We start from the raw sequence: 72,089 nt of genomic DNA, 5'->3' as shown, positions 1-72,089 counted from the left end.
TGGCCAGAGCTAAATCTCTGCAAAATTTCTCTTCTTTATGTCTACTTCCTAGGTGCTCTCCTCCTGGTTTAAATAACATATACATCCATCGTGACTGTCCAAGTTTATTCATCAAATCCTAAATCTAAATACCATAGAGACACATTTTTGTCAATTCTCTAAGCATTCTATTTTGGCTGGGTTAATTTCAAAGAGTATTGTGTACGTATTCAACATAACATTAAGTACTCAAATGCTCTTGCAGTTTAATGAAGTTTTTATCCCTAATAAAAAATGAGACGTCATTCTTAGAGTAAGGAAATGGCAGTAATTTACCTACCATCACAAAGCATTCTGGAGGTAAAAACAGAATAAAAACCAATGGGTTCTGATTTTTTCACCCATTTGTTCTATATCAAATTGCCCCTTCAATATTTTTACTAGAATATCTAAAAGACTTATTGACATTAACACATCCTAAACTGAATTCTTTATCCCAGACTGTTCAAGCTTCTTCTTCTCGCTGTCACACATATTTAATGAATGGCATTATCATTTGCTCAGGTTTTCAGATCAAAAACCCATGTGTCATTATAGAAGTTATAACTTTATGTCTTTCACCAGCTTTGGAAAATTTGTACTTCCATATTTTCAAGTATGGCATTGGTTCCATTTTCTTTTCCTTCCTTTTGGGACTCCAAAACCAATATGCTAAACCTTTCCACCAGGTTTCACATATCTCTTACACATTTTCCATACTTTTGCCTCTTTATGTATGCTTCATTTCTTTTGATTTATTTTTCTGTTCATTAATCCTCTTTTGGCTGTGTCTAATGTACTGTTAAACTCAACTAATAAGTCCTTAATTTTAATTATTTTATTTTTCAGCCTTAGAATTTCTATTTTAAACTTCATTGTATTTGGTTATCTACTGAACTTCACCATCAAGTCCTCTATTTTTTGTGCATATTAATGACAGTGTTTTTTTTTAAGTTCATGTCAGATACCCAGATAACTGTTATCACTAAGTTTCCTCTTTTTTTATTCTATGATTTTCTTGGTATTAAGTTAAATAACTTAAACTCAGTCATATTCTTATATGCTTGCTAATTTTTTATTGCAAATCAGAAATTTGAGGGGTGCCTGGGTTGTTCAGTCAGTTAAGCGTCCACCTTCAGCTCAGGTCACGATCTCACAACTGGAGAGTTCAAGCCAGGCATCAGGCTCTTTACTGACAGCTCAGAGTCCGGAGCCTGCTTCAGATTCTGTCTCTGTCTCCCTCTGCCCCTCCCCCACTCACTCACTGTCTCTCTCTCTCTCTCTCAAATATAAATAAGCATTAAAAAATTAAAAAAAACCCAGAAATTCGAGATTCTGTTATTTTCCTCAAGAGAGTGTACTTTTGCATTTAGCAGGAAATAGGAGAAAATCTTAAGAAATCAGGCTTTGAGCTGATTATGACTTGATCTTCAGTCTTAGGAAGTCTGGTCCATTTATAGTTCACATTTACTTATAGGCTATATCCCTTCAGTGGTCCCAACAGAACACTTGAGGTGTTTCCAGCCCCCCCCCCATCTTGATAAGGCTTGAACTCCAAGTTTTGTCTCACTAGCTTCATGGGAGTGCTGAGGGTTCTGCTCAGCTTGTCAGCCTCTATGCCACCACATGTGGATCTGTAAATATCACAAGGTGGAAAGCAGCATTGAATGTTGGGCTCACTTTCTGTGCTCTTTTTTGGGGGGGGAGAAGAGTGGTTCCTGGGATGTCCCATTTTGGCTGGTGTGGTAGTTCTATGATGCCTGTATACCTATGTGTTTAACAGTTTATTCAGCTTCCCTAGTTCATGATGCACGGTCTGATAAATTCTAATCCACCATAGCCCGAGCATAACCCACAGGAGTCAATCTTGATGTTTTTCTTTCTCTTATATCATATCCATGTTTGATCCATCATGAAGTGTTGTGGGTTCTGCTGTCCAAATATATCCTGAATATAACCCAGTTATCACTATCTATCTCAAGCCAACATCACCTTCCACTTACATAACTGCAATAGCCTCCTAAATAGTAGGGAATTTAGCTTTAGGTGAAAAGTCAGCTTTTATTTTGAAACAGAGAAGGAATATATAATCGTATGGATAAAGTTGCATGTGTATATTTGGTGTTGATTAAAAATATAAGAAGGTTCCTCTTCAGTCCTCTCTATTTTCTCTGTAACTTAGGAGGTAAGGTAATCTACAGGGGAAGGGGAAGAGGTAGAGGTCAGGGGTTTAAGAAGAGTAAGAAAGTGGTTTGATTTGATTTAATGATTGAACTAATTTAATGCAGCATCGTTGAGAGCCCCCACTGGGTCACGAATGTAGTAGAACTAACTGCCATGTTCTATGACCCAGAGGAAGTAAGTGGTTGGGCTGACCAAATTTAATGATTTGTGAGTAAACAAAGGAACTCTAGGTTATTGGAAAGATTGTTTTTCCTACTGGAATGATTGCCTGCAAGCTCTAATTCCAACAGGACTGAAATAAAAACAGCAAGGCTCATATATTTGTACAAAGTAAAATGGTCTGTGACCTAGAGGTTTCAAATGAGAGGAAAAAAGCATTATAGCAAGAAGTACATGAACAGATAAAGCAAAAGCAGTAGAGTTGTGGTCAGACCTGGACTCAAAAACTAGTGATATTAGAGGTGGAGAAATTGCAAATGGTGACAGAGTCTGAGGTGAGGCTGTCAAGTAGGTGACTGATGTAGAGTGGAAAGTGAGGTGAAGAAGAGGGAAAAAGTGAAAGTTCTTGGTGTTGGCAGTTGACCTGTGGGCACTGAAGTAACTCAAGGTGTTGGCAAGGTTTTGGGTGGAGAGAAAGACCACCAGCCAAAGTCTTTCATTGGCTGAGAGGTTAGAAGAATGGCTTAGTGGAACAGCATGGGCTTCAAACAGGAAGTTAATAACCTGAGAAGAGCAGCAGGGAGAAAGTGACTAGTGTGAGACTTTAGAAAATAGACAGCTACTTGTCATGCTTCATGAAAGTAGCTTCATGAAAGTAGCTCCAAGTCTCAAGCTGGGTCAAGGACAAAAACATACAGGACATTTGGGGCATGACTGTAGAGTGGAGGGTCAAGTGTATATAACAGAGAGCTTCCTGGTTGTCTTCCATCCTTGAGACCCTAGGATAATAAGGCATCCAGATGCTTTTTAAATAAAGTATAGCAAAAATTCTTATTTATTTTCTGGAGGATGAAATTAGTTGTGCTATCAAAAGTGTCTGAATATGAAGAAAAAATGCTGCCACTAAATAACTGTCTCAACAGTGAAGGAGAAAAGGACATTATTAGACATTTATTATTTCTGAAGAATTTCAAGGAGCATGCTACTTATAAAAATGACTCCCATAAGACGAAACATCAATGTGCTCATTTTGTTGAAGTGTCATTTCTGTGCCTATGGAATTATTTGTGTGATTTCTCTTAGTAATGTGCCCATCACAGCTTCAGTTTTTTACTAAAACTATGGCCATAATTCTATTACATGTACCTTCCAGAAAGAGGTAGAATATGGTCTTCATTTTAAATAGAAATTTGGAGTAAGAAAAATGCTTTCACCTGTTGATTAGAGAGCCCCAGATTAACCAGAAATATCTTGATTCACTTTCATTTTTTTCAATTGACATTTAGTAAATACCTCATAAGTGCAGCCTACTGTTTTAAAAACCAAAGACTATACTACAAAAAGAAAAAAATAAAAGAATGAGATTTATTCTCCATAACACTTATTTTCTTTCTGATTGTGCATACCTCTTCTCAAAACTAAGACTTGTTAATGAAAAGACAAAAATGGTCATGTAATTTGATCCAAAGATCAGCAATCATCCAGAATAACGTGGATTTCTGGCAACGTACCAAATGATGTAAAAAAAAAAAATCATAGGTTTTAAAGATCCTTGCACATTTGTTTTCAATATGCTCTGATATCAAGATGGGTATTAATTGATAAAAATCGTGACTTTTTTCATGAAATCACCAGCTTATTCCATAAGCTACAGAATAAAAAATCTTTAGGTTGATTAAATCTTTGCTTATAGATAGGGTGACTTTCCCTCCCTCAATTCCTAGGACAATCTCTTGTTCTGAATAGCACTCTCAAAAGTATCCTGGTTTGAAAATAAAATATATGGTCAGGTTACTTATAGATAACTGAGCCACAGAATCGTACGTAGAACTATGTTACAAAATAAACAAAGAAAATACATAGGAGCCATATGCAAATTTTAAATTATATTATAATATTCAAGTTAAAATTTTCTATCCATAACTGTGGATTCCCTCTTAGTATTTTTTGAGTGCTATTTTTTGCATTAATTACTTGAAAATGAAGACAGTGTTGATTAATGGGAACTTGAGTTTTAGAACAGGTTTTTAATGAGTGGTGACATATGATATTTATCTGCAGAATCAGTAAAAGCTATTAGCTTTTGGTTCCACCGCAGAGAGACAGCAGCATGTTATGCATGATATCCAGAAAAAACACTAAAGTAGTTTAACGAGCAAATTTCATTGTACCCTCAGGGGTGATTTTTAGTCAAGATCACTCCAAGTCTGCTATAACAAAGGTCAGAACATAAAGAACACAGACGTACTGTCCAAAGTGCCTTGATCTTTTCTTGGTGACTTACAGTGTAACTGTCCCCCACAACATTCTCAACTGACAGTCTTTCCTTTAAGTCTGGAAATATTTTTATATTTTCTTTCACTTATTCTTCCCACTGGCATTTGTTAAGTTGTTGCATGAAAATTATTCATACACACCATTGGTTTTAAAATAAAGAAAGATTTGTCCTGAAATCACTTTTTAGAATTAAATCTGTTTGGATAAATTATCATCCTATTTAAGCCAATGAAGCAAAATTACCCCCTGGGTTTCTGGGGTTAAGAATTTGGCCTAACAAAATGATAGCTCAAGTCTCAGTAAATGTCAGTTCATTAATAATTTTTATGTGCAGTACCGTAAAGATGCAATTTCAAGAAATTCAATTCCACCTAAAGATGTTCAAATGATATTGTAAGAATTTACCATGGCAGAGTTAAGAGTGGATATATACCCATTTTGTAGATGAAAAAGCTGATGTTCAAATATAAAAATCACAAGGGGGGGGGGACAAGAAATGTATAATCCAGGCTTCTGCTGTGTGGAAAATAGAAATTTAATATTTGGGGTTTTTTTGTTTGTTTGTTTTTTTAAGAGATTGGAAAGGCCATGGGGATTCAAATTCTATTGGTCTTTGTTTTACTCCAAGCCAAGAATTCTACTAGGTGCCTAATCTACATTATCTAATTTAATTCTTTTTTTTTAAGTTTACTTATTTATTTTGAGAGAGACAGAGACAGTGTGAGTGGGATAGGGACAGAGAGAGGGGGAGACAGAGAATCTCCAGCAGGCTTCGCATGGTCAACACCTTGAGATCATGACCTGAGCTGAAACCAAGAGTGGGATACTTAACCGACTGAGCCACCCAGGTGCCCCTAATTTAATTCTTAACACGATGTTGTGAGGGAATGAAAGTTGCAAAGATGAATTTACCTCGGTTTTACGGAGTTAGGATTCAGACTGAGCTTTCTAACTGCACAGCGTCTGCCATCAACCAGGCTGCTTAACCATTTCCCAAAGTGAGATTGCCACCCATGATACTCAAAATCCTACGAGTCTACACTACCTCCATTTTGCAGATGGAGAAATTGAGGCCCTAGCCCTGTGTAAGATCACGGCTTCGTGTGGCTTTCAAGCAAAGCCTTTTCTCTGGTATCAGTGTCCCTCCTTAATCCCATCCCCTCCTTTAAATTATTTTACTTTTAGAAAAGCTAAAAAATCAAGTGTTCTTCCATTCTCTTTTTGTATAGTCTAGTGTTTTCCTTCCCACCAAAGAGAATTTCTCCATGTGGCTAAAAACAAAAGGTTTTTTTTTAAGGAGTTTATACTCACACAGTTATGGGTGGCCTACCTCTCCCTGTCTCAGTAAGAACCTTTTCCGATTGCAAATTGGCGTGATGTGTGCACACATGATGTGCATGTGTGAAAGGTAGTGTAATTGGACGGGGGGGGGTGGTGGTGACACCATCTCTAACTGACATAATAACATATTTGCAAAGTAGCTATTTTTTATTTGCCCACTTTTCACCTGATATTATTTCACATTATTGTATTATTTTCTGCACACTTTTTAGATTAGTGTAGACAAAGGTCCCAGTGTTTTGTCATTTCTCAATAAAATACTAGGCTCTGATTTCTATCTGTGTGGCTTCAGACAAGCTACTTCTCTGTGACTCATAAAATGGGAGTAATAAATGTGCCTACTCCAGAGGAGTGTTATGAGGATTAAAAGAGTTAATTCATATAAAGATCTGTAATTAGATCTCAGAATCCGTATAAAGAACCTGGCAATCAGATGATAAGATTTAGGATTATGATTTAAACACACACACACACACACACACACACACACACACACACATACACACACACACACACACACACACATCAGAACCTTCCAATTATTTGTCCAGCTTTCCTTTTCCTTTGGCAATATCTTCATGGTAAATCTAAGTTTCATGAACACAAATTATATACCCTCCCCAAGTCGCAATCATTTTGTTTTTGAAATTGGAGAAATGTTGAACTATACTAGAAGTGACCCAAGACAAAGAAGACATTTTGAAACTCACAAAATAAAGAAGCTTACTACTAAAAAATGGCAGTAAACGTTGGACTGAAAACTGTGGTAAGAAATCATCTTGTCTATACCATCAGTTGTCTTCTGAAGTAGATTATGGCTTTGATTATTGTCACCCTCCGTAATCAATGAAATCTTGAATAAAATGACGGTACAATGTAATGCCTTCCAAAAAACTTAGGTAGATGAATGTTAGCATGTTCCTCATAATACTGGAAAATCATGTTTTTGACAAAAGCAAACCAAATAATGATTTCAGACCAAAGAATATTAGCAACAGGTTAACCTTATCTACAAAAGAAATGTGATTGGCAACCATAACATTGAAGCAGTTGTCAGAACTAAGCACACTTCACTGTAGGTCCTCAAAGTAATAATATGATGGACTGGGGGCACCTGGGTGGCTCAGTTGGTTGAGGGACTGACTTCGGCCCAGGTTATGATCTCGCAGTTCATGAGTTTGTGCCCCACGTCGGGCTCTGTGCTGACAGCTCAGAGCTGGGAGCCTGCTTTGGATTCTGGGTCTCTCTCTCTCTCTCTCTCTCTCTCTCTCTCTCTCTCTCTGCTCCACACCCGCTTGCACTCTGCCTCTGTCAATAAAAAAATGAATAAACGTTAAAAAAAATTTTTTTAAATATGATGGAATGCAACAAGAACAAAGGCAGGATAAGCTTCCCGTATATGCTATCATTTTTAAGGATATCTGAAGTAGAAATGCTATAGCATACTCTTTCCTAAATATTTGTTGGCAAAATTAGATTTGTGTGTGAGCTTGAATACTTAACGGTATATATGTTTTGTCCAATATTGTGAGTGAAAAAGTTCCCTGGAGCTCCATTATTTCAAGCTATGTTTTGTTTTTGTTTTTGTTTTTGTTTTCTGTAAACTTTGCTGTTCCGGCAAGTACCATGAACTTTGTTGATTATCATTTTAAACTGGCAATGCTTGCATTTTCTCTGCTCGGGAGGTGGTGCCAGAATATAACTCAGTGAAATCTGCCCATTCTGGAAAGATTGTAGATTGAAAGCAAACATAGAAGGTGAAGGAAGACAAACCCGCTCCTGAGTGGTTATTAACGCAGTACGTCACCGAACCCCGCATACAGATCTTTCACGTCCATATGTGCCGTGTGTCTGTATTTGTAGTCCCGAATCAACAATGTTGCTGTTATCTTTTTCTATGTACATTGCATGTTCTGATTTAAAATTTCAAAATGCTTTCCCATGTCAATGACAATCTTAATAGAGTCCAATTAGTTCCACAAGGCACTTTCTGATGCGCAAGCCTCTGGCTTGATTGCGGTGAATGGTGGGTATTTCCTGTGTTTAAGCCCACATATGGATTGAGTAAGGTAGTGGCAGAGAGACTACTGTTTTCCTTCACTACATCTTCATTTCTTTTTCACAGGCTAAGCCTTTTTTGTTTTTCCTGGCTCTGTTGTCAAAATACTGACCAAAGTTTTGGCTCATGGCTTGGAACACCAGGCCAAAACAATCCTCTGGAAACTAGTGTGGCAAAATGTATTTTAATCTATACATTCACCGTTCAACCATGTGCATAACCACACCCATTGACCCACGCTGTGGTTTAAAAACAACATGGGTTTGCCCCCAGAACAGTTTGATTTATATGACAAGTTTTTTCAAACCTGCTCTATCAACATTAAGAAATGTTCTGAGGCTTGGTTTCATCACATCTCTTGCCGGGTGGGGTGGGGGGGGAAGCATTAACTACACGAGGATCATTTTTGGTTCTGTTTTTAAAAAGAAGGTGAATTCCATGCGCATTCCGCAGAATTTCTTTGAAAATGTATTCAAATAATAGGCTATTTTGATAACACATGAAAACTATGTCTGAATCAGAGAGCAGTTAATGCAATTATTGAAAGTATTTCCTAGCAGGTTACAAATAAGAAAAGATTAAGAATTTTCTTTGAATGAGTCATCATATTTTTCCTTTTAGACTAATTCAAAATGATTAATTCCCCTAAGTGTCAATTTGCATTCCCCGCCCCCTGCCTTCCAGGAGTGCTGGTTAGTTGTTTGTTAACTCTATTTCACAATACAAAAGCATAAAGAGTTGATCTCCCATCCAGCTTTGGATATTGCTTGAGAGATAAGATTGTCCAAAGGTATTCTGAAGAACTTTACTAACAGTGGATCTTATTCTTAATTATTCATCCATTTCATTTCCGCCTTTGTATATCTAGTAAATCTACATTTTAAAATTCTGAACTGATGAATATTTTAATGAATGTTAATTGCTTCTTATTTCAACAAAAGCAGATTTTGATTTGTGTCTCAAAGTACCTGCTCCACTCAAGATGTTTGTGTTAAACAAAACGACACTGGAAAATTTTGCTGAATTACTTAAATTTGCCACCTGGATTTTCTCCCAGACGAACGGCAAGAGCTAAAGTGGTCCAAAAAATGTCCTTTGACTTTAAATTACGTATTAAAAGTTTTCAGCAAAATGCAATTTATAGTGTGTGCCGCAAAAAATTTTACGGTTCCCCCCCCCCCGCTGAAAGAGAGAGAGAGAGAGAGAGAGAGAGAGAGAGAGAGAGAGAGAGAGGAGGGGCAAATTTCCTTTAAATCCTTAAGTCTCTCCTCCCTCCCCCTCCCTCTCCTCTCTCTCATATCTGACTATCTAAGTCTTAGTAACATATCTCTAGTAGGTCTGGCAGGATTCAGTTTTCAAAGCCCCCAAATCTAGATCCTCCTTTTTGAAAGTGAAGAAAATGTTGATTTGGGAACGTGGCACGGAAGGTGGAAAAAAGAACGGGAATGAGGGGAAGGCATGGCGTTCCCATTGCTGGTGACCTACTTCGGGCTATCTGCAAATTGTAAATATAGCGTTTATAAGATATTCTAGTTAGTTCGAACCTCTAGACTTGATTGTTCTGTTCCCTCTTCTCACCCCAATTACCATTTCCTAAACTGCAAATAAGCTTCCATAAACCAGAGACATTCCCAGTTCCAAATCCATTGGTACTTTCAGATTCCATCCGGGACTACTGATACCACCTAAAGGCTTTCAGGCGCATTTAGGACAAGGATTTAAGATTTTGAACCAGAGGCAGCTTTTGGCGACTTCACTGTCTGTGGGTGTGGAGCCTGCAGTTATCAGGGTAGGCGCGCTCTCCGTGCTCTCTGTGCTCTCTGAGCACCAAGCATCCTTGACTGCCAGCCTCGGTCTTCACCTGGAATCCATTGAGGCTGCACAACCCAGTCCAGGTGCCAAAGTGATCCCTCTGCCCAAATACATGCACCCCACCCCGGGGTGCAGGAGGGAGTGGTGACGATGTCACCTCGTTTCGCATATCTCTGGGTTGGAGCCTGGCTTGTAACCTGTCAAGGCAAGTCCACAAATGCATTAGAGGTCCAACAGGGTACCTGGACCTCCTACACCTAAGTGAGCTGTAATTTTAATAAGCTGGATCCTATTTTGCAGTGCCTCTCACTTCATAGGAAACAGGGAAAAACTGAAAATACCTTGAGCAGAGAAAACAAAACTGTTATTTGTGGGCAAGAGAGTTTTGTTTGGTTTTGGTTTTTAGTCTGTGACCGGTGATCTGTTCAAATGTTGGTCCTAGAAATACTGGATATTGAATTACCAAAGTTTTTTATTAACTATACAACTAATACGATAATCCTCGAGAGGCTGAAAAGAATCAAAAAATTATTATATTGCACTTACTTTATTAGGATTGTGCAGTTGATCACCTATTAATACATTCTTATTCTGTAATGCAACAGGAATACATCTGTTTTTAACTTGCTGTATAGATCATTAGTCTACCAGTCTTTCTGATCTGTTTCTGCAGTGGCAGAATAAATATCATAATTAGTGCTATTTCTGTGCTTGTATGTTCCACTTTTGTACACGTTCAGAGATGTTATTGGGTCTGCTAATGTGATGCTGGTTTTCAACTCAGGTGATTAGTGTAGGGAATTAAGTGTGTCTACTCATTATCCACTGGAGATGGCAAAGACACAGCAGACAATCAGAATCATAATTCCAAATGAAAATAAAGGATGATTCTTTAAAAGTGTTTAGAAGGGTGCACGGCAGGGCATATTTTCTTTCTTCCTGGCAAGAGTTTGTAACTGGATACGTTAACATTACTGAGAACATGAAAACATGAAACAAAAGTATTGATTCAAGAATTCACTGAAGAATCCCAGGGCACACTGGCTGGCTTTCCTTTATTCTTTCAAAGTACAAGCATTATTGGTTGTTTATGGCAGACAGGTACAACTCGGCTGGTTCTTCCCTTTATGCATGTTTCAACGTACATGAAAGAAAGTGTTATTTGTATTGTTAAACTTACATTATCTCCTCTTTAATTGCATCAACTGCTAACTAGATCTAGAAATAATGACATTTAAAGGGAAAATGGCAACTATCTCCAGAAGACTAGAGTGTAATGGAGGAATCTAATGAATGTAACCTCATAATCTTCCCTAATGGCTGAGTTTCATCATTCCCACAGATGGAGCTTGGAGAATTAAGAGTGCTGTGCCTCCCCACAGACTCCACAGATTGGCTGGCCAAGGGGAGATTTTTCTTTATGTTGCTTCAATTCACATATTGGCAATGTCTGCTCGAACTATACTAGGAAGACAAAGTGTGTGGCATTAAAAGGTGAAAGTGAAAACACCGTTATTGCAAAAAGTCTTGCCTGTAGTTTTATACAGTGGAGGCAAAACAAAATCTCTTTGTTGAGAGACGTGGGACCAGGAATTTCAGATTACCTATAAATATTCTTTTAGGTTTAAATTGCAACAGAAAGGGAAATAAGGCTTAACCTCAGGAAAATGAGAGATTTGCACGTGTCTACAACTCGGCTTAGAAATGCCCTTATTCATTTTTTTCTCTCCTGAATGATTGGTAATATTTCCTGGAACTTTTCCTAGTCTAAGGAAATGGAAAGATGTGGGGATCCTGGGCGGGCACACCTACAACAATAGAATAGGAGATGTATTTTTTAAAATACTTGGGTCATAAGAATAGTTTCGCTGTTTGATTTCTCCGCTACAATGCCTACTACCCTAGACATTATACGATGCCCAAATTCATTATTGGTGAAGAAAGCCGGGTGCATCTCAGTCATTTTGTTCCAAGGAAGCCACTTCCTTTCCTTTGTCAAAAAACTATATGTTCGTTTACGTACCATAATTGTGAATATGAGCACGGGTTCACGTTTCTCTGATCACACTGATCATTTAGTCTCGGAAAATATGGACAACAGTGTCTGAGGGAATGCCAATGTCAGGTCCTATCCATATTGTATATGTATTCGATGGGCTGATAATCATGAAATTGAAATTATTTGCTTGGGTCTCATGCAAATCTTAGAAATAGGGAAGACGGTAGTCGCTGAGGGCTCACTAGAAGAAAAAAACAACAAATAATAATAAACATAAATAATATGTTACCCATATTATTGCCAACACTGGCATTTACTCCTTCAATGATCATTGCACTTCTCTGTACCAAGCCCTGTGTTGGAGGCAAAAATTGTGAAGGTGCCCCCACAACGAGTGTTCTTTTGGGTCAGATTGTGGTTTTTAAGTTGCGGATCTAAATTTCGAAAACACCCCACGTCACTCTCTACCTTCCCCAAACTTCCGAATCCGTCTTCTGGAGGAGGGCGTCTTTACCTGGAAAAAGCCCCATGGGTCTTCTTGTAGCCCTGGGCTGACGAATAACGACCTCCCTAGATGCATTAGCAAAGGTGTTGCCCCAGTGAGTGGTAGCTGGCATCGTTGGACCGCATTCAGCCCAGCCAGTTTACTGCCTTGGCAGAAAGAACTGGAGACAGCCTGGGCGAGGCTGAGCGGTGTCGGTTCTTCCGCACTTTGCCCCGCCTCGCCTCGCCTCCTTCCTTCCCGGGACGGTGTACCACGATCCCCCCAGGGTGGTGGCGGCCCCGGATATTCTACAAGGCTTTAGCTGAAGGCAACAGGGCGCTTGGAGTCTGTCTGAGGGTGGAGGTGTGGTCTTGTCTTCAAGTCGTGATGCACTGCACGCACGCTTTTTTCCGCTTAGACTATTTGTTCACGGTGGGGGGTTGGTGGGAGCGATGCTAAGGCTTCTCCAGGCGACCTTAAAGAGCTCCACCCCTGTCTTCAAAAGGAAGGTTTGTACTTGCCCGCGGTTAAGGCCTCCAAAAAAAAAAAAAAAAAAAAAAAAAAAAAAGTGGGGGATGGCCATAAAGGAGAGAGGAGACTGAGGAGGAAGGCTTTGCTCATTGTAACTTTCGGCCGGCGGCAGTTTTTGATCCTAAGGAAAGGGTACGGACCACATTAAACTCCCCAGAACTGCAGAATGAAAACTGAGGTGGGGGTGGGGACTGGAGAACAAGCATTCTCCGAAATCTGTATGGAAGGGAGGAGGGCGAAGAGCTTCTGGTTCTCTGGAGTCTGTTCGTAAAAGGGCATCTGAACTGGGTTTGGGAACATTGTCCCCTGGCCTTGGAGCGCGTGGAGTGGGAGGAAAATATCCTGGCACGTGGTTACGCGTCGGTTAAAGCGGGTGCGGGGCGATTCCGACCGGGCTTCCCGCTTCCGAGTCTGCGACCACCTGGCTGGGTGTCCACTCATTGAACACAGGTCCAACGACGACTCGCTTCGCGCCAGGCTCTATTCAGGACGCTGGAGAAAACAGCCCTGTCACCTGAGGTCACTTAACCCCTGGGAACGTCAGTGTCTTCATAGGCAGCGCCTCAGGGTGGGACGGCTGCAGGGCCGCTATGATCCCTTCCAGCTGTCAAATATGACACGGGCGCGAATGGGTGTGCCCTCCGCTGACGGATGAGCCCCCTACTCTCGGCGGTGGGCGGGGAGAAGGACCCGATAGGCCATTTTGCTTCGGTCACTTCTAGGCAGGTGAGATACAAATGTTCCTGATGCTTAGCCTGCAAGACAAACCTGTTCGAGGGTGCGGGAACTTAACTGATCTCGGCCACAACAGGCTACTTTTCCAAAATATTACGGCAAACCAGGGCGAAATCTCCTCTCAGAAGCATGCATGTCCTTACCTAGCTGACCATCCTTAGTGTATGCACAGGCCTGTGTGCGGCAAGCGGGCCAGCATTAGGCCCCTTACAGCACCAGGCGACTCTTGCCCCGGCCCGGGGTCCCACTCCAGCTTGGCGCTTGGAAGAGAGACCGAATCCAGCCCGCTGGAGCAGGGCCCCCTCTGTGGCGCGGCCATCGGCCCGCGCCGCCCCGCCCTGCAGAACGGAGACCAGCGCCCGGGGCCCACCTCGGCACCCCGAGCGTCGTCGGCTTCCCAGTCCCAGTGTCCAGCAAAGCCTTTGTGAGCGCCTGCGGTCGCTTCCAGGCTATCTGTTTCTAGCCCGAGCTGAAAATGCAGTGAGAGGACGAGGGACTGCTCGGGCGGCCCCGGCGAGCTGGGCCGCCGGTCACCGAGCGCGCTCTGCAGCGCCAGCGAGGGCCCTTCCGGAACCCCCGGGGGCCCCGCGCCGGGAGCCGCAGCGCGGGCACCCTCTTCGCGAGTGCCACCTCCCCGACGCTACAGGTGGCGGGCAGGGTACCCGGCCCCTCTGCCCGGCCCAGGCCTCTGACGCCTTCCTCGGCGCGGGTGGAGGGAGAGAGCCTAGCCCGCCTAAGGCCTCGTAATCCCGCCGCCCCAGCTCCTTATTCCCACCTCCCTGGGTAGGTTTAAAGCCTCCCGGTCCTTCTGGCTCATTCCTCGCGCTCCCTCCCCCAGTGCCCCCACCCTGGAGCTCAGAACCTGCGCGCGTGACTTCGCCCCCGCGTTGACTAGCCCGGGTTGCTGCGGAGCTTGGGAAGGGGGGGGGGGGGGAGGAGGAGGGAGGCGGGGAGGGGGAGGGAGGGGCTGGAGGAGATGGAGCCTGGGGAGAGGCCGTGGGTTGGGGCAAAATGATCCTCGCAGGGCTAAGCAAAAGCAGCTGCTGGTAACCGGCGCCACCAGGGAGGGAGCGGGTTTCCCAGCCCCGGTCGCTCGGTGCTGCAGCGGGTGCACGGACGGCCAAAGCAAGCGCACGCGGGAGTGACCCGCAGCAGAGACGCGAGCTCGGTCGGCCCACCAAACCCTCACTGGGACAGAACAGTCCCAGAGGGCTCTCCCGACCAGCCTTCCTCACCAAGGCGTGGTAAAATGCCCCCCCCCCCCCACTGCTCCCTCCCGAACGAGCTGTCTCCCTTCCTTGCTCGCACCCCCAGTGGGGTGCTAGAGGGAGATCAGTCAAAGCTTCACGAGGAGGTGGGGTGGAGGGCGGCAGCTGACGTCCCGGGCCTCCGTCCCCCACACCCAGCGTCCTTGCGGAGACGTGGCCAAACGCTTGGCATTGTTTCCTGAGGTCGAGCAGCAAGGACCCGTTTCACTTAGAAACACCTCTGGTTGTGTCTTTTCCCGTGTACTTCTTAGAAGTGAAATAAGGAAATGACGCCTGCTGCACTTTCAGAAGCTCATATTGGACAAGTGTTTGTAAATGCAAAAAATTAAATAAATACATACATACATACATAAATACATAAATAAATAAAACTTAGGAAAATTAATAAACACATGGAAATCCACGACAAGCCGTAACAACTGATTTTTATCTACCATTTTATATCCGTCTAGTATCCATCTAAATATAAAAGCCCCGCGATTTTATGTAGTTTACATAAACCACAGGTATTTGGCACTTCATCTTGTGTTTTATTCCGATACATTCATGAATTGGCCATGGGCCTTCCAAACAGACTAAATACATATTTGAATCTTGGAAAAGTAAAATTCAGCTCAACTTATTGCATTTACATTTTATGAAGTTTTTTCTTAATTGGGAGAGAGTCCTCTAAAATCCCTTCACCACCCAGTTAGAGTCCTAAGGCTTTCAGCCTCTGGTTCCACTGCTTCAGTGATATCTAGTAATAAAATCTTTGCGGTCCCAGAATATAATCAATCTAGAATTTCTTTCTTTGGATGTTTACATCGTGAGGAGTTTTCGTTACAATCTTGTTAACATGTTTTGTTTAACTCCAGACATGTTAGAAAAGAAAAAAAAAAACCTGAACGTTCTTATGGAGAGAATATTTTTTCTTCAATCTTGATTTGACTGAGATATCAGGGGTAGCACTTTGATTTATCTTCCCTTTCCAAAGAAAATTTTGTGTTTGAATTTACTTATCAAATGATACATCCACACTGACAGCTTGTCTTTTGATTTTATTGACAATAACATAAACTTTTAGCAAATAAGAAGGTACCTTCTGAAGCAAGGCAGCTTCCAGAAGTATCTCTTTCGCGTGTCTGCCTACCTGTTCAGCTACCCAAAACAGACCATAAAAAGATGTCTTTTCACCCGCACTTCTCTCATTCTTGAAAGCTTCAGACATCTCTAAATAAGTGAAATTCGAATGCCCCATTTGAGGGAGCTTATGTATTATAGGGTCTTGGATTTGGACAAAAGAACTGTTCAAAATCTTTCGAGAAATAATCTCCGTGTATTTAGAAACAGCCTGGGGAACGGCATCTCTCTCTCTGAGGTTCCTCCACAAAAACCCCCGCTGGCGAACCGCTTGTACATTTATGTCCGTAGACACGTCACTATTCAGGCCATTATCTTCCCTCTTCCACTTTTATTGGGTAAGCGCAGCTGTGAAGAATCAGAAACAACATATATTGGGAAAGAATAAGGGAGATTCTGGAATTCTAAAGCCGTACCATAATTTCTAGTTTCACTTCTCTCTTCCCCACCTCCCCCACCCTCCTATCCCATTTGCAAGATCACGTGTGCAGTTCTGCATCCCACAGTCTGTTCTCGAATTTCTTATATGGTTCCCCCCCCCACCCCCAAGTAGTCAAAAAATAATGCCAAGGGGGAAAAAGGCCTGAAATCAAATTGCAGAGCCACCAGGCAGAGCGACCGGACGCGCCTGCACACAGCACCAGCAACCCAGAGTCTCCGCGGCTTTTCCAAGAGCGTCAAAATGTGCCGGCGTCCTAGGCTTGAGGAAATAGACGAGGCTTAGGAAAAGAGCTAGACTTCCGTAGAGTGGAGGCGAAATCGGCCGAGAAAAGCCTCCTTTCCGAGGTGAATTTTGCTTAGCTATCTGAGCCCGGCTCACGTCGTTTGGCGGTCTCTGCTTCTGCGATTCCTCCCACGTTGCCACAGCCCCAGTACGCGCGACCCCACACGGTCTCTCGTTCTGTCTGTCTGTCTCCCTCTCTCTCTCTGTCTCTTCCCAAGCTTCCTAGCTCGATTTTCCCATCAAGTGAGTCATTCACCATTGATCCTTGCAGCCACGTTCGCAGTATTTCTTGAACAGTAAACACCTCTTTCCAAAGGATTTGATCAGCATTTCTCGCTCACATTTAATTTTGTACATAGTTTCACACCCCCCTGCGCCTGGCCTCACCGGCAATCCAATTCCATTGCACAGAGTGCAGGTAAACGCATGGTGCCTTTTGCCTCCATCGATGTCATTGTATCTGATTGCGGGTGAGAATTTCGCGAGTTGCTGGAACGACACCCAAAGCGATTAAATTAATGATTTGAGACTGCTAACAAAATTTTACCTAACTTCAAAGATTAAAAATTGCTGCAAGTGGTCGCACTGCAGTCACCACAGGGATCATATTATACACACACACACACACACACACACATACACACAGAAGAATAACTCCTTTTTTCACTCCAACAAACATTTTGCCCCTGCTAATCCAGTAGTTTCCTTAGCTGATCGGGACATGATTTGAGTTTTCCTTTTGCATATATAAATAAATTCTCTGATCTGAAAGGAAATATCTACATCATGTTAGATTTAGGCAAATTATTGAGCTAGGCATTTACTTCAGGATCTACAGCAAATTAAAAAATGAAATCCGGGGATAAGGATTTCAGAGTAAAATGGCCACTAGCTGTCAGCATGCTGTGTGTTCTAAAAAGTGATTGCTAAGATTTCAGTTGGATCCCCCCCCCCCCCCCCACTTCATAGTCACCATAAATATACTGGTCTGGGACTATGATTCAGTTAATATAGAGATTTAATATCCTGTCAAAGCACTGGTTTAAATGATGCATAAAGCAATTTTAAGTTTTGTTCCTTCAAGAATACTTTAAGCTATCAAATATTTGTTTGATAAATAGAATACCAAAACAAAGCAAGCAAACACAATGTCTTGTGTTAGGAGAGAAACCACATGGAGGCAAAGAATAAAACAAAGCGAAGAAAAACAGACAAAAACAAAAACAGAAACAGAAGAAGTCAACCCCAATCAGCAATTCAGCTCTCTGAATATCTGACTAATATTCAAGGACACATTAGGTTTTCATTACCAAGAACAGCTCTTAAGTGCCTCTTGTTACATGTTAAGAAATAAAGACAATTACAATGTTGGAAACATAATTTTCCTCACTATAAATATTTTATGCTTATCAAACAAACAGTGGATTGTTTGCTCTCTCCTTTCCACTACTCCTTTGGCACTAATTTTGGCGCTTAGATGGTATTGGTTTGGCATGCAAGGCAAGGCTGTTTGAAAATTATCTTTACAGCTACCTCTGCTACTATTCTTCAGGCTTATTTTTGGCCAAAAGAGAGCTGATTGTTTCCTCTAAATGGCCTCAGCCCACAATCTCTGCTTTTATAGGATAAACCTTTCATGTCACATCTTTTCAATGAATCCAAGCTTTCTTATCCTGGGCTCTCTACCTGTTTAGTTTTATTTTTGCATGATGACAGAACTCACAAAATAGAATCCGTTTTAAGAAAATGTTGATAGTAATTTACAATTACAAACCAAAAGTCAACAAGAGTACTATCAGCTATCTGCCAAAAACATGGTCAGGAAATAGCAAATGAGATTTAACCTAGATAAGTACAAGTAGTATGTCTGGGGAAATACAATCTAAAAGTCATAAAGTTGAGGTCCAACTTCGTACTCTTCATGAGTCAAACTCCCAGATATTTCCGTTCTGCTGGTCATGAGAGTTTACTTATGGAGAATGCAGTTCTGTTCTAAACTATACCGGAAGAGCAATTATGTTGGTTATATTTTTTTAATGCACCTGCAATTTTATTCTTGGAGAAAAAGGTGCTGTTTTAAAAATTCGCTAGTTGTGAGAAAGAGGAATAAATCTGATGCTTGTTTGTCACATGATATTACAGAAATGTAAAAAGAACAACCAAGCCATTGGCTGTGGAGTGGGGGCAGGAGCAAAGGACGGCCACATCAAGGAATCATATTCCCCTGAAGCACTTGTTAGATATCATCTCTTTATAAAAGTAAAGGCAGCTCACAAATGGATATGTTAATAAGTAGAATGATCTGGATAAAAGCAAATGGGAAGTTCAGGAAAGCTCCACCTATAACAGTCGTTGAGAATGAAAAGTATCTATATGCCAAGAGAGAAAAATGATAAAAAGAAAAGAAAAATTGGGCAAATTAGATTAAATTCAGAAAGACTGAATCTCAGTAACTTTGGAAGATTCACCTAAAAGGAAAAGATCAACACAACAGGTATTATTTGTTTTAACTAATCAAAAGTACAATAAAGTTTGCTGTAGTAATTACTTGTGAGACATAGAGAATGGGTAAAACATAACTTGACAATTCATCTGAAGTCTTTGCTTTAGTAGAAAGCTGGCCAAGGATCCTTGTGTTGTATCCCAAACTTGGTTTCCTAAGTTGTAAGTGCATAAAGCGCCCTTTTACTACATACCCCCCAAATCGCTAGTATAAAGAATTTGATAATGTTCTTTACAAGTCTTGATAGGACGAAATGTATTTGCTAATGTTAGTTAGTCAACAATAAATGGATTAGAAAACTAGCCTTAATGTAACAAGAAATTAGATGTAAAAGTCAAAACTTATGGCTCACGTAGAAAGTGCACTATGGCTCATGTAATAAGTTCCTGTCTAGTGGATAAATTTCTCCCTGGTTTACCTCATACCACTTTCTAGTGGATCAATAGGCATAGACCTTAACTTTCAGATCACAGGATATTTCAGTAGACTAAAAATCACAAGTACTTTTTAAAGTATATAGGCCTTAAAGCATAGGGATCAGTCTTGTGCATAATATCTCTTGGTATTATTATTCTAGTGCCTTCAATTCATGCTCCCTAGCCAGACATACTCCGGGAGTTAACATGATGCTAACAGTATTAAGTGATTTAGCTAAGTGAAAAAAAAAAAAAGACTGGTACTGGGGGAAAAACCATTGATCGATTAAAAGTTTCTTTAAATGGCTCCTGCACATAAGAAAATGTCTAACTCACACTTGAAGAGTTGGCTTGACTCTTGGTCGTTCCATATGGTCCAGTCTTCTCCAACTGATGATCACAAGTAAATCTTGATCTAAGCTAGTGGGCTGGGTCTTCTTTCCCCTTTAAGGAAAACTCCCATTAGGTGCATTTGACAAGTCTTTCCAGATGAAAGTACATTGCCAGACCAAATAATAAAAGGATTTTTAAAGTGTGTGCGTGTGTGCGCGTGTGTGTGTGCATCTGCGTGAGTGCACGTGCATGTGAGAGAGAGAGAAAGAGAGAGAGAGAGAAGCACAAAATTTCTTTTGAATCAGGATTGTTCATAATATACCTAACCTGTCATTGTAGACAGAATACAAATGCTCAAAGAACTACAAAACTTCTGTTGATTTTTGTCCTCTGCCTTCTGTGGATGTGTATTTGAGAGTTTGAATAGGTCCTTGGTTTAAACATATATTTCTGTCACATGTGTTCTATGTTTATGCCATAAACTAGAGTAAAAAATTCTACACTTAAGCAATTTTTGTGCCTTCATGTGCAAGAAACCCTGTCATTTCTTTATTGTACATAGGTATATTAGGATAGCAGTTAAGATTAGCATTTTATGACATGTAAACAGCTCAATGTTCTTGGTCCAATATAAACTAACAGATACATAATTGAGTCCTTATGGTAGTTACTAGTTTTTTACATGGAAATTCTCTTCCTCTCTCTCTCTCCATATATATATATATATATATATATATATATATACATATATATACACACACACACACACACATACATATATACATGTACATACATGTATACATATATATGTACATGTATATATGTATGTGTGTGTATATATATACACACACACATACATACATATATATATATATACACACATCGATAGATGAATATAAACATATATATTCTCAAGTGGTTATGAATATGTGTTTTATTGGATCTTGGCTTGGTGTTACAAAGGACACTTAAATTTTTATTGAAAATTTTATTCATACTTGTATTCTTGTCAAATGGAAAAATAAGTATATTTTATGTTAAAAATAAACCTATCTTAGGAGGTATCATGCATTTGCAGATTGTGACCCCATGCCCAGACAGGACTACAAATCCACACTGTGCCTGTGACTGATTTGGGATTTGGATTTCTGATTTGGCAGAGAGATGTGTAAAAACCTCAAGTAGTCAACAGCTCCCTATTGGCTGTGCATCTGAGGGGCTCAAGAGCATTGTTTATTCCAGCAAGTGTCTGGAATACATTATACTCAATAAATTGGCTCCTGCTACTCCTGTTTTGGAGAATATGAAGAATTTGTATACTGCACTAAAAATAAATGTACTTTGCCCAAATAGCAATTTTCCTTAATAGGAAATTCTGAATATGACTTTATCTTCTGAATCTAGTGCTGCCAATATTTTAAACACATGGCGTTTCCTAAAGAGCAGTAATGAAATAATTCTTCACACCTTCAAGTTCAGAAACTGGTTCAAAATTTAGCTATTTTTATCCAAAGACCATATGAATCTAGGTTTTGAGATGTTAGAAAAATAAAATGGTAGAATATTTGGGTTTGGAGCTGTTCTATATATATTTTTAAAGAAATATTAGAATCAGGGATCAAAAGATGCTTTGTATTAATACATAAAATTTTAGATTATATGTTATTACTTCTAAATTACAAAGATTGATTTTTTAAATAAGATTTTCAAATAAATACCATGCCTGTAGTCTTTGACAAAAGAAACTTTCATTGCTTTTGGTGAGTTCATAGCAGATACTTATATTTGGTATTTTGGGGTTTTGGTTACTTCCTCCTTAACTAAAACTTTTGATCACCTGAGCTCTAAAAGACTCTGGATTTGCTTTTTTATATCATTTTTTTAATATTCATAATGAGAAAGGATAAGCAATGGATTCAAAAAGGCAAGGTCGTCCTCATCAACTGGCTGATTTGGTTATTATTTCTATTTGGACAAGGTATTGGGGAATTATTGAGTTAACATAATTTATCAGTACACTGACTTACTTGTAGGAGAAATCCTCTCACCTGACATACATGGTCTATTTTGGAAAGTTTCAGGGTCTGCGCACTAATAAACATCCAACAGTTTAGGACCCCCAATCCGTGTTTGTGTATCTTTCTATTTATTTCCTACATTGTTGGTCTTATCTCAATCTATAACCTATGGTCTTTGAAGGTGAAGGATTCTGACTCTAACTTCATGGCATCTCGTACAAGCCAGCAGATACTTGACTCATAAACAACAGCAAAGCATGTGACTCCAGATGAGTTTGCCAGAGTATGCACAATTATATCTGTATTCATACCGTGCTTTAGACTTTCTGAGGGCCTTTTGCCTACATGATCTCATCCGATGTGAATAATTGAGTGACCATGCGGAAGGCATTTTATTTGAGAGCGCGAGAGAGAACTGCAAACATTTTAATGCTGCTCACTGAGAAGCATGAGTCCTTATAAGAGCAAATCATCAAAGTGTCTGCAAATCCTTCACTGCTTGTGATTGGATTCCCTAATCAAGTGAGCGGAAGTTGCCAAAGAAGGAGGAGCTCAGATTACTGGCCTCTGAGGGAGGTTTCATCCAATGCTGAAATACTTTACAGGTTGAATCCAGGTTGGCCCTAGCCCCCATCAACTCAAAGATACAGAGGGACTTGGAGGTTACAGAAACTTCCACCTACCCTCCCCAAGTGTTCCTCGATGCAAAGAAAGGCAAAAGTCCTTAAGTTACAGTACTTACCTTTAAGACCACTTATAAAATTATTCGAATCTCTGATGTTTTAATAAGTTTCAGTCTGACGACTTATTCCTTGAAGTGCTCCCCACCCACCAGGGAAAAAAAAAATCACCATGTCACTCGGCCTGTCTGTCCCTACAGGGCCACCTCAAGCACACCTAACTGCCCCACGCTGACAGACCAACCCCCCTCCACCCTCACCCTGAGTTTAAACACGGCCAAGGCTGAGGAGTCCTAGACACCCTGCGGGGCGTGGGCAGCAGGCCCAGGCTCCAGCTCCCGTGCGGAGGGGAGTCGGGGCCCAGGGAGGGGACTGGGGGCCGGGAAGGGGGGACTGGGAAGACCGGGGGTGCTGGGAAGAGGGTTCCCCTCGCCAGCGCCGGCCCTGGTGTCGCTGCGCACTCGGAGCCGCGCAAAGGGCGCCCCTCAACCCGGAGGCACAGGCGCATTTCAGAAGGAGAGAAAGAAAAAAGCCACCACCGGCTCGAATTTCTGGAAGCCAGAGCCGTTTTTTGCCCTAAACACCGAGACAGAACCCCTCTAAGCGCTGCCCTGGCCTCTCCGTTACCCATTTTCGGTTTGTTTTCGGAAGAACCGGTTCCTCAGCCCCGCGTCGCCGCAGTTGGGACCCGAGTAAGTCCAGCCGCCGGGACCCTGTCGCCAGCCACCCTCCCCTCGCGCGGTCTCTTCCCACCTTCGCCCGCGGCGGCTGCGCTCCGGCCCTGCCCGGGCTGCCTGGCCGCTTTGGCCTCCAGTCAGGTTGCAGTGACGGGGAGAGACTTTGTTGTGAAACTGAATCTGACCCTCTGGCTTCCAGGCAGCGGCCGAGAGCCCGGGGCCGCGGCCCCACCCGGGGCGGGAGGGCGGCGATGGGAGCCCGGGGAGCCGCGGAGGGGGCGCCGCCGCCGCCGCCGCCGCCGCCGGGGTCCCGACCCCCGGGCGAGCGCGCGCGCCGCCCGCACCCCAGCCCGCCGGCCTCGTCCGAGGCGCGGGCACCGCCGCCAGGTACGCGAGGCCACCTGGAAGGGCGCGGCGGTGCGCGCAGCGCTGGGGACGCGCGTCGCCCCTTTGCCTGGAAGCCTTGGGGCGCCCGCTGCACGTGGAGGGCTGTGTCTGGGGCCGGTTTGTTTTCCTTCCGGGAGGTGGTGACTGATTGGGACGTCGGGGGACCGAGGGGGGTCATCTTGGCCCTATTTGATGTTGTGATTGCTGTCTTGGACGTGTGCTTGCGCTCGAAGCTCCAGTAATGGAAAACATTTGGGGAGCAGTTGAGGCAAGCAGATATTTATATTTAGTGCTTTCTAGCCCCCCTCCCGTCCCCAGGATTCCTTACTGTGGCTGAAAGTGAGTCGGTTGGTCCAAATCAAAGAGGCCAGTTAAAAGAAGTAGCAGATGAATTGGAGAGGTCAACAATGGTGACCCATTATTATTTCTAGGAATAATTAAGAAGCTGATGAGAAATAGACAGGATCTCTGCTTTGCCTTCGGTGAGTTTGGGGGGAGGTGGGGACAATGCCTCCAGTACAGACAATTTTTATTGTTTTCTTCATGTTCAGACCCACCCAACATTTTTCTGGTGGCCACACTGATGAATGCTAGCCAAATAAGTCATCTCATAAGACCCAAAGCCTCTTCCAAAACTCCGGGTGGGAGGAGGACTCAAACCTGTAGAGAAGTGCGAGTTAATTACCTGTTCAGAAGAATCAAAGCAAGTGTATACTCAGCACACAAAGTCGCAGCTATGAGTGAGAAGTGCTACAATAATGTAGAAGCAGGATGTCCACGTAGAACAAGAGGGCATTCTTCCATTCTCTTCAGAGACCCCAAGTGTGCCGTGTGTCAAGCTCTGAGCTGTTCAGTGAGCCAACACTGGGAAAGGTGCCATGTACCAAGCATCGAGTTACATGGGTAAAAATGGGTAAAAACGCTCCTGAAGGAGCAGTGTGGTGGACAGTTGTGACCTCATGTGATTAGTACTCTAATGGGCGAAGTCACAGGTGTGCCAGGCTTCCTGGAAGAGAGGACTGAATGAGCCTTGCAAGGTAGGCAGGAGTCTGGGTGGACAGTGTGTCCTCTAGGCAGAGACTTTTGGCACCAGAGGCATTTAGAAGTAACCTGGAGTGGCTGTGGGTGAGCAGGAGGGACCTGGGATGTGGTAGAGATGTGCAGGGGTGGTAACTGGGGCCAGCTTGGAAAGGATTTGGTTATCAGACCACATCAGACTGAATCAGACTTGTTCCCTACTTTGGGAGAGAGCACAATCTAACAAGTTTCACAATTCTGGAACATGTAAAGGCCTTGGAGAGAAGGCAGAGCACTGTGCTAATTAAGATCAGTTACAAAATAGGAACTATGAAAAAAATCTGTTAGTGGGATTATTTAGCCCATAAAAAAAGTCAAGGTGTTCACAACAGGTAATTAAAGAGAGGGAGTGCTACGATAACAGTATTGTTTTACTAATTGTTATATTAGTAACCTGAAATACAGCTTCTAAAAGTGTCTGATTGTTCTTAAGCAGTTGACTTACATGATAATTTTTGGAAGTAAATACTAGAGACAATTAGGCATATTGGGTTATTGTTTTATGGCCTTTCATCCCTTACAAAATACTTATCATCTGCTCAACACAAATTTAGTGAATGTGTACTAAGTGTAGGATGCATTTTCAATCATCTCTATCCTATTGGATGGTATTAATGTCATTGTATAGGTGAGGAAACAGGCTCAGAGAGGTGAATTTTTCCAAGATCACAGAGCTGGTAAGTGTCAGAGTTACCAACTGCAGCCCTCGTCCTCCTTCTCTAAGCCTTCAGTAGTCTTTTTCACCCTTTGACTCATCAGGACTAACTCTGTTTTTGGCTTTCTCCCCTTTATCATTTCTATCAGTGACTTGAAAGTTGCAAGCTAAAGCCGTGGTTTTTAGGTTGGTGCATTACGTAAAGCTGGAACGGATGCATCAGTCATTGGCTTGCAGAACCCTGAGTCACAGAACAACGAGTGAGCTTGATTGACACGCAGAAATTAATAAAATGAGAATTTCACAGGGATGAGTCAGTTCCTCAAATAGAGAATAGAGGGATAATGCCTTGAAAATAGGTCATTTGCCCAAGAGTTTGAGTGTCCCTAAGCTCAGTACGGTGTTTGCATCCAGGGACCACTGGCCAACAGATATGTCCTGTGGAGGGAGATCAGAAAGTTAAGTAACTCATTTTAAAAAAGATATTTTGGGCCTAGAAAGGAGAGCCCTTAGGGGATATTATTAATCTTAAATGTTTCAAGAACTACTTTGTATAGGAGGGTATTGAAATATGTTTGTGTCTGTGCAGAAGAAAAACTGATTTTAGAGAAAGGGGCTTTGATGGGTCTATTTCAGCTCAGTATAAGGGAGCACCACCTAAAGGTTAAACCTTCCAGTTGTGGACCAAGCTTGCCAAGCTGGTGAATTTCTGTCCCCGGAAGTGTTCATGCAGAAGCGGGTTGGCTGCCTGTAAAGGATGTTTTATTTATTTATTTATTTATTTATTTATTTATTTATTTATTTATTTATTTATTTATTTTAAAAAAGTTTTAATGTTTATTTTTGAGAGAGAGAGAGAGAGGGAGAGAGAGAAGGGGAGGGGCAGAGGGAAAGGGAGACACAGAATTGTAAGCAGGCTCCAGGCTCTGAGCTGTCAGCACGGAGCTCAATGCAGGGCTGGAACTCACGAACCGTGAGATCATGACCTGAGCCAAAGTGGAACTCTTAACCAATTGTACCCAGGTGCCCCTGGAAAGGATGTTTTAGATGACTCCCACTCTAGATGGGAATTTGGATTCCACAACTTCCTTCTGTGGCCCCATCACATCTCATACCATGTATATCCCTGTGGATTATGTCACCTATTTTTTTCTGATGGAATTGAGGGGAGGCAGATTTCTGAAACTTTTTTAGCTTTGCTGTAATGTAAGTTACCCTTTGATTTTAAGGGAAGAGTGAGATTCATGAAACCCTGAGCCAGTACATCTTTTCTGACAGCTTAATGCTTTCTCCATTACTGTCTATATTTTCAATGTTTTGGCCTCTGAGACGTAGTCCTGCAATCTTATTACATCAAGTAATCCTTTCTCTGGTCAAGAAGCAAGTAAGAGTCAGCATCCAGGAAATGAAGAAAATGCTTTGCTAAACTTTAGTTGTGATTGTCAAGGGGAAGGGAATAGTGTTGGAGCAGAGCAGAGAGGTGTTTATTCTCTAGTTTCTCCTAAACTGGCACATGTAATATGCATTAGCTTTAAGGTCTAATGATGAACATACGTTACCTAATGAGCTGGACATTGAAGTCTATGCCTATATCCGTGGCTAAAATTGCCTCTGAATTTTAGCAGAAATGGCATAAGAGTCTGAGAAATAAATCTTTCCATTTTATTTTTTAGAAATAAACCTGCTTTTTAAATTTTGATAACTGAATTTTTTGTAGGCCAAATACTTCATGAATCTGACCCAGGGTATTACTGAAAACCGGACCACCATTCAACATTCAAATTTAACTCTTTAAAAAATAAAACCTTCAGAATCATAACTACTGACATGCCAGTTGAGCCTTAACGTTAAACAACATTATGTACTTTTTAATCCTCACCTCTTAAACCAAGGATATGTTTTAAAGCCCCTTTTCGGGGGCACCTAGGTGGCTTAGTCAATAAAGCGTCCGACTTCATCTCAGGTCATGATCTCAGAGTCCACGGGCTAGAGCCCTGCATTGGGCTCTCTGGTGACAGCGCAGAGCCTGGAGCCTGCTTTGGATTCTGTGTCTCCCTCTCTCTCTGCCCCTCCCCTGCTTTCTCTCTCTCTCTTTCTCTCTCAAGGATAAATAAAAATTAAAAGAAAGAAAGAAAGAGAGAGAGAGAGAGAGAGAGAGAGAGAGAAAGAAAGAAAGAAAGAAAGAAAGAAAGAAAGAAAGAAAAAACCCCTTTTCACTTTTACACCTGAAAGTGAACATTATTGTTGGACCCATATAGTTTACTCAAGCAGGAGTGAATATCACCTGTGTTAGAGGCGAGTGTTGGTGGATAAACAGTTAGACAAAGATCAGCACTAATGTCATGTTTTATTCGGAGGGGCAGGGACTATTATGTCCAGTGGAGAAGGCCGTCATCATCAAAACGTTAATTCCTTGATGGTGCTGGAAAAAAGAGGTTGACAACTGAAAAGAAACGTGAATTGTGGCACATTTAAAAAAAATCAAGCTGAAGTGTATAGTTCAATGAGTTTTGATAATCATTTTTGCTCATGTCACCACTACAGTCAAGGTAGAGAACACTTATAAGTGCCCCAGATGGTTCCCTCGTGCCCCTTTACAGTCCACCCCCTCGGCTCTGGCCCCAAGCAGCCACTGTCCTGCTTTCCATTCCTATGGGTGAGTTTTTCATGGTGTATTTTTAACACCTTCGGAGGTATTTAATGGTAGATCTTCCTATATAAAAGAAAAGGAGTTGGTGTTTCATATCTCCTCTTTGCCTTTTGAATGAAGTGAGAACATTCATCGTTTAGTTCTAGTCATTTACTTAATTTAAACAGCAGAAAAACATAACCCCTGAATGGTACCAATGTAGTTGGCTAACAGTTATTCCAGACCTTGTTTTTTTTTACCTTTATTTATTTATGTTGAGAGAGCAAGAGAAAGGGAGGGGCAGAGAGAGAGAGCGAGAGAGTCTCAAGCAGGCTTCACACTATCAGCGAGGAGCCTGATGTGGGGCTTGAACTTGTGAATTGTGAGATCATGACCTGAACCGAGATCAGGAGTTTGATGCTTAACCAACTGAGCCACCCAGGTGCCCTGTAGACCTTATTGTTTTAAAACTGAAACTATAGTCTCTGTAGGTTGAGAAACTATTTCCGTGATACATTTTAAAAAAAAAAACTACATCCCCGGAGGACTGACAATACCCTCAATCCAGCAGATACAGCAGAATTAATATACCAGCCCAGTGAAATTTTAGATGAATTTCTCATTTGTGATTGTGGTGGGTTTTTTTTTAAGGTTTATTTAGTTTTAAGAGAGAGAGAGACAAGGGGGGGGGGATGAGAAGGAGGAGGGGCAGAGAGTGAAAGAGAGACAGAGAGAGAAACTGAAGCAGCCTCCATGGGGCTCGAACTCACAAACCATGAGATCACAATTTGAGCCAAAGTCAGACAGCTGACTGCCTGAGCCACCCAGGGGCCCCTGTGATTTATATTTTTAGCTTATTTTCTCTTGGATGCCTGCATTTCTTCATTACATATGAGATTTATAGGCCTGTGGTTCCTAAGCAACATGCTACCACACAACCATGGTTCCTCAAATCCCTCGTGGATATGCCACCAATCATAATCAGTGGGCACCATTTACTATTTCTATGCTTGAATACAAATTATTTTATGACAGGGGCACCTGGGGTGGCTCGGTCAGTTAAGCATCTGACTCTTGATTTCGGCTCGGGTCATGATCTCCCAGTTCCTGAGATTGAGCCCCCGTCAGGCTCTGTGCTGATAGCATGGAGCCTGCTTGGAATTCTCTCTGTCCCTCTCTCTGTCCCTCCCCCCTGCTTGTACTCACATGCACGTTCTCTCTCTCTCTCTCTCTCTCTCTCTCTCTCTTAAAATAAATAAAAACAGTTAAAAAATGGTTTTATGACAATGGTCGTCAGACTCCACCAACCGAGTCGTGTGTGGCATGGTGATTCACCTTGCTGAAAGAAGAGGAGAGAGTGATCAGGATGGTAATGAAAGATCCCATATTTACTGGAATGAGGTTTGCCTTTTCATCTGGAGTCCACGAGAGCAGATCGTATTCAAAGAGCAATGCTGAGTGGAAGAGAGAGCAAGTGACCGATGCGGGAGATCAGCACAGTGAAGGTCCGAATCGTGATTTGGTTAAGGCTTTCAAACGCCCAGCCGCGGTTTTTCATATTCAAACGTTCGTCCATGAACACGAAAATTTGGTACCTTTCGATATGGGAGGATTCACGAATGCGGTCGAGATTGCAGGATCTGTGGGAGCAATTTCCTTTGAATATCCTTAAAATATGACTTTCATGTTGCATCTTCTCGTACTAGGGCCACTGTTATATGTGAGAGAAATCTGAATAAGTGAATTTGACCTCACTTTACAAGAATTACTCCTTTCAGACACCAGACCGTTTGATCCTCTGATTACACCGTTTGGAATTTGTGCTTAAAGAAAGCATTAAAAAGAAGGCCAAGAGCTTGATGAATGCAGATGTTAAAGTGTTGGATGCCATAGTGCAAGAGTGAAACAAACCCCAAATCTCCCACCTTATGGGATTATCTCCCTGATGGAACATAAATTACAGGGGCGTTAAGAATGACAAATGTAGACTGTAAAATACTTATGCAACGAGGTTCAGAGAAACCAAAAACCAAGCAAGCCTGATGATTCGCTGTGATTATAGTTTCCTAAAGTAAGTTGAGTTGATGGGATTGTGGGCATGTTTCTCTAGAGTTTTCTTAATATTGTCCATGTATGAAGTGCTACATTAAAAGACTGTGTAGGTCTGCCGCTCTCTCAAAACGTAGTTTGAGTTGAACTTCAGTTGCTCGATAAACACATGCCATTAATTTTCCTAATTGGTTTCAACTCATTTGATTGTCCCCACGCTTTCCATTCTTCATCTGAAATGAGGAGGAAGTTACGTATGGTGGAAGCAGAAATCTGGTCGTATTTGGATAGAAGTTCTATAATGACTAGACAGGCCTCATGCTTAAAACAGTAGTACCAGGAAATCAGTGGAACAGCTATAAGAGCAAATTGTTGTGGACATTTATTTCTGTAGAAACTTTATCTCCAGCTGGAGAAGACATTCACCAACATAGAGCTGAACTTGTTTTTTTTCAATGAATGGCTTCAGTGGCTGGATGTGCTCCTTAACAATCTGAGAGATGATTGCGTATCTGCTTTCTGAATCTCACTCACCTATATCTCTTTGATATAACCACATTTCTTAGGAAGGTGAGTAAAGCAAAGACGAGGTGACAGTGCCACAGGCCTCTTGTGGCTTTGGGAACCATGGAATTGCCTGCTGAGTAGGTCCCTGGAGGTCATTCATCCCGCGGTTCGTTTCACTGCAGGCTTCTGTTTGTAAATTTTCTTAAAGACCCCTTGATTTGATATGTTTATTCAATCCGTAGTTGTAGTCTTCTGGGGACACACTTCAGAATAGCCCTTTTCTTTTCTATAAAGCAATGTTCAACCGCTAGTTTCCTTCTGCTTCTCAGGAATGTTAGAAAACTCAACACTTGGTGAGACAGCAAAGATTAAAGTGATGGGGCGCTGTAATGAAAATATTCTTTCATCCAAGGAGCCACAAGTTATTCACAGTGTCTGATGGGTCGCTGCTTCATTACAGATGATTTACGTGCCATTTGAAATATAACCCATTTTTTTCAAAACCAGTAGGAAAAATTAAAATAGAGATGATGCATAATATTTTTAAAAATATTATTTTCTTCCCAATCATCTTAGTCTCCACCTTATTTTTCTTCCATCTGGAAGGTCTGTCCCAAGAGCCTGCTTGACAAGACCCTTTGTCCGTCTGTTTTATGCCCCCGTAATTCACACACTTATGCCAACTTAACTTCTCCCAATATTTTGTTTTGACAATGGCCAGGATGTTTTGGATGAGCTAGAACTAAGGTAAAAGCAAGATAAATGTTCCCACGTAAGGTGAGGTGCTATTGCTTATTTTATCTGCTGCCCGGCTTTTGGCGCTGGGTAGAAATGAATAGGAAGCACCTATGTGGAGTAAAAATTTTACTGAACCCAGGAAACATTAGGTTCAGAGCTATTGAGATTTCCCCCCATTAATCCTGTGTGCAGCGAGTCACGTAACAAAATTAGCTTTTCAGTGGTGTTTCATCAATAGTCCAGGGGATTGGACTGAAGAAGGCATCGTTCCCTCAGATACTGAAAAGACCAGCTCACACAGGGCCCGTCCTCCAGATCTCCTTCTTGCCCAGGGTTGCCTCCTGCTATCCCTCTCGTCACCTGCATGGTTCCTCTCAGCACCACATGCCGAGGCTAGCATCTGGCCTGGGACTGTGAATGCAAGATAGGAGCCACACCACTCTGAGCTGGGAATGCCCCTACCCTGTATTCTGTGAGCTAGGGTGGCCTGGGAAGGGGCTGATTCCCACCGTCCGCCCCGGGAGAGCAGTTTTCACAGGTGGCATCGTGCAACTGGCCAATAGGAGGAGTCAAATCCTATTTACATGTGTGCCCAGCCGTGCAGCTATTTTTCACTATTTTGTTCCGTTGATCTTTTCTTCCTACTTAAGAGCTTGTTGAAATACACTTCAGGAAGAGACTTCCAGGCTTTTCCTCCGTGCTCAGAGTGGATAACTGACTCCAGAACAATGAAGTTGGCCAGCAGAGATTCAGGCTGTCTTTCAGTCCCTTGCCTTTTTATCAGGAAAGCTTACACCTCCGTGGCTAACAGAGGGGTGGCCTTCCATGGTGTACAACTCCAGGGGGCACCCCTCTTAGGGAGGGTGCCATGAGAGTTGACTCAGGAGTAGGTAAGTAAAGGATTTGGCGTTTTGTGACGAATGCACCCTGCTTTGGCAAGGTGAGTGCTGGGGGTGGATGCGTGAATGGGGATCCAACTGCCACCAGGCTCATGGCTCCCTGTCCTTGTAGGGACACCCCTGCTACCAAGGCACCTGCCTCTGGCGCTCCACAAATCTCCCCAAACAAATCTCAACCAACTGGCCTTTCCATCCGTGCGTATCTGCCCTCACCATTCTGTATTTAGATGAGCCTCCTTGAACGTTCCTCGATTCCTTCTTTTCTAGGGACCACGTGTTGGTTTAAACAAAGTCTCAGAGAGTTCACCTCTGACTACTCCGTATGTATTGACGTGTAGGTCTGAACAGTTTTATGAATAGCTACTCTTTATGTGTGCAATAAGTGGGTAAGTACGTAAGTAGGTAGACAGATAGGTGTCAAGTAAACTGTTTTTTACTTGAGCCTATTTCCTGGGTACTTGAAACAAATGTTCAGGACCAGAAATTTGATGGATACTTTTAAAGTTGATTGAATGATAGCACCACTATTTGACTGCCCACCCAATTCTATCTCGGAGTTCACGTGTATTAAAAATTGCCATGTATCGATAACACACCTCCATTCATTCATTCATTCATTCATTCATTCAAAATATTTAATGAGTGCCGTATGTGACCTGAATGAGAGAGGGAGGCATCGTCCTAGCCCTCATGGAGCTACAGTCTAGTGCGGGAGACAGGTAGAGAAATAATTGCCGTCCCATTAGATAAGTGCTATAATGGGGGCAGGCTTATTTATAAACCATGAAAAATCAAGTGCAGCAAGGGAATTAAGGGTTTACTAAAGCCAGGCTCCTAAATATCGGTAGACCTAGTCGTGGCATCTATTGCACGGTTTGGATTGACATGTAGAAATCTGGAAACAACTATGCTGATTTAGCAAGCAGTGGAGGATTTGTAAATAAAGTCCATGGCTCTCTGCTTTTTTAAAAATTTTCGAGTGGTAGTCTTTCTCCGTGGAGACATCTATCTGAAGTAGATGAAGGCTGACTCTTTTGACTTCTCAATAAGCTCAGTCTTTTCTGTTTTAGCCCAGGAAACAATAACAAATACAGCATTTGGTACAGAACAGTTTCATCTTCAGAAGAAATAAAATTACAAATGAAATAGCTTTCATGCTCATGTAACTTGACCATTCTTAATACCTTAAACTGTTCAGTAAGTTCAATATGGAAATATGGAAAAGAAACACATGGGAAATAATCCCGGAATATCAAATATACAGATTTTGATTGAAACATGTTCTCAGGACAGGTATGGAGAGGATGGGAATTTAGGGGGAATCAGAGGGGGCTTTGTCTTGGGCCCACCCCCTTCTGTGAGGAATGAGACTGGACTTTGTCTCAGCACATATAGGTGCCCTGTGGGCAGTTTATGTGAAAGCACTTTGTAAACTGTAAAGGGTTTGACCAATGTAAGGCAGCATTATTATTATTATTTTTAAGAGTTGCCTTATCACCTAGAAAAGTTAATGTGCCTCAAGAGAGTTACTCAAGCAATGGAAAAAGTCTAGTTTCCATAATATCTCTTCCTTGATTATGCAAGGAATCCTCTACAAAGCAATGGTAGGGGTGGATTTGAAGATTCAGTTCTGAAATTTTAAGGAATTTGAAATAGAGTACCATATTGTGTTTTCTTGGCTTCGTAGATCGTAAATATGTCCACAGGATTTTTTATTTACTTATGACCTGAAATTATAATATAACTTCTCGTTAAAGTTACAAAAACACTGTGCTGTCACAAGGATTCTCAAAATTTTAGGAGTCTAGTTACTCATGAATCTCATGTTGCCCAAGAAGCATCGCCTTTGCTTTGGCAGTGGGTAAGGCATACATTTTCCAGCTTGGACAATTGTGAGTAAAACCAAAACAAAGACAATTACTCCAACATTTTAAAATTACATCCCAAATCATCCAAGCTTGAGATCTTTTACCTGAAGATTATGTGTGTAAATGCAAACATTCATTAAAGTAGACATATCAAACATCTGCCTATAAGAAATCATCCAATTGAAAGCTCCCATTTCACAGATAATAAAAACTGAGGCTCAGAGAGATAAATTATTGACCTCAGATCATTCACCTGGTTAGCGCCAGAGTCAGAACCTGAATTCTCATCTCTTGACTTCCAGTCCGGTGGTGTTCCCACCAGGCTAACACGCAGAAGTTCAAGTATTTCTATAAAATGTGATATTGAGGTTAAACGGCTATGTATTCTCTGTTCCATAATTTTGTCTTGGGCGATATCCAGATCATACATATTTTTTTTAATTCCATAATATTCAAATATCTATGTTGGAGTTGATGCGAGGCACCTAGAAAAATTTCTCAGTTGCTAAGCGCACGTAAGAGAACCTGAGAGACTCTTCTGGGTTCCTCATTTGAGCATAAGCATGAGAATCAATTTGGAAAGTTAGGAAATGAGAATGGGCAACAAGATGACTATGTGTTGTTGTTGTTGTTGTTGTTGTTTGAAGATAACTAACTGTAGAATATGTTTCAAAATACTACACTTATTCTTCCCATCTTGAAGCATCCCCAAAGCCCGTGCTTCTCGAAGGTGTTGAGTCTCTGAAGGTTCAGAATTGATCAACCGTGAAACTGTGACCTAATGTAAACTTGCTAAGAAATAGTATAATAATATCCTTGCCCTGAGGGTAAAACACTCAACTCTAGACTTTTTCTCTTTTATCCTTGCCCAGACTACAATCATATCTCTTTGTTACTATTTCCTCTTTGCATTATGGTACAATTGACGTTGATAAATAGCTTGGAGAAACTGAATTCAAGAAGGAAAAAGAAAAAAGCTCTTGTCCTGTTGGCTCAAAAATAATGTGTCTGGAAAGCCCTCTAGCTGGCCTCTCCATTCTTTTTTCCCTTGGCCTGCAGCTGCTTCCAGCAGACGCACTGAGCTATAATTTGGCCACATTTGGCTCATGTAAATCATGATAAACAGTGAGCCCGTAACATTTATTTTAAAGATTCACTCAGTGAAGGTAAGCGTTCTTGACTTGTGTATACATGCAGGCACATGGAAAGCTGCAGACGCAAAGATCAGCTCTTAATTTCATGCCACACAATTAATACGGCTGCTTGATGCTCTATTCTGCACAGGTGCAGGGCTGTTGGAACCCTTTGAAGAAGTGTGTAGCTAATAGCCCATATATAATTCAGAAGAAAAAGCCTTCAATGGAAGACCCCCGGGGAATGAACGGACAGTCTGTAAGTAAACAGAATGTCAATCTGAGGGAAAGAGTTATTACTTTTAAAATCATAATTACTATTTTTGTTGTAACCCGAGTGTCTGGAAATTCCTCAAAAGCTCTGTACCAATTTTTAATGATTTTAGAAGTTATGAATTAAGTAGTACACTATTTAATCAGCTAACCTAATTTATATCTGTCTCAGAGATACTGGTTATCAAAAGTAGACTTCTAGAAGAAAAATGCCAACCTTTATAGTATGACTTAATTACACCAATATGAATAATGTAGTTTTAAGGTTTCCATTTTCCTTTGCCTCTGGGAAAACCTATACTTGTCTCATAAAACTTGAGATGGATGGTTTGGATAGTCTGTGTGCATTTGTTATATGAATATGTGTGTGCGTGTGTATCTTTAAAACGTGTGTTCGGTGTGGTACTTTCACAGTTTGATCAACTCTTGAATGTGCTTTATATTAAGGAGAACCTTAGGTCTCTTAGGTTTTATTTCATTTGTTTATCTTGTGAGCAGAAGAGAAACGATTCAGAAATTTTCCTCAGGTTCATCTCAGGAAGAAAACAAGCTTCCTTTGGCTCATCAACAAATATTCCCAATTAGAGGTAATCTTATATATAATTTTTGAGTTACTCAGAACTTGAATTAGGCAACGGATATTCATTTTTGAAGAGCATGTCTGTAAGCGAAAGTTGTTAGGGAAAACGTCCATGGCAGTATTTGGGGTGGCACACGTGACTTTGCCTTTTAGGTTCTCTGACCATAGGTGCTGCTTTCAGACCTGTGGTTTCATAATTCAGCTTTGTCCACAGTAGAATTGTTTTTCAAACCTGAAGTGTGATCTTTAGTAATGCTGTTGTGGTTCCTGTAAATGCGTGTTTTACAAGACCTGTTGGTGTTATGCAATAAGCAGTAACTGCTAATGGATAAGGATTTTAATAACAAAAGGGTCAAGTGCTATCAGAGTGCTTTTGCAGTCAGACTGTATGCAATTACAGGGTGTATTTTATGGATCTCCTAAGTCATCTTGTGAGGTAATTCACATAAAGCACTTCCAGTTCATTCCGTAAGGTGTAGTTTTTAACTTAAACAGGCAAAGGACCCTTGACCAGTTGAGCTTGTTTGTCCTTTTAAACTCCTGTGATGGGCCTGGTGTATTTGATTTTATTATGATGTTAAAAATATTTTTGAAGTGCATATGAACTAAATGAAAAATTTAACTTGCTGAAAACTTACTACTTACTGTGCTCGTTTTTGTAACTTTTCTCCTTAACGTTGATGTAAATTGATATGTGGGAGAATAACTAGGAAATTTAACAGTATCTGCAAATTCCAATAATTTTTTTTTTTTTTTGGATATTTTGTATTACACAAATCTAATTTAAGAATTAAGGGACACCTGGATGGCTCAGTCAGTTGAGTGACTGACTCTTGGTTTCAGCTCAGGTCATGATCACGGGGTTGTGGGATTGAGCCCTTTGTCGGGCTCCAAGCTGAGCATAGAGACTGCTTAAGATTCTCTTTCTCTCTCTCTCTCTCCCTTCTGTCCCTCTCTCCTGCTCATGCTCTCTCTCTAAAATAAAAATAAATAAAAAGAATTAAGAAATTAAGATCTGAGACTAAAATTTAAACAATAGGTAAAAAATATAATGATTAGGGGTACCTGGGTGGCTCAGTTGGTTAAGCGTCTGACTCTTGATTTCAACTCAGGTCATGATCTCACGGTTAGTGGGTTGGAGCCACATGGTTTGTGGGTTCTGACAGAGCAAAGCCTGCTTGGATTCTCTCCATCTCTCTCTGCCCTTCTCTTGCTCACTCTCTCCCTCAGAAATAAATAAATAAACATTTTTAAAAAGATACAATGATTAAAAATATTTTTGTGTATTATAACAGTCGTGTTTATGGGGCAATCTCATTACATATCTTCTTGAGGTTTTTTCTTTTTGCTATGTAAGAGTGAAGCAGTTTCACTCTTTTGTTAAAATTTTTTTTTTTAACATTTATTCATTTTTGAGAGACAGAGAGAGACAGTGTGTGTGTTGGGGAGGGAAAGAGAGCGAGGGAGACACAGAATCTGGAGCAGGCTCCAGGCTCCAAACTGTCAGCATAGAGCCCGAAGCGGGGCTCAAACTCACGGACCGGACCGGGAGATCATGACCTGAGCTGAAGTCAGATGTTTAACCGACGGAGTCACCAGGCGCCCCATGTTCCTTCTTTCTTTTATCGTTAGGCTTGTGAGATTCATCAGCGTCATTGCATTGAATCAGTATTTTGTTGTCGTTGTCGAGTAGTATCTCACAGTCCACATTCTTTTTATAAAATACTAAATATATTTTATGCATTTCTCTGGGAACCTCAATTTCTACACCTATAAAATGAAGAGACTGAACTTCATTTAACCCAGTGTCCTTTTCAGCTTTATTTTTGTAATTCTTACTTTCTTCTCTGTAGCTCTTTGCTCACAGAATTACCTCCGCTAATGACCTCTTCTAATAAGACTTCATACTTGTTTCCCTAATCAGATTTCTTATAGGAGTAGGAGTTTTAGTTTCCTCAGGAGAGAAATGGTATTTTTTTTTTCTTAATGAAAAAGCTTCTTGCGAGGTTTCAGCATAATATTATGAATCTCTATTGCCTTTGTAAACAGTGATTCTCAGGTCCCGATGGTTCCTTCTCTACTCCCTGGATAAAAAGATATGTGACTAGGTGGGAAAAGAGACAGCGAAGCCTTCTGCCCTCTTCCTTTAAGCCCTGGCATCTCGGCTGGGCAGGAGGCTCATAAGAGCCCCACCAGTGTTCTTTTAGTTCCTTGACAGCTGTGAGCCCAGAGGGTCTCCGTGTGGGAGAAACTGAAAAGAAATCCTCTGGCCCTCAGTGGTCAGTGAAGTGGGAATGGTCTTAATCTTGGTGCTGTTCTGCACTGTGAGATTTGAAACTCAGTTTTGAGGTGACCTGTGACACTTTGAGGGAGGGAAAATGATGATTTGAACATTAAAAAATATCATATTCCTATAATTTAGCGTCCTGACCCCAGAGGTGCTTTGCAAATGCAATGATCAAGTGACAAGGGACCATGGGCAGAGGTCCAGGAGCTTCTCATTTTGGTCCTCAGTCGACATAGCACTGGGCAAAAATGTTAAATCGTAAATTCCACTTGTCGTATTCTGAAATGTTCTGCATGTGTGCTTTCTACCTCTAGAAAGAAGTAGCTCATGTGATTTTGTAAGCTTTATCCACTCTTTAGTTTGCCTCATGAGGACAGAAAGGAGAGTAAGAGGTGTATAGAGCTTTCCATCATGGTTCTGACTACTCCTCTGTCACCTCTTGTGGAGTCCTCATTCGGGGAGCGGAGCTCCACTGTCCCTCAGGAGAGCCACGATGGATCCTCTCTGAGGTGAAACACCTCTGAAACAAACATCAAAGAGCCAAGCAATGGCTGTGTCTTTCTGTTTCTTTGGTGTATGAGGATTTCTAGAAGGAAATCATGTCAAGATACGAAAAGCATCTACTAGCTCTTTGGGAAAAAAAAGTGAATTAAAAAATAAATCACTGTATTTTTCTTAGAAGCTGTGAGGTCAGCAGTTAAAAACCCACCATGCAATCACCTGACCCTTGTATGTGAGTTAGGTAGACAGTCTGGTATCTTGAAAACCACATTTTACGTCTGGAGTCAGAAGACTTTGTATGACCTGGGGCAGATTTCCTAGCCTCAGTCTCTTCAGCAATAAAACAGAGATGATCATATTTAACTACTGTTTAAAACAGCAATTTTGTAGGTAAGTAGGATCATGTATTTTCAAGTTTTTTAAAAACTGAGATGTGTGATATAATTATAATGCACTTTTATTGGAACTATCCCTAGAAAAACATAGTAACAGATAAAAAAATTATCTGGCCACCTGCAAGTTTACAGTAAAATTTCAAAAACGCAACCATCATTGGTGCCTGGGTGGCTCAGTCAGTTTAGTCAGTCTGACTCTTGATTTTCAGCTCAGGTCATGATCTCACAGTTGGCGAGTTCGAGCCCCACATTGGCTCTGAGCTGACAGTGCGAAGCCTGCTGGAGATTCTCTCCCTCTCCCTCTCTCTCTGCCCCTCCCCTGCTCGCTCGCTCTCTCAAAATAAATAAATAAACTTAAAAAAATAAAAATGCAACCATGATACCAATGCCAGTTATAAGCACTAACGCTACATTTGTTTGGTCACGTGTTGTCAGCTGTGCGGGGAATCAGGTCTCCTGAGACTCTTCTAGAGAAATATTTTGTTAGAAATACTAGATTGCTAACTTGCTTTCATTATAAAAATTTCAAAGGATGACATTCTAAAGCTTTTTGGAATAAAAATATTTGAAGGCCCCATTGTATTTTTGTAACTATGCCTCTTATGTCTTAACTTATGGCAAATTTGAAATGCTAACTCCAGCTTTTGCTGAGATGCTGGATTTTACAAGAAAACCATTAAATAAAATATGTGTGTGCCTTATTCCTGTACTTGAAGATTCTAAGGATGAAAAGTGACTTTTAACCAAATTGGAAAAATGAAATATTTATTTTATTAGCAGAGAAGTACACCGTTGAGTAGAAGTTACTGAAAATAGTTATACAATACATAGGAATAAAACAAACTAACTGGGAAATTACAAATTAAATCAGGATTTCATTTATTCAGCTTCCCCATGAATGAGATGTTTTATAAGTGAAATTGTTAAGTGACTGAAATTTAAAATAGATAGAATTCAGTGGTTTTCAATTTCTTTTCTTTTTTTTTTTAAGCAAGAGCAGCTTATCAGAAGCCTATATTTGTTTCTTCAGGCTGCTGTAACAAACTGCCATAAAGTGAGTGGCATGAAATGACAGAAATGTATTGTCTTATGCTTCTGGAGGCCAGAAGTACAAAATCAAGGTGACTGAAACCCATCAGGTACTTCTCCCTTGCTTCTTTGTCGCTTCTGGAGGTCTGCTAACACTCCTTGGCACTCCGTGGCTTACGGCTGTGGCACTTTGACCTCTCTCACATCATCACATGGCATGCACCCTTTTTGGTGTCCGTGTCTCTTCTTCTCTTGTTATGAGCACAGTAATTACCTTGGAGCCCAATCAAATCATCTTAACTTGATAACATTTGCAAAGACCCTATTCCAAATAAGGTCACATTCACAGGTATGGGGAAGCAGGAGTTTTAACATAGCTTTTTTGGGGCGGGGGAGCAATTTAACACAAAACCAAGCCCAATAAAAATGTGAGGCCTAAAATAAAACCTTTTCTAGTTGCCTACCCACCCCTCCTCTCATCTCGGCGGAACTTTGGTTTATTTGGTTGCACGTCATGGGGGTCACCATGAGCTGGCTTAAGCAAACAAAAGGGAAGTCTTCAAAAAAGAAGGAAACCAAGGAATCCAGGCAGTTTTCTTCCTGCTTTTCTCTGCACATGTCCTCCAGTCCCTTCTCTGATTGTGGGCTGGCTTTCTCTACTCCCCTTGTACGTCTCTGGCTTGCTGGGCCATCCGCTGTGCAGAAACAGAGGTTTCGACTGGTCCTGCATGGGTCATGATTCTGTGGTCGATGGAGCAGGGAGCTGCAGCAGAAACATGGCAATTCCGAGAGGAGGGGCTGGGCAGACCACTCAGTAGGTGCTCCCTATGGCCCTTCGGGAAACCTCCTCAGAGGCACCAGTTTGAAACCACGGTTCTAGTCTTACCTCAACATCTTATAGATGGGGAGATATAGCCCTTGATGTGCCATCACCTACATTCTGACCATTTGGATGGAAATCTCTAAGAGTGAATAATTCTTTCCTGATGAATAAAGGTTCTTTTTACAACTATCAGCTCTAAGCTGTGTCCGTAACATACTAGTTTTTCTTCTCTCCCTTGACCCTTCTGAGAGCAGTGATGCTTTCCATTTTCAGTAGTAGAGCTTAGAGCTGGGGCAAAAGTGGTTGTGATGGGTGCACAGCGAATAGATCCTAACCTGGAAATGGGAAGGCAATTAGGCAGAGTGAAGAAAACCCTGATGTGGAATCAGAATACCTGTTTTGGAGTCACAGCTCAAATACGGGCCTTGGGAAAATTATTTCAGCTTCTCAGTCGCAATTTTGGGTTTAGCCCAGAGATAATAAGGTCTATATCGCTGGGTCTCTGTGATGAAGAAATGAGATTACTTGTGCCAAAGCACTGTGTAAACTGTAAACCTATATGCATAGCTACTAGTTCTAAGCCCTTGGGTGCACCTTTCCCAAAGGCAGGACATTTTGAGTCAGATATCCCTGCTTCGGTCTTTGCTCTGTACTGGGGCAAGTTTTGAACCCTCTCTCAGCCTTGGTTCTTCCTCATTTGTAAAGGGATAGTAATACCTTCCTGGTATGGTTGTGCAGTTAGAAATAACATCTGAAGGACATCGAGTGAGTAAGATCAGTTTCTGGAGGCTGACTCCCATGGTTCAGGAGTGAGCTTTCTTGCTTCATGAACCGAGCTTTCTTGCTTCTACACTGCTCCATAGAAGCTAATAACATGTCACAGGGTTGGTGTGCAGAGTGAACGAGATAGTTTCTGTGACAGTACTTAGAATGGTGCCTGGCTTACAATATAATACTATGTCGGTGTTTTCGGGTGTCACGAATTTTATTTCCAACATGCCAGGGACACATGGGGTGAGCGCTTACACCACACAAGTTGTTATTTAATTGACATGGATTTGATTGGGGGAAGATGAGGTCCTACCTCTTAGTTTAATTATAATGGACACACATTCACGGGGTTAAGATGAGGTTATGCCTCGGGATGTCAGACCATGCTGGAAGGAAATAGGCACACTTTCCCCTTTGCACAGGCACGCCTGGTTTGGGCATATTATAGAGACCAGGTTGGAATGTGATCTGAGAGTTTGGAAGAGACTGGCCGTTAGCGTTCAGATTGGGCACCAGGTTACCAGCTGGGTATTTTAGGTGAAGAATAAAACCTAGACAGGAAAATTGCTCCAGAGCCAGGACAGTGACTTGTTTATATTTCTAGGGCCAACCACAAGGTCAAGCCCTTTACATGCACTCAGTAAATGTTTGTTTATCTGAGCTGGCTGGCAGCTTGTGTCCTGGTATAGCTCACTTGGTCCACAGGTACCAAACAGATGGAGCGTGACAGGGGTGAAAATTGCTTGTGGCTGATGCTGGGAAGAAAGGAGAGAGGGCATCTAACTGGTCAGACTCACTGCCTCCGATCTGCCTCTGTCCTCTTACTAACTGTGGTTTCGGATCCAGATGTATATGAGCATCAGCAACGATACTATGTACGTCTCTCTCTTTCCAAGTAAAAGTACAGACTTTGGGACTTGGGTTTTTCCTGTGTGGTTTTGTTTGTTTGTTTGTTTTTTGGGTGTTTTTTTAAAAAATGTTTTTGGAGGCAAGAAGGGCAGCTTAAATACCTAAAGGAAAAAAGAAAACCTCCTGGTTTACATCTCAGTTAGGGGATGACAGTAATCACCCCGAGTGTGGGCTAGGATAGGCAAACCATTTCAATATAGCAATCATATACTAAACTTTCTCTGTGAAAGACCAGACGGTAAGTATTTTGGGCTCTGTGGGTGAGAAGGTCTCACGTCTACAGTTGTGGCAAGGAAGTATAGGAAATGCAGAACAGAGCCACAGGCTGATGTCAGTGCCGAAGAGAGACGGAGGCTCCCGCCATCGTTCTCTTGTTAGCACTTGCAGGGACGTCTACAATTGTGCCTCCACCCTTTTTCAAGACCTTTCATTTTGCTCCTCTCAGGCTAGCTCCGCCATCTTGGATGTGACTGCTTCTCTTCCTCTGGCCTCATTGTTTTCACTTATAAAATGAGGGATGGAAAAGAAGGTCTCTTTTGGTTCTAACAAAGAATGATTCTATTAGTGTTCATATTTTACTGGATAATCAAAGTTAGTAAAGTTTAGGCATCACAAAATAAGTATGCGTGATGGTCGCCAAGGCATGGGACAAAGGACCCATCGCTTTTTGCTACCTCACCAAGTACTCCGTTTGACGATACCACTGCGTAGTTAGTTCCCACTTCTAAGTTAGTTCCCACTTCCCTTTTTCCTCTTCATCCCTCAGTCAATGAATACTATTTGTAGAGCCCATAGTATATCCTTATACTGGCACTAATATCATGATAAGGGTTCTTCACTGCCCACATTGCTGTATAATTTTGTTTATATGTAGCATCATATACAAGTGCTCCTATGAATAATTTTAAAAGGTGCTTGGAATATAAATAAAGATGCACTTCTGCATCTTGTATCCCACTCCTGAATGTGTTTGTAGTGATTTTAAAATACGTGTACAAATTCTTTGATACTCTTCTCTTTGTAACATAAAGCCTCTTGATGATAACCCCTCCCCTTGGGTATGGTCTGGACTTAGTGACTCACTTCTAGTAAGCAGAAAAGTTAGCCCAAGTGGTATGACACTGTGGATACTAGGTCATAAAAATCAATATGGCTTCCTCCTTGCTTTCTCTCGAATCACTCACTGCAGGGAAAGCCTGTTGCCATGTTGTGAGGACAACGAGGCAGCCTTGTGGAGAGGACCATGTGGCCAAGAACTAAAACCTCCTTCTTTTCCTTCCATGTGATGGAGCCTTCTTGGAAGTAGATTCACTGGCTTGAATCCAGCCATTAGGTGATGCAGCCCCAGCAAAGAGCCTACGTGCCTTGTCATGAGAGCCCCTCATATCCAGCAACACTTAGATACCCTGCTCCCAGATTTCTGACTCTCAAAAATTGTGTGAGATAATAAATGTCTGTTATTTTAAGATGCTAAGTTTTGGGGTAATTTGTTACACAGCAATAGATAATGAATACAGTGATCCCATCCACCCATTTTTTGCATTAAAATGATCTTTACTCCATATTTTTGAATGGAAGTAAAGCTTGATAATGTAACTATAGAAATAAAATATTATATTGGTTATAGATGATATATTTATATAATACATATAGTTATATAAAAAGAATTAATATAACTCTTATTTTACCTATCGTGTTCACATGGAATCAATCATAGGGTTTTGTTTTGTTTTGTTTTGTTTTGTTTTGCTTTGTTTTGTTTTGTTTGTTTTTTCCCCTTCGCCTGCTGGGTACATTCAGATCTCAATTTATCTTTATCTGCTCCCCCCAAACAGAACTTTTTCTCCTTGACACAATAAATGCTTCGAACTGCTCATTAGTGTGTATTTTATTCTATGTTACAGTGTCCACACACGTATTCAAATCTGCTATGCCTTCTAGCCGGTGAGCTGTTCAAGGGCAGACAACAGAGGAGAGGAGTAATTACTGTCCCTTTGACAATCAGTCCTCTGTTTTGTACATTGTAGATGCAAAACAATGTTGTGGTTGATGCAGTGAATGAATGAATAAGCACAATTGCCTGGAGCGGAGATTTTGTAAACAGAGAGACATCTTCACAAGTGCTTGGCAGCTTTTTTCTTACATATGTCCTTTTATGAAAATAGGATTACGAAAGAAAAGAAAGATACAGGCTAGTTTTACCTATGTAGATGCGTACAGAAAAATAGGTGGGCAAAACAGGCTGATAGTCCTATACCCAAAATTTCATGTGCTTTTGCAAATAAATCTTGTTCATTTGAGAAATTTTCCAAAGTGTTCTACTAGGTTAAACTAGATCAATTAATGTTTGTATTTCACAGGAATTCTTGAGATTTCTGTAAGAGGTCTCCCAAATTCAAACTGAACGTAAATCAGACTAAGATCCTCTTGTTTCTAGAATTTTAATTTGTGTGACCCTGTGGACATATACAACTATCTCACATCCATACAGCAGTAACTGAACTTGGGCTCTTACCAGTTGAAGTCAGGGGAGACCCGTGAGGATACAGAAGTGGGAGCGTGGGCTTGGCAGGTCACTGAAGGCTTGAGTCCTAACTCCATCGCTGGCCCCGGGGTGTGCAAATCTCTGTTCATCTCTGAGCCAGGGTCTTCATTTCTTAAAATGAGGATAATAGTTTAGTCCTGTGTATCTCAGAATTGTTGGAAGGATCAAAAGGAGAACATGAGTACATTTATTAAGCAAGGTAGCAATATACATACGCATGTATGTGTTTATCAAGAGCACATCTTAAAAAACAACAAATGCATGTTTCTTCTAGGTGGTATTCAGACGCAAATTTCTGTGTCCTCTTTAACAATGTCCCTTCTTTTCGCAAGGGAAAGGAAAAAAAGAAAAGTTTAAATTACTGATTTCATTAATTTTTTTTTATTTTGAAATGATGTGCAAAATGTGAGGGGATGCAAAGGACAATTGGTACTGGTCTGTGCAGATATTGAAATGAATGACTGTGGGCTCACTAATTCTTGTTTTTGCTTAACTCGTGTCTAAACTCATGTTCCTTTTAGGGATCCCAGAATTTAAGGTAACTTGATAGCTAGAAATTCTCAGATTTTTTATTCTATCAGAAATCATTTGGCAAGGTACATAGTACATGCCGATCTCGATCTTTACTGAGGCTTTTGTATTTCTTTCAAAGTATTTACAGCCCTCTTGGGTGTTTTTCAAGAGTAAAATGTTATGCTTTGAATAACCAGCTATTAACTTTAACCCCAGTCGTGTATTACAAGGATAAAAATAAATGCTAGGTTTTTTTATTACGTAAAAATAGTATCCAAAAAGAAATGCTAGATTATTTATTATTGAAATGATCTATTATTTAAAGGTCCATTTGTAATTTCCATTTACAAAAAGAAAAAAAAGTTTCTTGGCATAAGGCAATGACCAAATACACATTTTACTTCTTTTTCAGTCAGTGCTCAGATCAGTGATTTTTAGTGATTTGTCCATTCAACTTTCTGTGTAACACTTAAAAACATACATTTGTTATCTGGCTTCATCTGGTAAACTGGGAGGGTTAACTTTAATTTTTTTAATGTTTATTTGTTTTTGAGAGAGCTAGAGAGAGACAGAGCATGAGCACGGAAGGGGCAGAGGGAGGGAAACACAGAATCTGAAGCAGGCTCCAGGCTCCAAGCTGTCAGCACAGAGCCCCATGAGGGGCTCGAACTCACAAACCACGAGATCGTGACCTGAGTCTAAGTCAGATGCTTAACCGACTGAGCCATCCAGGTGCCCCGGGGTTAACTTTAACATGGGTTAAAAAATACTTTGTGTTTGGGTGTATGAAGTTATCTAACCTGAAAAATGTTTATAATTGGCTAAGTATGCCTGAATTTAACCACTTGTGTCCTCGAAATCGGTGGTGAAACAGAACCCAAACAACTTAAAACAATTTCATCCATAAAGCTGACTCGTTAAAGTTCATTTGTTAAGTTCGGCTTAGACATTAGAATGACTTATTTGCTCAGGTTCCAAATTGTTTGGGAAGCAAATATACTTGTCATTTACTATGGACTAATGAAATCAGATTTATATTTTAACTTAATCATTAGCATTTTTTCTTTTAAAAAATGGTTATCTTTCTGTTTGCGTAGGATAATTTTTTAAGTGCAGTGACTGATTCCAATCAAAATCAATAAACTCCTTACTGATACATTTGAAATTTAAACTCTGAGTCCGCCTGCCATCTTAAAACAATATAGGCAACAGATATTTTCAAATGAACCATGTGATCTATTTATAGCAATGAATGAGGACTAATTCACAGAACTATCAGCAATGACGCAGGAGGAATAATGCACTAATTCACACAAGTGAGTTATGAGATTGTATGGTGAACTTCTCATCACTGGGAGCATTAGAGTCCTTTGAAAGTTGCGTGAACTTCTTGGACAAAAGTGATCTACTGGAATGTAAATGAAGTTAGTGGCTTTTACCTACACTGCCAATAAGAATTGAATAGATTTTGATATTACTTTGGAAGAGCAGGCCCCACAATCTTAGGATGTTCTTACCTACCTTAAAAAATGAGATAAGATAGTATAATATTAAAGACATTTGTAAAAGTAAAAATAAGGTCTATAATCCTATAATTTAAGGAAAAGTTCTAAGACGATAAGTGCATTTTGCGAAAAAAGACGGAAGAAAAATATAGCATGCACTAAATTAGTCAAGATATTGTTCCAAGAGTCCCTTTATGTTGTGCCAAAGAAGGCGTTTATATTGATAGCTAAATTCTCCATACGTTGTGTATTTTTAAGTCATTAGACCAGGAATGGTTCTTCAATATGTCAAGGTACAGGAAAACATGAAATAGGCTTATTTTCTTAGGAGATATCAGCTGGATGTATGTCCTTGGAGATGTTTGGTGTCTGGACGTCACAACTGTGATGAAATAACATTTATTAGGCACTCACTATTCGGCCGAGGCTGTTCTAAGCACTCATGACTACTACTTGATAGTGTGCTGTAGGCTCCTGCATGGGAGTAAGGTGGAACTGAATTACCTCTAAAATCCCTACCACTGCTGAGATTTAGTGAATCCATGATTTATTACCCAGTGCTTAATGAAAGAGAGGAAGCAAGGCTGTAAGGATCAAGGTGGTTTTTCCATATTCAAGGAAGCAAAATGCATAATGCTCTCTGTGTTCCTTTGGGGTTAGCATATAATTTTGAAGAAAACTTGCTATATTTTTTCCAGAAAGGTTCACACAAAGCACATACAGATTAGACATACTGCTGATATTTCTTGCCATTTTTCAAGCCCCTTGTGAGCCCCCAAATATAGTAATCGAGCCCCTTTTTTCTTTCTAACATCTAACAAAATTACTTATAGACCCGTGATTAAGTAATATAAGCTTTAGCCTGTTACAAATTTACTCAGGATAATAATCTGTTCCTTTTCTTTCCTTCCCACCCACCCCCCGTTTCTCTTATTCTCTCCTTTCTTTTTAACAGAAGTTCAGATTAGGAGTTATAAATTTGATCTTAAAATGGGAAATCTAGGTAATTACTTGTTGAATAAGTCATAAAAACCCTTGAAAATATGTGCAGCCTTGAGAGAAAACAGGGGCTTTGCTTGCGAAAGGTTTAGAAAAAAACCAAGCAATTTATCTAACCTTTCTTTGCAGTTAGGGAGAAAAATTAGTATGTTAAATTTGGATGGTTTAACAAAAATATGCTGAGACCTTGTTTCCACCATTTAAGGTTTGACAGAAATCAAGGAATTCTGCAATGATTTCTCCGGGTAATAGATGCCTGCTTTTCCATGCTTACTGCATTCACAAATCTCTACAGGCAATCTATAGATGAATCTTCATTTTGCCTTGGAATTTTTAAAGTTCTCTTGTTTCTCTACATGTATGTGAATCGCTTCCCATGAGTAGTTTCACATTTTGAAAAATATTGGTCTGTGAGTATTTTCAGTTAAATTAGAATAAAACTCACAAACACAATCATCTTAATTCCATGTTACTGAAATGTAAGAGCAGTATTGAGCACAAATTTGGATATGACTGAGAACATCATTTCTGCAGGGTTTTTTTTCCTCATTATTTGTTAGTGCTGTTTCCATCTATTATTAATTACACTGTATATATTCTTTTTGATTCAACTCCAAGTAATGCTGACTTAATTTGAGTTAGAAAAGAAAGATATTTTTAAAAAGAGGGGACTCAGGTATAGGATTAGGGGGATAGTTAATCTGTGTCCCATCTTGTGACAAATAATTTTTTTTAAAATGCTTGCAAGTTTCGTTACATGTGGAGATTCACGGAACCTTGGGAACCAGAATATATTGGCAACTACCTACAAAGACCCTTACCTGCATTTGCTTGTTTAAGTTTTAGAATGACATGCATTTTTAAAGACATTAAAAAAAAAATTCTTGAAGATACGATCCTTTGGGTTCATTTGTTTTGAGTGTAGATACTTTGGGATCTAAAAAACATCCCCAGCTTCAGTCTTGATTTCTAACCTTCATTACCTCTTTGATAGAATTAGCACAAATTGGGAGCTAGATTCCGCTCACTCAAACTGAGCTCCGGCCCCGGGGGCGTGGAGGTGGGGAGAGGAAGTGTTCATCTCTTTCTCAGAGGTGTGGTTCTGTTTACTTTGGAAAGAAAAGATACAAGTATCTCCTAAAGTGGATTAGACATGGCAAGACAAGATGATACATTTGCACTATAAACTCTCAAGCAGCTGTGTGAATGCCTGATGTGTGAAATTTCTTACCTTCTTAAAAATCTTGATAGAGTTGTAGCTAAGCTCTTAACAGTCAAAAACAAACTGCCAATGAAGTTTATTTTCTTTTTTGCTGAGTTTTCTGGACCATTGTTCCGCTTGAGGGGCCCTGTTTGTTAGTTTTGGCTCAGAGACTTCTCTTCCTTCAGGATAAGCTCTCCTTAGGCACTTGTACAAGTCAGACTCAGGGGCTGCCTGACAGTTTATTCACAGCCCGGGCTAAAGCATAATTCAACTGCGTGACTTCCTGTCTCAGAGGAGGGGGTGGCCGACTTTGGGGTTTGTATTTGTAATGTAAATATATAGTTGATTTTGCGGAAAACTGGGACATTTTTGTTTGTTCTCCTAAAAGATTCCTGCCCGCAGTTTTATTTTAAAGTTGGCGTTTAGCCTTTTTCGCTGTGGCTTGGATACTGATCTGATTTTCTGCTTTCATGGCCCTTTTGTAAAAAAAAAAAAAAAAAAATATGTAAAATATTTAATTCAACATTAACTGTGCTTACAAGCTACATAGCAGAATAAAATCACATTACCAACATTTGTAGTATTAGATTTTATCACCATTTATTTCTTCTAGCCTGTCCAGGGATTTCTTCATGTTCAGTAGAACTAATTTGCAGTCAGACACTGAGGTCTTCTAGAAGGCCAGCAGGCTCCAGAAATTAATTTATCCAAATAACCGATCCCTCCTAGGCCAACCATAGAGGGACACCAAAATGGCCTAAGAAGGCATAGCCTCCTTTTGAAGTCTGGAATGTTTTGACTGACTTGAGACAGGCGGCTGGAATGAAAGGGTAATTTTCAGTGACCCAGGGGATTTTTTTTTTTTTTTTTTGCCATTTTCAAATATTAGGTAAAACAAAGAGAAATTGCCTGCTCTAATTTAGAAAGACTTAGTAATCAGGAAGGCAACCAGACTGAGCATAAAGTTCCGAGGTATATAGCAGAAGCTTATTTACTCAGCTAGATTGCCCGCAAAAATCAAAATTATTATACCCTGACAAAAATCTCAGAGGGGATAATATCTGTATTTTCCTCACCTATACCTGCACTATTTTCTTCATATTTGAAAGAAGAGAAAGTTAATTGCTGTGATGTGTTGCCATCTAAAAACATTGCTAAGGTTTTCATCTTAATTTTATTAAACAAACAAGGTTATCATTTAAAATTGCCGACTCTGCTAAATTAGTTTCCTAGAAACGCTGGGTAGGTATTTGTCTAATTTTCAAACAATTAATAGATTTGGAGGCCATTAGTTCTTTTAAAGCAGACTGTCATATGAGTTGAAGCGTGGGACGATCCAGGTGTAACAAATGTCAGAGGAACAGAGCAAAGTCATTTTGAGATTTCTTCCTTATACTGTAGATATTCATTGTCACAGAAAAAAAAAAAAATACCCTTCCCGTTTTCAGTGAAGAAAGGGAATTAAAGATAGGAATTGGTAACCAAATAACTGCCCATTAAAGATAGGAAATGCTTCTTTTTAAGCAACGTGTTCCCTATCACCTACGGTGCAATCATGCTCCTATAGTATTAATTAGGGGAAAAAAAAAAAGGACTGAGTGATACCTGTAAATTTAAAGTTCTAGATATTGGATGTCGACTGACTTTATGAACTCAGGCTTTGTTTTGCAGACTTTGAGAACTGCAGTTATTTATGTGCTCACGAGGCCACAAGTGTGCCTATCCTGTTTCTCCCAGTGGGCCATTCTTTAATTGGTAAACTATGTCCTGCATTAATTTGTAGAGAGCAGAAGTTGTAATTTTATTTATCTTGACTCGTTTTCAAATTGTTTGCTTGTTTCACATTGGGTGGATTGGTATTTTGTATTTTTATTATTGAAGTTGTCAATCCTTTCTTCTCTGAGTTTCATCTTTTTGTATCAGTTTTCCATTTAATCAGCTGTGCTTGCAAAGCCAAAGTACACGGTTAAGTATGAGAAATACCTCCGAAGGTAGAGTGTTCTAATGGGAGGCATCATGCATGTTATTCTCAGGTGCTTCCGAGAGAAACTAGTATTGCCTTTCTCCTTTGTGTCATCTCTAAGTTTTCCTTGTAGGTATTGAAATTCTGAATGAAAAAAATGTCAGCTCTTAAACAGGTTGTGGGAAATAACCTTGGGAAAAGAAGGAATGTGAGGAGTTTAAGTAATGGTTCACTGGGGCCAGCAATGTTGATGGATTTAGGAGGGAGGGTGAGTTGAGCTATCTTTGGTAATAAGAGCTACGACTGTATGGAAGTCCAGAGCAGATTTGAGAAGTGGGCATAACTGAAAATGTAGGGGGACGTTTGGGACATAACAGTGGCTTATGCCAGTGGACTGCAAAGAAGAACATCTTCGGGCTTATAACTAGCCATGGGAAGAAAATAGGATTTCTAATTTTTAATTTCATTCTTTTAAAAACCATGTATTTTGTGTAGATTTTATATGCAATATTTTTAGTAAAGCACTATTTGTATATAGTGTATAGATACATGTGTGCTCACTTTTTTTTATTGATGAGGAATTAATGTTTAAAAAACATTTAGAAGTGGTTAGTTGATTTTTTAAAAAAATTTTTACTGTTTATTTATTTTTTAGAGAGAGGGAGCAAGTAGAGAAGGGGCAGAGAGGGAGACACAGAATCCGAACAGGCTCCAGCCTCTGAGCTGTCAGCACAGAGCCCAACATGGGGCTCGAACTCACGAACTGTGAGATCATGACCTGAGCCTAAATTGGATGCTTAACTGAGCGTCCTGCCATCTAGGCACCCCTAAATGTGGTTAGTTTTGACAATAGTTAGCTTTATATGCTTTATCCTGAATATTGCCCATTAGGAATCAGCACTTGTATATGTTGATCAGGAATCTAAGAATAGTTGACCCTTGAACAGCGTGGGTATGAAGTGCATTTTGGATAAGCACAGTACTATAAATGTATTTCATCTTTTTTAGGATTTAATTTTTTTTTTTTTAATTTTTTTTCAACGTTTATTTATTTTTGGGACAGAGAGAGACAGAGCATGAACGGGGGAGGGGCAGAGAGAGAGGGAGACACAGAATCGGAAACAGGCTCCAGGCTCTGAGCCATCAGCCCAGAGCCTGACGCGGGGCTCGAACCCACGGACCGCGAGATCGTGACCTGGCTGAAGTCGGACGCTCAACCGACTGCGCCACCCAGGCGCCCCTAGGATTTCATTTTTATTTTATTATTTTTTAAATTTTATTTGAGAGAGAGAGACAGAGAGAGCAAGTGGGGGAGGGGCAAAGAGAGAAGGGAAGAGAGAGAATCTGAAGCAGGCTCCGCTGCCAGAGACCGATGTGGGGGTGGGGCCCAAACTCACAAACCATGAGATCATGACCTGAGCTGAAACCAAGAGTCAGACACTTACCTGACTGAGCCACTCATGAGCCCCTCATCTTCCTTATGGTTTTCTTAATAACATTTTCTTCTCTCTGGCTTACTTTATTGTAAGAATATAGTATATAACATATGACATACAAAAATGTGTGTTAATCAAAGGTATGTTATCCGTAAAGCATCCAGTCAGCAGTAGGCTATTAGTAATTAAGTTCTGGGGAGTCAAAAGTCACACATGGATTTTCAACTTTGTGGAAGGTTGGCACCCTTAAACCCTGCTTTGTCCAAGGGTCAACAGTAATGGAAATATGGAATTTCGCACCATGATTGACAAATGCATATATATTTTTTCTTTTTGGAGACATGTATTGTGTATTTTTCTTGACGTGTGAACAATATATCTCAATGGGACTTGGCCATATTTTGTCTTTAAAGCCCATATTAGTTTTTTGCCTAAATCACTGTAATATAAATGTATTACATATACTACCTTGTGTTTACAGATAGTAATGAGGGAACTTGGGTAAGAGTTGGCTCATTTTTCTTTGAAATTAGGTTAATGAACTTTATAATAACTTCTCTTTTCTCAATATTCATTGTTTGATCATTTCTTTGTTTGGAATTACTGTAAATTTGACCTCTGGATGAATAGCACTACAGTTACTTGGTAATAAAGACTTACTGATGACAGAGTGGTTTTTTACTAAATAGTCAAAGGATTCTCATGCAGGAGAAGACTTCATCTTAATATGTTTAGCTACAAATGGTGGAGGGTAATGAGTTCATTTGGGGGCATTTTGACTCTGAGAGGTTTTGGAAATATACAGGTAATTTCCATAGTCAGTAAAAAATCTGGATATGGACTTCTGGAGTGGAGTGGCCTAAAAGTATAGATTTGGGATCCATCAACAAGTACATGATACTGAAGCCAATACATGAGGTAACCCAGGAACAGTGTGTTGAGGGAGAAAAGGACCAAACAAGAGACGATTTAGGGGGCTGTCAGAGCCAGGGAGAAGATGAAGGGCCAACTATGAGGTCTGAGGTATCGTTGGAGAGTAGCTGAACCGGAAGACAGTGAGACGGCTCCCAGAAGGGGAATGGCCAGTGGCGCCAGGTTCCTTTGAGAGATAAAGTCAGGTAAGTACTAAATATAATGGGCAGGACACCATTAATCCTAGCAGTTAGAGTGGGATAGTGTAAGGTGGAATCTAGATTACTTGTGTTGATAAGTGAATGGGAACTGAGGTACAGGGGTTACAGTAGGGAGAGTCAGCTACCCTTTTTAGAAGTTTGGCCTAGAAAAGAGTTATGGCCATAGGTAGAAGGAGATGAAGGACTGATGGAAGATGTTTAGAGGAGAAGGTGTTCATGCAGAAGGAGTCCAAGGAAAGCCTGCCCTTTGTCCTCTGATGCTAAACTACTTTTTTTTAATTTTTTTTAATGTTTATCTATTTTTGAGACAGAGAGAGACAGAGCATGAATGGGGGAGGGGCAGAGAGAGGGGGAGACACAGAATCGGAAGCAGGCTCCAGGCTCTGAGCCATCAGCCCAGAGCCTGACACGGGGCTCGAACTCACGAACCGTGAGATCGTGACCTGAGCTGAAGTCGGACGCTCAACCGACTGAGCCACCCAGGCGCCCCGACGCTAAACTACTTCTAATGTCACTGTGTCTCATGTGCATCATCTCTTCAGAGAGCCCAACTTTGTAGGAAATGGGACCACTAATAAAGCTATAGCTATGGGAAATAGCTATAATAAAGCTAGATTTTGGCAATAGAATATTCATATTTGCATGGTGGCAAATAACCATTTATGTGTTATTGGCTGAGGATCCACTTGTACTAACTCTCCCGGTTCTAAAAGCTACACCTTGCTTCCTGGCTTCACGTTTTCTGTGCTTGTTTCTCTGCCTGGCAAGAGCCTCTTCCTCCTCCTGTTTTGAAGTCAGAGGCCAACCCTATCTGAAGTCTACTCTGGCAACTTCAGCTAGTCCTTTCTCTTCCATGATCCTTTAAGAGCTCTACTATGACCCCTTAATAAGTTGATTTACAACTAGCTATTTACACATCTCTCTTGCAATGAACTGTGACTTCTCAGAGGAGCACCCTGTCCTGTCTCTTGATCACTAGCCCATCATGTTGCCTGGCCCTTAATGGCTCCTCAGTCAATATTGCTGGAATGAATGAACGAACAAAGGAGGACTTGAGAAAAGACAGTGTAAGCATTAGGAGAGGGCCAAAACACTGCCTTTGTGACTATAATAAGTTATTTCTATTCATTATACTCATCTATGTGTAACTGGCTAAAGGCCAACTTGATCTCCAAAGAGGGGATAATTATTACAGTTAATTGAGATTATATTTACACATCATGATCCCTGTTTATTAAAAATAGGAACATACTTCGGTTGTTAATCTCATCCTTTCGAAACGTATATATTTGTGTAGGATTCATATTGTATGTAATAAGTCAACGTAGAGATAGGCTCAGTTTAGTATATTCATTATTTGTCAAACAAGAGAAAATAAATGAGGATTTCACAAGGAAGTTTGAATTGCAAAATGTCTTGTTGGGAGTATTTAGAGGATACGATTATAGTTTTAATAGAGGCTATAACGTTCAATGGACTATTGTCGAAACACTTTGTTTTTAATTCTTTTCTGTACAATAGTGGCTCCCGTTGCCTAAAAGTCTTCAGCGTAAGTGGAATGCAAATTAGTGTAAAAAAAGACTTGGGTTAAGAAATGTTTTACGTAATTTTCTATGTTTTTCATCGTTTATTCCAACAATACTAGATTTGGCACTTTTCTGTCATGGTAATGCCCTGGTATGAACTGTATCAGCAGTAAAAATGTGCTACTACATAATGAATTAGCTTTTTCTTTTGATGTTGTTCAGATTCAACTTGATTTTGAGCTTGTGGTTAACTGCATACTTTTAGAGAGCCAGGAACTGAGCACTTTATTTATTATAAAAGGATAATGAGATTAATCTCTCTTAGAGTGAAAAAATTGGGAAGCAGAGGACTGGAGGGGGAGAGCATGACTCTGAAGTCATGTGACTTGGGTCCTCATCGGGACGTTGTCACTGGCTGGCTGTGTGAGCCGTATCAAGTTACTTATTTGGCCTTCCTCATCGAAAAACTGAGCTACTGAAAGGTCACAGAGTTGCAAGAAACACATTAAACAGTGTTTGACATATGGTAACTACTCAGCTAGCGCTCCTCTCTCTTTCTTCCAAGATGGTTTCGCTCTGCTTTCTTTTGCAATTAAATTTATGTGACTCATCGTCCTTTCTTTTTTACCTCACCACCAGGAAGGGAGATCAGAGGCAAGTTTAATGCTAATTATTGGGAATTGTCTCATTCCAGATCTTAGTATAGTTCTCCACTTTTTGTCTTTACTAATTTTTATGTTGTTTTAAGTTTGCTTAAAAGGTTGTGCAATTTTACACAAATAGTACATTGACAGTGAAACTTCAAGTGATACCATAAATTGTTGAAAACTAAAGCGAAAGAAAACCACCTCAAATCCTATTATTGAGAAATAACCATTGATAATATTAGATATATATCATTCCAGACTTCTTGATGCCTATGTGCAAATTAAAAATGATTTTGTAAAACTTGGATCGGTCTATTTAATTCTGTTTGATTTCAAACGAAGAAAAAAACCGAAGTAAGCTAGAGAAAGGCTGAATTCCAGGAAGCTGTTATTTTTTACAAATAATATCAATTTCAAAAAGACAATCTCAAATTGAGAAAAAGATGAATATAAAAGTCTCACGGGTTATTTTTTAACTATACGTACCCATTTTGGATAGGCCATTGACTTTTCACCCTAAAACCTGATGAAATTAGCCCACTTCTCACTTCCTCTTTCTTATTTGACAGTTTGTGTTAGGTACTCTTTCGACATTGTCAAGGTTTATGACATTCTTTTATGAAAATTTGAATAGTTGTTTAATCTGAAGTACTAAATGCTCTTTACTAATTCAGTGAATCCAGTGTCATCAGCCATGCTCTTTTGGTTTGTTTGTTTTGAAACTTTTAGTAATTTCTCAAGAGTAGCTCATACAGTGCTCTCCCTGATTTTGTGCAAGTTTGATAACATCTGTATTGCCTTCATACTTAAAAGGCAACTTCGAAGAGTGCGAGATTACTGGGTCTCATTTTTTGTGCCTGTAACTTTTAGACATCAGACTACTGTCTTCTGTTACTGCATGCTACTGTGAATGATGCTATTGACTTGATTTTTCACGCTTATGCAGCGTTACATTCTTCTCTCCTTGAATATTCTTATGATCTTTCTTTGTCCTTGAGATTTAGTAATAACATGCTTGGGAATTGATTTTTCTGTATCACAAGTTTTCCTCTTTTGGTGGCACATAGTGTGCCTTTTAAAAGTTATCTATGGGGCGCCTGGGTGGCTCAGTTGGATAAGTGTCCGACTTGAGCTCAGGTCATGATCTCATGGCTCATGAGTTCAAGCCCCGCGTCAGGCTCTGTGCTGATAGCTCAGAGCCTGGAGCCTGCTTCAGATTCTGTGTCTCCTCTCTCTCTCTGTGCTCCTCCCCCATTCACGCTCTGTCTCTGTCTCTCAAAAAATGAATAAACGTTAAAAAAAATTTTTTTTTTTAAAACAGTTATCTATGGGGCGCCTGAGTGGCTCAGTCAGTTAAGCATCCAAATTTAGCTCAGGTCATGATCTCGTGGTTCATGAGTTTGAGCCTTGCGTTGGGGTCTGTGCTGACAGCTCAAAGCCTAGAGCCTGCTTCGCATTCTGTATCTCCCTCTGTCTCTGCCCCTACCCCACTTACCCTCTGTCTCTCTCTCAAAAATAAATAAAAATTTAAAAATTTAAAACAAATAAAATGGTTATTTACTAGAAAAACTTAATGCACATTATGTGGGATTGGTGTGCCCTTTTCATTGAAAAGTTCAAATATAAATTTCAAGAGATATTTGTTTCATTATATTTTAAGTTTTGGTCTGTTTCATTTGCGGAATTAATTCCTTCTGGATACTGTGCATATGTGAGATGTCTTGTATCTGTTCTTCAGATATTTTCTATAAAATCCATTTTTAATTGTTTTGCATGCTGTTTTCAGTGATTTTCGTCAGCTTCTCTTTGGTATCCCTGATTGTTCAATTCATATTTATTCTATCTATTGTTGCTTCTATTGTAGCTTTTATCTTTGTAAAGAAACACTCCTGGTTTTTATTTCTTTATTTTTTTCTGTTCTTTTTTTAATGTTTGTTTGTTTGTTTATTTATTTTTGAGAGACACAGAGCATGACCAGGGGAGGGTCAGAGAGAGAGGGAGACACAGAATCTTAAGCAGGCTCCAGGCTCTGAGCTGTCAGCACAGAGCCCGATGCAGGGCTTGAACCCATGAACCTCAAGATGATGACCTGAGCCGAAGTCAGACACTTAACCAACTGAGCCACTGAGCCCCACTGCCTCCCCCCCATTTCTCTTTCTTTCAGGAGTTCTGCTTGCTCACTTTCTATTGTCCCTTGTTTTATATTGCCTCTTTAAGTTTTCTTGTTTTTTTTCTTTAAGAAATCATAAGGTACATAAATTATTTAAAACTTCTTTTTCTGGGGTGCCTGGGTGACTTAGTTGGTTAAGCATCCGACTCTTGGTTTCAGCTCAGGTCATGATCTCACGGTTCGTGGGTTCAAGCCCCACCTCAGGCTCTGTGCTGGCAGCACAATCTGCTTGGGATTCTCTGTTCCCCCCCACCCCGCCCCACCCTGCCCCACCCTGCCCCACCCCTTCCCTACTCAATGCTCTCTCTCACTCCAAAATACATAGGGGCGCCTGGGTGACCCAGTTAATCATCAGACTTCGGCTCAGGTCATGATCTCACAGTTCACAGCTTTGAACCACACATCGGGCTTTGTACTGACAGCTCGGAGCCTGGAGCCTGCTTTGGATTCTGTGTCTCCCTCCCCGTCTGCCTCTCCCCGCTAGCAATCTGTGTCTTTCTCTCAAAAATCCATAAGCATTAAAAAAAATGAAAATAAATAAATAAATAAATAAATAAATAAATAAATAAACATTAAAAAACCCACTTCTTTTTCTATACTCTTTTTTCAATCTCCCTGCCTAACATCTCTTGTGATGTATAGAGCTCTGGGCTATTAGGTAGGTACCTTTCTGAAATTTTGTATTGAACTACAGTGAGCCTAGAAGACATGATCACTCATGAAGCCACTCTGAAGAAGTAATAGGGAAGCTAGTAATATCCCCTAATAGATCAGGGTTGGAATTATGTAAAATACAATCTCTTACATTTTTCAGGAATGCTTAGAATTTATGTAGCACTTTCCAGATTGGGAGGTGCTTTCATATGTATTACTTGATTATGACAACAAAAGATGAATAGAGGAGATACTTCCTGCTTTTTATTCTGGAGGGGACTGGATTTCAAAGAGTATGTGAATCTTGGTCAGGGTCACCAGCCTAGTGAACCAAGCTCAGGGCAAGATACACAAGTACTGAATCCCTGCCTCTGATTTCTAATTTGGTGGTGTTTTCTCCCTCTTCCTTTGCTCTTTGTATTGGTGGGAAGAAGACCCTTAAGATTATTGCATTAATTGGGTAACTTCCCCCAATTTTTTATATAATCTTGACAGTTGGCTTATTAAATAACAAAAACAGCAGTGGCAACATGTTTTAAACAATAGCATAGAGCATGAAATTTACAGGCAGTCTAATGGCCTCATGAATGGACCACCACCTCTCTTTTCCATGTGCAGCCTTGATTCTAACCATGCACTTTGGGGCTGAGGCACCATTAATGCTCTTACATATGCTGTCTACTCTGCATTGACTCCTGTAAATCTCTTTCTGGAGTTCATTTCAACTCAACAAAACAGAACAAAAAAGGAGCGCCTGGATGGTTCAGTCAGTTAAGAAGACTTTTCTCTCCTTTTCACATATTTACTTTTAAAAATAATTAACTAATTAAGTAATTAATTTAAAGATTTTATTTTTAAGTAATCTCTCCACCCAATGTGGGGTTCAAACTTAGAGTCACATGCTCTACTGACTGAGTCAGCCAGGTGCCCCCCATTTTTTTTAATTTTAAGTTTTTAAATTGAGATATAATCGGCATATAACATTGTATTAGTTTTAGGCATACAAGGAAATTGGGTAAGTTTTTTCCCTCACAGATTAAAATTCTGTCCATCTTTCATGTCCAATTCAAAACTCTTCATTAATCAGCTTTGGCCACGATGATGCTGTATAACAAACTCCACATCTCCACAGCGTGTAGTAGCAGATACGTATTCTCTTTCTTGGATGTGCAGGTTGACGTTGGTTTGGCTGATCGAGACTGGGCACTTCTGCTTCAGGCAGGGGATCAGCTGGATTTGCTTCTGGTTTTGTGATGGTTCAGATCTTCTCCATGTGCTTCATCATGCTGGGTCTAGAAACTGCCCGAGAGCAGCACAAATGTAAAAGCAAGCATGCTTAACGCCTCTACTCATGTCACATCTTGCCAATATCCCGTTGGCCAAAAAGAGTCACATGGACAGCCTAACATTACTAAATATATTTTATTATATATTAAAGTGACAAAGAATTTGGGGGGGGGGAATAGAATATAATTATACAACAACAATCCAAAATACCTTACCATCTTATCTACGGTGCTCTCAGCAAGAAACACTGTTTTTTGGTTCTGAATTCTCATGGCATTCCATTGGTGCATAGCATTTTTTCTTTGTATTATTAAAGCAGTAGCTCTTTAAGGCAGAAATGACGCATTATCTTTAAGAGACCAGACAATGAGTTCTCCAATGGAGCAGATTCAAGTGTAATAAAAATGCTATTCATTTAAACCTTCTCTAAGTATATTCTTGAGGTAAAAAGACATTCTGTCTGTGTACAATTATAATGTATTTGTAGATATATCCTTATGGAAACATGTAGAGATGTATTCTTTTTATATTCTATTACTTATATTGGCTGAGAGACTCTTTGAGCTTTATATGTAAGCTCCTGGAGGTCAAAATGCATTGGAGTTCACTCAGAAAGGAACATGTATTATCCAGTGCCAAAGAATTAGTTTTCTCTGTTTAGAATATTCCCTTCTAAACAGGTAATTAAGATATTTCAGGAATATTTAATTTTTCCTAGTTAAGCATACTTTCTGAAATAGCCTATTAGGCAGAAAGCAGTCTATTTTTGTATGACGGTAGTTTCTAAAGTAAATAATTTATTGCATGAATTATAAAGAGTTGACCTTATGTGAAGGAATAATGGCATTGAAGAAAGATTTGTTTTATTTTTTTTCTTTTTTAAAATAAAATATGCATGACGCTGTGTGATTTAAGCTACTTCCAGAAAAAAAGTGATATATTTGCTTGCTTCAAGAAGCCAAATGAAATAAACTGTTATGAGAAATATAGTACATTAATATTTTTCTGGCCACCTTGGTTAGTGTGGTAGAATAATGGTGACAAAATGTTTTGTTTTTGTTTTTGTTTTTGTTTTTTTTGGTAAGCCGAAACACTGCCCTTTTGAAAAATCAGTTTGTTCTGGTGAGTTCTATACTCTGGTGAGTTTGTCACTGAAGACCTGAGGGAGAGTGTGGGTAGAGAGTTCTGTATAATGGAGAAAAATGGGAATTCAGAGAAAGGAAAATGCCGAAGGTGAAGTGCAGAGCAGATGGTCAGCGGAAAACCGGTCACTGCCCTGGAGCGGTGAAGTACCACGGCTATGAGGATAGATAGTTCGTTAGGCAGAGCATCGCACTTGAACCCCACCAGACCACGATGAGATTACTTGACAAACTTGACTAGAATAGAGACTCATAAGAATACAATGAGCTCATGTTTTATCATTTCGCTTTAACTTCAGAGACCGAAGGTGTATTTATTTGTCAGTGTTTCGATGTTATGCAAGGCTTTTCCCTTGAGAATGGACCCAGGATTAGAGTTCAGAATCCTCTTTTCTTGCTCCCTAAGCTACAATGATGATATATTCCTATTTCTTCTTCTTTCTATACAAAATATAGTTCATTGTGCACACTGATCTGAGCCTTGCTTTTTGCATTTACTATATCTTGGAGATAATTCTGTGTCAGCACAGAGAAGGCTGCTTTGTTCTTTTTAGAGTTCCACAGTATTCCGTTGAGTGGCTGTGTCATTATGATGGGCGTGGGGAGTTTTTCTAATCTTTTGCTATTACAAACGACACTATGTGAATGATGATCTTGAAAACATGCCATTTTGCGTGTGTTCAATTATATATGTAGAAAAAAAATTCTCAGGAGTGGGTTTGGTGACTCAAGGGGCAGAAGCATTTGTAATTTGTACAGCCGCTTCTGGATCACCCTCAGTAAGTATTCTAACTGTTTACACTGCACCAGCAGTGTTGTCAGCGTGTGCCTATGTTCTCCACTGCTTCTTCGCCGCGAGGGTGTATTACCAAACTCTTTGTCAACCTGAGAGGTAAAAAGTTATAAAAATTTCAGTGTGGTTTTAATGTGCATTTCTCTTGTTAGGAAAGCAAGTGTGAGTAATGGGTAAAAACACTGACTCTGGAGCCCGGACGCTCAGGGTTAAATTCAGGCTCCACATTTACCGGGTCTGTCGCGCTGGGCAAATTTCTTCACTTCTCGGTGCCTCCATTTCCTATGCATGTACCGCAGACAACACTACCTCATAGGGTGGGTTTAATAATGAAATATGTTAACATATGCAAAGAGCTAGACTAGATTCTGACAAAGAGTGTTTTGACTATTCTTGTAATTATTGTTAGTGGAGTTGAAGACCTCTTCAACTTCTGGTCCATTTTTATTCTTTGCCGATCTCTTTTCTATTACTTGTTGATCTTTCTCTTAAACATTTTTATGAGCTTCTAATATGTTAAGATTAGCTCTGTATATATAATCTGCTAATATCTTTGCAAGTCTGTCCCTTGTCTTTTATTTCTGCCTGTGATATTTTGTCAGGCACACCTGTGACCTTTATGTAAGTCATATTTATCCATCTTTTCTTCTATGGTTCTAAGACTTGGATTCCTGGTTTGAGAAGCCTTTCCCACTTTAAGCTTTTAAGGTAATTCTCCACAATAACTTTCTCTAGTAATTTTATGATTTCATTTTTTACATTTGAATCCTTAATCCATTTGGAATTTATGCTGGCATATGGTACAGAAAATATCATAATTTGCTTTTATCAACAATCTTTTCACAAGCACTGAGATCAGTTTTCAAGCACCAGCAACAACAAACTCTTTTCATGTACAGAGTGTATTTTATGTAATATAATTAAAATTGCGAAAGTACCGCGACCAGGGTTCATGGGCACACACACATCTGAGAAGAAACTTCTGCAATATCTGCCTTCCTGTTATAGTAGCGAATAAGGATATACGTCATGTCTCATAGTTGGAGAAAAGAATGCTTTGCACGTGAGGCAAGTAAACAAACACATAAAACCAGGGCTACCTTAGCGGACTCACCTCACAAATTAAATGCAGCCTTGAATTGGTACTTCCAAATGCCGGCCTTTTTTCGCAAACCTTCTTTGCAAGTCAACTTCTTTCCTTTCCCAAATATTTCTGGCTTGGGATCTTCCTTCGACATACCTCCTCATGATGGTGGGGGTTTGATGCTTTGTGTGAGCGTGAATGAAGCTTCCTCTTCTTCGCTGCCTCTGTTGTGATACACAATGTCGCTTCTTGGCCTTTTGGCTAAGATCAAGTGTATCTTAACATAAAATCATCAAAATGGGGAAGGGGGAGGGATAATAAAGCTGGCTGTGCAAATGAACTCTGCTTTTGTGGTTTCTAAGGCATTTGAGGGACCAGTATTTCAGGAGGGAGCTGGCTGGGTTCTCTCAGGTAGCTGTGGCTGTTGCAGCTCACAAAAATCTGAGGAAAGCATGGCTTCTCTTATGTGGGTGGTCACCCCAAGCGTCACCTATTCCTGTCCCAAGTGGCCACAGAATGAAAGCTGAAGAGATTTCATAGAAGTGTTTTTGCTGGTGTTGTTACTCCTAACTAAAAGTTTTATGAAGACTTATTCCGTGAGCAACATATAGAAATGTGTCACAGTATTCTCTACTTATTCCTCGTATTTATCGAGCCACTGGTTCTCCCCCTTGACTCTAGATCCAATCACCTAGGGCACCTGGCCGAGCTCCAGACCTAGTGATTCTGATGTGTTGCCAAGGTTGAGAACCAGTGCATAAATCTTCATTTTATTTTACTTTCGTGGGAAGTATCACAGTGGAAGACAAAAATCCAGGTTTCTTGAAATGGGGTCTCTGGTCCCCCTGTGTAAGAACCACGTCCTTTGTTATGATGAAGAACCGGGCCCTCCACCCCAGATTTACTAAAGCAGGATCTCTAGAGACAGAGACCAAAAGTCTGCATTAAGAAGCATCTCAGCTTGATTCTGATGCACAGTAAAGTCTGAGAACTGAGATGAAAGTAAGTCCTGGAATACTGGAAGCGAGCAAAATCCAGTGAACTTTATGATGGTGAAGATAGAGAAAAAATGTTGTGTCTCTCTCCGTGAATACACTTCAGAAGATTTTCCTTTACAAGAGATGAAAAATATGTATGTTGCCTTACCTAGGAGTTTCAGTGGTAAAAATACCCATCGAGGAGAGAAAAATGGAAAATTCATTCTGTGGTTTGCAAAGCAATTGATGGTCATCTTAAAATGGGACTTGAAAAATCTAAATAGTGTACCCATATTGTGCATATTTTAAAATTCCCTTGATTTACTAATTTGAAAGTTTTTCTTGATGACTTTAGGCTCATTTACACTTAAATGCAAGCTATACAGACCCGAAAATCCTTCTATGATTAGTAATTCAGTCAGTGATTCTATTTCTATTGGGTTACACTTTTAAATTAAAATTCTTAAGAGTAACAGCAAATGAAAATGTGACCTGTACTATTTGTCTCTCAACCAGAAAGAGATACCCAGCAAAGCAAGTACATGGACACATTTACCTCCTTAAAAGATGATTTCATAGAAAGTAACATAAATAAAAACACTTATTTAAAGAAGTGATCATGTTACCTATAAAAACTTGATATAATTTAAGTGTCTCTCATTTTAAGGAGTAGCTGATACTGGAAAAATCCAACAATGGAAGCATCATTGGGATGTGAGTCCACCAATGGGACCTCTGCTGAGTGGTAGTGAAGCACATGGGGTTGGAACTGGAGACAACTGGATTAAAGTCCAGATCTTGCTGTGTTTTGTGGGGATATTGGGTACATTATTAATCATTAATGCTAGTAACCATTTGTTATAGAAGTAGTACTTCTAACATCAGACTAGCACCAAAGACTGTGTCATGTATGTGAACATATTTATTCTGACAGTGGTCATTTTATTGAGTTTTCCAGAGAGACAAAACACAAACCAGTGTGATGGATGGATATACAATGGAGATATATATACATATATACATATCTATATATCTATATCTATATCTATATCTATATCTATATCTATATCTATCTATATATATATAGAGAGAGAGAGAGGATAGGCTCATGTGTCTATAGAGCCTGAGAAGTCTCATGATGTGCTGTCTGTAAGCCGGAGACCCAGGAAAGCCTGTGGTGTAATTCAGTCTGAAGTTCGGAGTCTGAAGGCCCATGAACCAGGGGAGCTGATTGTGTAAATCCTAGTCTGAGGGCAGGAGAAGGTGAGATGAGATGTCCCAGCTCAGCAGTGAGGCAGGAATAAAGAACCAAGTTTTTTTCCTCCCTTACCTTTTGTTCTCTTCAGGTTCTTAATGAATGAAGTGATGCCGACGTACATTGGGGAGCACAATCTGTTTCATTGAGTCCACTCTCTCGAAGGCTAATTTCCTCCAGAAACACCCTCATAGACACACCCAGCAATAATGTGTAGCATGGCACTCTGTGGCCAGTCAGGTTCACGTCTGAAATCAATTATCACAGTACCTCAAGGATTACTTTGTGAAAGAGTGTGTTTCTTTGTTCAAGGTATATGGACCTCAAGGATGGATGTACATTCTGGTCTTCCCATGTTTATTTTGGGAATGCCGAAGGCTGTCTCTTCCACTCTGAAAACTACCTGTCTGTTTAAACTGTTTGTTTTGGGGCGCCTGGGTGGCTCAGTCGGTTGAGCGTCCGACTTCGGCTCAGGTCATGATCTCACGGTTCGTGGGTTCGAGCCCCGCATCAGGCTCTGTGCTGACCGCTTGCTTAGAGCCTGGAGCCTGCTTCAGATTCTGTGTCTCCTTCTCTCTCTGCCCCTCCCGCTCATGCTTTGTCTCACTCTGTTTCTTAAAAATAAATAAATGTAAACTGTTTATTTAACTGTCTTTAGATTTATTAAGTATTTAATGAAAAGCTACTGTGAGCCAGGACCCTGTGCTAGTCACTGAGTAAATGAATAGAGTTCCTGACTTCAAAGAATATATATACATACACACATAGATATACATATATGTGTGTGTGTATATACATATGTATATGTATATGTATATGTATATATATATATATATATACACTCTTGTTAGAAAGAAATATAGAGAGAAGCAATTATAATTAAATATTAGAGGTAATACAATGAAGGTAATAGTTAGCTAACAAGTTTATTATAAAAAAAATTTCTTGTTTTAATTGGGGGTATGGGCAGAATCCACCATTCAGTTATAATAAAAATTCCCCATATACTTGGGGAGCCTGTGATGAGATCTAATCCGCTAAATAAAGGCAAGTGAATAATGTTAACCAGATGCTTTCATAAAGAGGCAAGATTGTAGACGAGCTCCTGACTGGGGGTTTAGAAGCCAGTTTGAGTTCTACAGATCTCTGTATCTCCATGCTTCAGCCCCCTTACCGATAAAGTGTTAAAATCTAAGTCATAATCTATGATTTTAGCGAATGACTAGTATTGCCGGATACAATAGAGGACGTCTAGTTTTAATTTCAGACAAACAACAAGTAAAGTTTTTGGTATAAGTATGTCCCAAATGTTTCACGGAATACAGTTATACTGAAATTACTCATTGTTGATCTGAGATTAAAATTTAACTGGGCATCCTATATTATTTGCGAAATCTGGGAACCCCACGCATGACACAGAATTAGACTAAATTCGAATCCTCCCAGTGTCGGTGATGAGATCTAGGAAGACAGGTAGTTTCTTTCCCCGTAAAAGGAATATGTGGAGCACAGTGAGAAAGAAAACTACCTGAAGGCCAGGTGTAAGATTTACACAGCAGAGAAAGTAATCGCAACTCACAGATCTGGCATTCCAGTGTTCATCAAAACCTTTTTGTACCATCTGGTCTTCTAGAATATCAGAGAGGGAGAGAAAGAATCTGGCATTGCATTATGTGAAGGTCCCAGCGATTGAGCTTTTTTTAGAGATCTATTTAAATTGTTTTTCTCTTTTCCTGGGTTCAGATTTGACAAATATTTATCAAGTACCTAATATATATCAGGTAGCATGCGAGGAACTTTGAAACGCATATGTCCTGAAATGAAGGCTAGGGCTGGTAGGCGCGAGAATGGAAAGCTTTACTGGGTGTGAAAATGTATAGTACGAAAGAGACAAGGTGCAGACCCTGCTGTTTCTCCGGCTGCAAACACCCCAACACATTTGCACGGTTCGCCAGAATTTGAGCCTCAGAATTAGGAGACGGCTTCCATAGCTAAAAGGGTTAAGTGTACAATATTTGCCATTTCCAGAGAAACTGAATTACAGGCTGGGTTTTTAAAACCATATGGAGTTCTACAGTGCTTGCTAGTGGACTATGACCTTGACTCTGTGTAGCTGCAGCAGGCAGGATCGCTACTGTATTTCAGTGTCCATTTTCCCCACGGAGCATGCTTCTTGCGCTGTAACGTCCCAAAGTTATTTTAGCATGCAGCATGCACGAGCTAAGAGTTTTCCTGCTTTTCTTTACATAGATGTAGTATAAAATATGGCCTGGTTTATGCTTTCAATCATCTAAATTTGTCCAGGCATGATAGAGGATGCCATACAATTTTCTTTTGGTAGTTAGAGCTTTACTGACATAATTGCAGCCCAATCACATTTCTAAGATAACTAGTACAATATGTACATATTTAATTCAAAGTTTCCTGGAGGATTTCAGGCAAATAATGACCATGTTTTAAGTCAGCTCAGAAAACGGAGACTCAAAAGTGAAAGCGCTTTTTCATCATCTGGGCGAAGTGGCTCTAGGCAAATGTGTTTATTCCTTCTGCTTTTGACATTTTCCTCCCACAAGAACCCCCGCTTTCCTTTTTTCCCAGACTTTGCTTCTTATTCTGCATCATTCTCTTCCTTCTGTCTCACTACCTAAGTTTAATAGACCATATTATTCTTTTAAAGTCACATTACGTAACTTGTGAGTTAATAGACGTTCATTCCAGTGTGCTAACGAAACTTAATGGCTGGATGAGTTATTAGTCCAGATGACATATTTACATTTTAATCGTGACCTTTTTATGTCTTGACGCCAAGTGGAGGCCAAAGTTGGGATGTACGTATCAGTAGGAGTGGGCACAGATTAGGGATAGTTTTTGCGCAGGATCTCTCAACCTCATCAGACCACACCCCTGGAACTCTTTTTATCTGGCTCAAGTTTGGGGATGATAAAATGCAAAGATTATGAATGTGCAGCTGAGATGAGGGACCCAAATTATTTTTAAAGGTCTTTGCTTTTTATAGCATAGAAAATAAAGTCATGATGAAAGTGCCTGTGTGTATGTGTGTGAACAAAAATGTGGATGCTGTAGCGAATTGGGAATAAAATGCAGAGTATAGACTATTTCGTCTCAATCTTTGGATCACGGACTTAATTGAAACGAGTATGTAAAAATACCAAGATTAAAGAAGACACGTATATCTGTGTGAATGTAATCACTTAGTGGCTTACTCATAGTAAATACTGATTCGTGGCAGATCATTTCCTTTCTTTTTTACTATGGATATACACCCGACTTCTAGAGAAAGCAGGAAGATTCCAAAAGCAGGGATTGAGACACCACTGGAAAATTAGGAAGAAAAAGGACAAAGCAGTGCCTGCAGCAAAGTGGAGAAGGGGAGAGAGCATTCTGAGGAGGGGATACAAAATCCACAAGAATAATCCTGAAGATGCCACAAGAAGTCATCCCCTAGTTCTGAGGTGTGGTAGCCTCAGACAGCAGAAGTTGTAAGCCAAGCCTGGTTTCTATTTTCCCCATACATAGAGGCCAGTCTTTCAAATTAGGTTGCTTTTATGCATATTTGTTCCCTGGCAGTGTATCTAATTTTTTTTTTTCTTTTAAGGTGGTTGCAATGAGTTAGAAAAATCTATCAATATGATATTCTCACACATTTATTTTCAGACCTCTACCCAGAAGGTCACACTCATACGTTCAGATGCTTTCTGGGCATCGCTTGTGCATGGAACATGGAGAACTCATTCAACATGCCTGAAACTGACCTTATTGTATATTTCTGTTACATTCCCATTTCATCGTGACAGTCGTCTTTTATTGCCACCTGTGATTCCTTATTTTTAAATCCAATCCATCCGATTCTGCCAGTTTTACTTTCACAATAATTCTTTTTTTTAAAAAAAATTTTTTTCAACGTTTATTTATTTTTGGGACAGAGAGAGACAGAGCATGAACGGGGGAGGGGCAGAGAGAGAGGGAGACACAGAATCGGAAACAGGCTCCGAGCCATCAGCCCAGAGCCTGACGCGGGGCTTGAACCCACGGACCGCGAGATCGTGACCTGGCTGAAGTCGGACGCTTAACCGACTGCGCCACCCAGGCGCCCCTCACAATAATTCTTAATCTGCTGCCAAATCCCTGTTGCCACCACTTTAGTTCAGTGAATTTGCTCCTTAAATTTCCTTGAATGGATTATTGCAGTAATTGACAATTTACCCATCTATCCTCCATTCTTGCACCTTTCATATCTAACTATGATATGCAGCCGGACTAACCTATCTAAAGGCAATTTTACTAAACCACAGTTAAATCCCAATGTGTTTGGCATGGGAAGCTCTCCATGGCCTGACCATTTCAACCTTTCGGCAACATCTCAGCCCATTTCTTACTCCATGTTTTGTATTCCATATCGAGTGAGATGCCCTATTCAGAAATCTGTTGTAGTCATATTACACTCCATTTAAATAATTTCTGGAGCTTTCTATGACTTTCAACAACCTCCTATTCCTGCAAACAAGCCAGTAAACAAGGAGGCAAAAATTCTCTGGTCTCCCAGTGGGCCGGGACAAAATCTTATTCATTTTCATATGCTTAGCCTAGCATAATGGCTCTGAGCAGGTTCTGGAATCAGACTGCTTTCAATTCTAGCTCTGTCATTTTTGAATGATTGATCTCTAGTTAAAGTTATTAGAGCTTCTGTGCCTCAGTTTCTGCATTTGTGAATTAGGGACCATAGCACCTGTTTCACAGGATTGTATGAGACATAAATGTCAGGCTTTAGGACAGTCAGTATCTGGCATCGAGTAGGCAGTCCACTTTATATATTATCATAGAGTATGTGCTCAGTGTAAAACTGAAGGCATGTAAAGAGAAGTCATTGCGGGCGAAGGACCAGCCAGATTTGCTGAGAGTCTGATTCTAGTGGTAAATCTACTTTTCACACGGAAGTTTAATTAGACCGTATGTGCTGGTGGATATCATTTAGAGTCTGAGGGAAATCCCTGGGCAGAGGGTCTCCAGCTCCACACCCCACAGCTACATCCTGGATGAAATTGTATCCCAGTGTCCTTGAGGGCCAGCCTGTTCTATGTAGATTCTGCTTCTCCTTCTAGAGCTGACAGAAGACATTTTGTCTTTGTCTAAATGAAACCTGCTGAACAACAACCTGGTTCCTGTTTGGGAGGATAATGGATGCTTTCATCAGGAGGATGCTTCCGGTTCACGGCTCAACAGTGGCATGAAGGTGATGGACATTTTAAGTCTAATGAATGATCATTCTTTTTGGACATATTTTTCCAGCACTCCTCATGACCCCAGTATAGTCTCCGATGACTGACTCAAGTGACCTTCTGAGTCCTATCGCTGCCTTTCTAACATTAACGTAGATTGTATATACTTTAACAGACAGAGAGATTGATTCCCCAGTGGGAGAAGAGGTCTTCCCTGACTTCTCATATGGTCTCTGGAACTCTTCTCTGCTCAAATGTGAAGAGAGATCCGGAGAGTGCCCCTGCAGGGAGCCTCTGTAGCCATGTGGTCTGGGGGGCAGAGTATGGTTTGGTAGCTAATACTCATAAACACTATGTCAACTGATTGTCGATGTTCTTGGAAGGAACGAAAAGGTGTTTTCCTGTGCAGCAGGCTCCAACATACGGTGGTTTGACTTAGGATTTTTGGACTTCGTGGTGATGATGATAAAGCGATATGTATTCAGTAGAAGCCGTAATTCAAATTTTGAATTTTGATCTTTTCCCAGGCTAGCTCTCTGGGGTAGATAATCTCTTGTGATGCTGGGTCGTGGTAACAAGCGGAAGCTCCCGATCAGCCATGTGATCGTGAGGGTGGACAATCAGTATGCTTCCAGTCACTCTGCACCCATCCAACCATTCTGTCTTTCACTTTCAGTACAGTATTCAACAAATCACATGAGATATTCAACACTTCCTTACAAAGTAAGCTTTGTGTTAGATGATCTGGCCCAACTGCAGACTAACACAAGTGTTCTGCACGTGTTTAAGGTAGGCTAGGCTAAAGCTACGATGTTTGGTAAGTTAAGTATATCGAATGCATTTTTGACTTTTGATATTTTCAACTTACAGTGGGTTTATGGGGAAGCAATCCCATCATAAGTTGAGGAAGATCTGTACTCTTCTTCCTTTCTCACCCACTTCTCAGTGGGTATGAAAATATTAGCCTCAGAGTGGTTCTGGGACCGGGATGGTCACAATGGGAAAAGGAAAAGTTTGAAAGTAATTCTAATCTAAATACAAGACTATTTTGGTGCCAGTAGGCAATGGCTCCCTCCTGGGCAACAGACTGTAATGTGATTAGATTTTAATTGGTGGCCCTTCTACCTTTTTTTTTTTTCCCCCTTTTCTTTTGTAGACAGTTTACCATG

This window comes from Prionailurus viverrinus, chromosome F2 (assembly GCF_022837055.1).
Source record: "Prionailurus viverrinus isolate Anna chromosome F2, UM_Priviv_1.0, whole genome shotgun sequence".
NCBI classification, from domain to species: domain Eukaryota; kingdom Metazoa; phylum Chordata; class Mammalia; order Carnivora; family Felidae; genus Prionailurus; species Prionailurus viverrinus.
This window is presented reverse-complemented; position numbering follows the sequence as displayed.